The 54,090-nt window shown below is 40.9% G+C and overlaps 1 long non-coding RNA gene across 1 annotated transcript; it reads right to left on the reverse strand.

The window, feature by feature from the left end:
- Positions 1–208: 208 nt before the first annotated feature.
- On the reverse strand, positions 209–46,604 carry LOC124723210. Its single transcript, XR_007006539.1, has 4 exons — positions 46,554–46,604; positions 35,286–35,427; positions 908–990; positions 209–730 (listed from the first exon to the last, which is right to left on the reverse strand). It is a non-coding gene; the product is annotated as an uncharacterized LOC124723210 (long non-coding RNA).
- Between the last annotated feature and the right edge of the window lie 7,486 nt (positions 46,605–54,090).

Genomic DNA, 54,090 nt, shown 5'->3' on the forward strand with positions numbered 1-54,090 from the left:
AATCCTTCCAGTTTCTCATCTACTGTAACATTTTCTGCGAGGGTATAGGATTTCTGGCAGTTCTGTACAAATATAGAAAATATTTCCCGAATCGCTCTTATCTTGTCTGATTGTCTCCTCTAATCGCGAGTTGCACGACTGTCAAATCTAAGACACCGCATAATGAATTTGAAACGTTTTATGTTCATTAGGAGGTGAAATTTCTCGATGCCATCCCCATGAGTTCCCCACAGATCCTCTAAGCTTTGTCTGTTACTTTTGTTTACTCCAGCTAAAAATAAGAGACAGATGAAGGCTTCCAATTCAATAATGTCTATTTGTTTTACGTCTCTCTCACTCTGGAATGTAGCTTTGACGCTCTCAATATACTGATTTGTACACAACACTATAATAGACAAAATTTCGTCATCTATGAGGCAATTTCGGCCTTCCAAAGATGTTCTTTCTGCTTTTGCCACACCTACAAGTCCAGATAACTTCCGAATAACATTGAGAGCCCTGAATCGTACTCTCTGCGATGGTGGAACTTTATTCCATTTTGTCCAATATAGTAATGGCCCTTTTCATCAAGTACTTCCTCGTCATCTTCAATGTCATCTTACTCTGTTTCTGAGTCTTCTGGCTGGACTTCAACTACGTCTTCACCATCTGTGTCCACTTAGTCTTCAAAATTCTCGTGAAATCCATTATTATCCTCTTCGAATAGCATTCATCAATAAGTATATCCCACCTAAAATCATAAAATTCATATAAAAAACGCAATCGGGCGCGGTGTATCAATTTGATACTTGATATTCAGACAACTGTAAAAGACGACTAAACGCTCCAAACAGAATATAAGTGTATTTTACATTCTAAATTAGCTTTCTACTACTTACTAAGTTATGTTGATAATCAAAGAAATTACCTGTTGAAATGTAACGGGAACGGGCGCAGTGTATCAATCTGAGCAATCAGCAAATTCTCAACAACAGAGCAGTCGTGTTGATACTGAAACACACAACAATGGAAAGCGTTCGGAAAAGGGAAGCTATTAGCGAGAAGGCGCCAGTGCTGCCAATTGCTGACAAATAATTTACAGCTAATGGCGACGTGTATCAATTTGAACAGCAGCGCCCGACTCAACGTTAAATTAGCCTTCACATCACAGCGATGTAAAGAGTCGCCAAAAACAATACGTGGCTCGGATTCCGCATTAAACCGTAAACTTTCACATAGCCAACTGTGATTTATGCCTTTCCCCAGCTGGATAACTAGACTAGGGTAGGGAGACACAAGTTGCCGAAGTGGCATCCAATAGAAAGACGTGCAGCACAGCATTGAGCCACACGAAATTATTGGTTCAAATGGCTCTGAGCACTATGGGACTCAACTGCTGAGGTCATTATTCCCCTAGAACTTAGAAGTAGTTAAACCTAACTAACCTAAGGACATCACAAACATCCATGCCCGAGGCAGGATTCGAACCTGCGACCGTAGCGGTCCTGCGGTTCCAGACTGCAGCGCCTTTAACCGCACGGCCACTTCGGCCGGCACACGAAATTATTACTATTATTATTATCGTTATCTATAAACATAATTAAGTTTGTACAGAACACTCAGAGTGTGTACTTTACTTGCATTTGTCCAGGTTTTTTTAGGTAAATTTAGCCTTGGTGCATTATAAACAGCAATACTCTTCACATAATATGCTGCATGAGGAAAGGCCACCACGTCCTTGCATAAGTAATTACACTAGACGAAATGTGGTTTAGAAACGTAAAAATGAGGGTGTGCCCGATATCTAGCCTTATTTATGAATAGACCATAAATACATACATCAGCACAGAATCAGAGATGGAAAGCAACACTTGCAGCAGAAATTTTCGCATCCTACCGTACTGCCTGTTCCTGCAGCTGGCTATTATAAGATTTTGTTTCCGTGATGACAAAATCAAGTCAACAGCACATACTGGGTAACCAAGACAACTAGTGAATAGCGATGTGGACCAACAAGGAAATGAATATATGGAACAGGTTGTATTCAACCTCCAGGGAATCAGAATTCTCTTCCACTGTAACACAATCAAGAACCACTGCTCGGAGTATGTTGGTGGCCTGCTGGAGTGATTCTAGGTACACATGCCTGGGGTCAGATTTTGATTCCCACTTCGATTCACACATCAGGAAACCATTTTTAACAATCACAAACAGACCGTCTTCACATCTGGTAACGCTGGTTGAACAATGCAGGGTTGCACGGTGGTTACACATCGACATTAAACATGACCGTTTGCTACCTACTGGATGAGAGTCGGTATAGGCTGGGTCACGACAAAGGTGGAAATTACGCCAGGTTGAATAAGCAAATCGCCACGAAAGGTCACAGGGCACGTTCTTATTATATATGAACTTAAGGTGTTGAAAATATTGGTGCTGGACTGGGATTCGATCAGAAGTAGATGTTCGAATAGTGCTTTGGCAAAAACGTTTCCATTGAGTAATTTCAAGTTTTAGCATGCGCACACCAAACTGCAGGTTGCACATGGTTATGATTTTTAACACCTCTCTGTGCATTTTCAGCTATTACGATTGGTACCAGTTTCGACTCCGAGTCAGACACAGAACTTTTGTCGGTTGGTTGGTTGGTTTGGGGAAGACCAGACAGCGTGGTCATTGGTCTCATCGGATTAGGGAAGGATGGGGAAGGAAGTCGGCCGTGCCCTTTCAGAGGAACCATCCCGGCATTTGCCTGGAGTGATTTAGGGAAATCACGGAAAACCTAAATCAGGATGGCCGGACGCGGGATTGAACCGTCGTCCTTCCGAATGCGAGTCTAACCACTGCGCCACCTCGCTCGGTCGAACTTTTGTCGTATCACAAACAAATAAATAAATGTTTAAACATACCACTCTTGGTTACTGGTGAAAAAGAATTCGATAATCACTGTCTCTTTATACGTAGTCAATAACGATGATATGTGTAGGGTTCGAATCCCACTCAGCACAGAATTTTACGTCATGTTATTTCCATTTCACACATATGCACATTTCGCTGTTGTCGAAATAAACCGACTTTCTATTTGCTACTAGAAAAATTTGGAAATTTGTGGTAAGGTCTTATGGAACCAAACTGCTGAGGTCATCGGTTCCTAAGCTTACGCACTACTTAATCTAACTTAAACTAACTTACGGTAAGGACAACACACGCGCCCATTCCCGAGGGAGGACTCGAATCTCCGACGGGAGGAGCCGCGCGGACCGTGACAAGGCGCCTGAGACCGCGCGGCTACCCCGCGTGGCCGCGACTAGAAGTCAACGACGATAGGTGCTGGGTTCCTATCGCGGTAAAAAAACGGTTCAAATGGCTCTGAGCACTATAGGACTTAACATCTGAGGTCATCAGTGTCCTAGAACTTAGAACTACTTAAACCCAACTAACCTAAGGACATCACACACAGCCATGCCCGAGGCAGGATTCGAACCTGCGACCGTAGCGGTCGCGCGGTTCCACACTGAAGCGCCTAGAACCGCTCGGCCACAACAGCTGGCGAATCGCGGTAAGGCAAACCATTTCCTTCTCATCATTTCAGATTCAGTCATCTCGTTACTGGTGAAAAATTACGATTGCTAACATTTGATTGTGCTTAGTTAACAACCCGATTAGGTGCTCTCTTCGAATCCCCATCCGACACAAAACTTTATGCCATATCATTTCAAGTTTAAACCCTCCCACACCTTGTTAAATGTGATTGAAACCATATTGAATATCTTTCGTGGTTAGTTATTAGGAACAGTAGTTGCTGGATTGGAGTTCCGAGTCCTTCATTATTCATAATGTAATTTCAAGCTAGAATTTGCTTTTTGAAGTGTCATTTACTGTAATAAATTTGAGTTTACAAGTTAACTGCTGTATCGTCTCTAATAGCGTTGTTTCTGATATTGTGATGTTAATTTGTATCTGGACTGATAACCATACAGAGCAGTTATCTCTTGCAGTCTCTGGTAGTAACAATTTTGTATAATCAGACGACTGTACTGAAATGAGTATGGAGGGTCAGCAATGCCGTTACATTACGTGGGTCGTATGCAGATCACGCGAAACGCAATACTGATTGTTTGGATAAATTTGAGCATGATAGTACATTGATACTTCACAGCCTCTATGCTCTTCTTCAATAATCATCACGTGTATGATGCACTTAATATTACAATGTCTGTTCCTTCAGACATGCATGCAAGTCTTAAGAAACAGACATTGTAATAAGTAGTATTATAGCCTAGGTAGATAAAACGACGATAATAGTAACATTCAACACGTTCGTCTCTATGACTCTGTTGCGGGAATCTAGGTAAGTTACGAGCAATGGAGGCATAGACAATGTGGCATATGGAGGTCTGGATCGTTCGTGGAAGTGTGCAACGATAGCCGAGCAGAGTTGGCCTAGTGGTGAGGGGCGCACGCTTTGTTTGCGTCTCGCCGTTGTGCTGCTTGCGAGCGAGCGCGCGTTTGTTTACGTCCACGTAACCGTTTGTTCAAAATGGTTCAAATGGCTCTGACAAGGGAACCTCCCCATCGCACCCCCCTCAGATTTAGTTATAAGTTGGCTCAGTGGATAGGCCTTGAAAAACTGAACACAGATCAATCGAGAAAACAGGAAGAAGTTGTGTGGAACTATGAAAAAAATAAGTAAAATATGCAAACTGAGTAGCCCATGCCAAACTTATGCAACATCAAGGAGAGTGTGAGCTCACGAGCGCCGTGGTCTCGTGGTTAGCGTGAGCAGCTGTGGAATGAGAGGTCCTTGGTTCAAGTCTTCCCTCGAGTGAAAAGTTTACTGTCTTTATTTTCGCAAAACTTATGATCTGTCCGTTCGTTCATTGACGTCTCTGTTCACTGTAATAAGTTTAGTGTCTGTGTTTTGCGACCGCACCGCAAAACCGTGCGATTAGTAGACGAAAGGACGTGCCTCTCCAATGGGAACCGAAAACATTTGATCGCAAGGTCATAGGTCAACCGATTCCTCCACAGGAAAACACGTCTGATATATTCTATACGACACAAGACAGGAATATGTTGTCGACCCACCTAACTTGTAAACTTGGCGAATGGGCAAAAGATTCTTCACCTTGCCCGATTTAGGTTTTCTTATGGATGTGATAATCACTCCCAAAAAAGTGATTAAATCACAACAGTTTGTCTCATAAACTGCAACAAATGAATGCAACAGTTTCACAGTCGCACAGTTTTCCCTGTGCTCTGTCAAAACATATGTTTTTAACGTTTTGAAATTTTTCCGTGTGTACACCGTCAAATCCTGCATATGTCCAAGCAAATCTGAACATGTCCTGGAACTTTGGAGAGCGAAGTTGATTGTGTGTGTGTGCCTGAACTTTGATAATTGTCTGAAAATAAAAAATTGAAATTTTCACTCGAGGGAAGACTTGAACGAAGGACCTTGCGTTCCACAGCTGCTCACGCTAACCACAAGACCACAGCGCCACTAAGCTCCTGCTCTCCTTAATGTTGCATATCTTGAGCATGGACTACTCATTTTGTATATTTTGCTTATTTTTTCATAGTTCCACACAACTTCTTCCTGTTTTCTCGATTGATCTGTGTTCAGTTTGTCAAGGCCTATCCACTGTGCCAACTTATAACTAAATCTGAGGGGGGTGCGATGGGGAGGTTTCCTTGTGAGCTCTATGGGACTTAACTTCTAAGGTCATCAGTCCCCTAGAACTTAGAACTACTTAAACCTAACTAACCTAAGGACATCACACACATCCATGCCCGAGGCAGGATTCGAACCTGCGACCGTAGCCATCCAACATGGAACAGCATATTAGGAAGCAACGGTCGCTGAGGACATGGAAGAGACAACGCCATACGCCAACGCCACTGATGACTGCCTCCATTGAATGTATGCACTGAATGACGACCCTGCTACTGATGGTGCGCAGTCCTCTGACGCCCTGACACCTGATGACGCGACATCCTTCCCTGCCTCCATCTCCAGTCAGCATCCACGTCCAGACACCGATTTCCCCTGCCTGTGTCTGATGCGGTTGCCTCCCCTTCTGTGTCTGACGCTACCTGTGAGCGCACCTCTGATAGTGTTCCACTGAACCGGCCCAATGAGATGTCTGTCTCCTGGGTGGGCGACGTTGATGCTGAGGATGGACATTCTGGAGGTGTACAGTGCGATGCCCCCCCTTGGTGAGGTCTGCTCCATCCCCGTCACAGTGATGTGCCCTTCCATTGGGTTTCAACAGGTACTTCCCTGTTCTTCCCCTGTGCCTGAATCACCCATCCTCCTGGCGATCGCAGCTTTCTCGAATTATCACATAGCCATAGTCAAAGTCAATACCATTCACATACGCCACAAACTGGCTTTACTCTGTGACATGCTATGTGCTGTGGACATTGACGTTACTCTACTTCAGGAGGTGCGTGTCCCATCTTTCTGTGCTCTGCATGGTTTTACAGCATTTGTCTCTCATGCTTTCCCAACTGGTAGTGGGGTGGCGTTCCTCTTATGTGATCGTGTCCTCGCTGATGCAGTTGCCTATCTCCCTGATGCCAGAGGTATGGCTCTCACGCTTAGTGGCATCAGGATAATCAAAGTATAAGCAGCATCTGGTTCAGGTCGCCGCCATTAACATTCAACCTTCTCCACAGAGAAAGTCACGCCTCTTTTCCTGGGTCGAGGGTGGGGGGGGGGGGGGGGGGTGCATTGATCATGGGAGGCGATTTCAACTGCACCCAGGCACCCAAGGACCAACTACGACGTCATTCTCCGTGCGCGGCGCTAGCGACAATTCTCCATCACCTAAGCCTTGTGGGTTCTTGGGAGCATGTTCATGGCGATCGTCCGGGATTTACGCATTTCACTAGCCATTCTTCCAGACGCCTCGATCATGTTTACATCTCCCACGATACTGTCAGTGGGGTGCACGCTGCCGAAGTCTGGCCTGTTCCGTTCTCTGACCATGACACACATCTGTGCCATCAATCTCTGGCGTCACAGGGTGTGGTGTGGCCATGGACCATTGAAACAACACGATCCACCTACCTTCACCTGACTGCCAGTAGCTCATCGAGACCATGTGGACAGCTTGTTGTCGACGCCGTGATGCCTATCAGTCTGCCTTGTCTTGGTGGATTCTCTGTGCGAAGTCTACCATCTGCAAGGCCTTGATTGGTTATGGAAGGGAGGGTGCAGCGTGGTGGCGACGAACTCAGGAATTCTATTTCACCATTCACCGGGAATGTACTAGATGCCATATTCGCCAGAGCGCCAGGCGATGGTGAATCAGGTCAAGGCATAGCTCACATCCCTCTCTCGCCGCCACCTTGTAGGAGCTATGATCAGGGCGTGCACACACGATGGGTTAGAGCAGGAGCGTCCTTCTGTGTATCATGTCAAAGCGGAACAACGCCACTGTCGGAGGACTTTGATTTATTTTCTTACGACTGATGATGGTGGGCCTTTTGATACTCAACGGGATATAGGGTCTGCCCTCTATGCACATTATGTTATTCTGCACTCTGAACAATGTTACCACCCAGCCAATACTGCAGCGGTCTCCAGACTCTCCTTTGGCTTCGTTCCCATGAATGCGACGATGGATCTGCTCGCTAGCGTCACAGAGGACGAAGTCCATGATGCTATCCAGGTGGATCGGCTAACAAGTCGCCTGGCCCTGATGGCCTCACACTGGAGTTTTATCGGACATTTCGTCCCCTTCTGGCGCCAGTGTGGACGAAAATTAGTCAGGAGCTTATGTCACCTTTCATGCCGATTCCAGACGTTTTCCTCTATGGTTTCCTCTATCCCATCCACAAGCCTCGGGGTACCTCGTGGATATGCGATTACCACCCCTTGGCGTTACTCAACAGTGACACAAAGACCTTTACCCGGCTGTTGGCTGCGCAGTTTAAACGGACAGCTCCGTACGTGGTGTCCCCTGATCAAATTTCTTTGGGAGCTGCTAATAACATCAGCACTGCCCTCTGTTGCAGAACATTATTGTTCTTGCTCACGCTCGTCATATGCCTGGACTTTTAGCAACTCTTGATTTCAGCCAGGCGTTCGATCGAGTCGATCACGACTGCCTAGAAGGGGTACTTCGTAGTATGGGATACCCTGATACTACCGTCGACATCGTAATGCGTCTCCTTCATGAGGCTACGTCTTGTGTACTCTACAATGCCCGTCTCACTCCCCCCATCTTGATACATCGATCAGTGCACAAGGCTCCTGCTCTCTGCACTGTTGTATGCTTTCGCCATGGAGCCGTTGCGCGGTTGCCTCCATCAGCGCCACTCTGGGATGTCTCTCAGTGACCATGTATTCAGCTGCACTGCTTATGCAGATGATCTCGTCATCGTTCTTCGTAGCGGCGCTGAGGTGAGAGATTCAGTGGCATGGGTTGCCCCCTGTGGCGAGGCTTCTGGTAGCTGTCTTAACGTTCGCAAATCGAGCGCCATGGCCACAGGTATGGGGCTCCCTGCAGACAGCGCTGCTCCGTTACGTGTAGCTGATACTATGCAATTCTTAGGACTCGATTTTGCAAGTGATCTGCGGCGCAAGATTGCCCTCAACTGCCAGCGTCTACTTTCCCAACTACGAGCTCGGTTCTTAGATCACTGTTTATGAGCACTCGATCTTCTGCAAAGGACACAATACGTACATGTATATATGGCATCAGATATCCCCCACGTGACACAGACGCTTCCTATTCCACCTTCCATGGCCCGCCACATGCTAGCAGCATTGTGTTCATTTATTTGCCATAGCCTGCTGTTCAAGATAAGGAACGAGACCCTCACTCTACTGTGGTGCAGGGGCAGTTTAGGTCTTGTATTATGTGCCTGACAGAGCCATAGCCCTTTTCATTGGCTCTCACATGGCGTTGTGGCGCTGTTGTCCTACCTGCATTACCAGCCCATTGCTAGAGGCCCTTGCACCACACTCTCTTTCAGCGCCTATTCCGCTTTTGGACGTCCCGCCACCCTTCTTTTACTTCCGCCACTTTTTCATCGGCCTGAGCCATGTCCGTATTGCGATAAGGGCTGCGCACTTGAAATCCACTAAGGCGATCGATGGCTTTCTTCAGCAGCACAGATCACCAGTCTGCATAGTACCTTATATACACGGTGGCAGCCAGTCAAGGAATATTTTAGGGATTTGGTTTAAGAAATTTATTTCAAAGGCCCAGTCAAATCTTTGCAAATTTACTTCCAGAGCAACTTACGCTGTGCCTACGTGACACAAGTTGCCTGTCTTTCAAAACTGAGGCAGTTCTGTCCAGTTAAAGTCGCTGACAAGAGGTGCCCTGAGACCTCTGCTGAAACTACTAGCGAATTTAGACCATTGGTTTTAGCCAATAGCGTGCGTGGGATACAAGTCATGTGTGTGGACGCTGGAGTGTTCTGTGGTGCGGAGCACAGTTGCCTCTCTCTCTTGTAATCCAGACCTCGAGCAGAACAGACGTCTTTTCGGAAGTCGGAAGTCTGGCTCCGCTTTTCACGACCGGCCACCAACTTAACATGAACCGCTTCCCCTTCCGTTGCCCGTTTCAATTAATTGTTCGACCTCTTAGACTTGCCTAAACCTGGTAACTTCCGACCCTAGGCGCATCCCTTGTACACCGTACATTGAAAAATATCCTCTTTATTGTACCTAATTTCCTGTTTCGTCATTTAACGGCGGCCCTGGGTGTCCACTCTCAAATCCTGACCGCTCGACCTCGTGCACACTGTCGTCACAAGGCATATGTAACAACCCTCCACCCCTTCCCTGACCACATACATTAACATTGGTGACCAGAAGTGCGATCCTATACATTAACACTTACTGCCAATGGGAAGCAAGTATACCAGTCACGCCTTCACGGGATTCCCCACACAGACACCCCTTGTGTGTCGCCTGTGATGCTTTGCATGCAGACGAGCATCGCCTTTGTGTGCAGCTTGGCAGGAGGTGTGTGGTTATTGGTGTGACAGATGTCCGTAATTACCCATATGACTCCTCATCAGATACCTGCTCAAATGCTCCTCTTTCTGGGTTCGGGATACTTCCCACAAGCAAAGAAGAACTCTGTGAAGTGGATTTGTGGACACCCAGCTCACTAGTTGTTTGCTGATGGCGAAAAGTATTCTTGATTTCTGGCAGTTCCTTAATGAACGCCATTGCTCAGTTGTCCGCAATCCAAAAGACAGACAGTTTTTCTCCAATTTCCTTTGCAGAGTCTTCCTTAACCCACCCCAGAGCTGAGGTGTTCCTGTCATGAAGACTTGATCCCTTCCTCTTCCACAGTTAGAACTGATATATTCTCGGGCCATCAGAATGTTCTTATCTGAAAAACTATACGTCGATAGTCTCAATGTCTCTGACGTCTTTCCGTGCCCTCCTCCTCGTGAAACAGTTAAAAAAAAGGGAAATGAATAAATAAACCATTGATGTTCTCTCCTCCACGTTCACTACGATTTCCTTGGTTCCTAGAGGGTGGAAACAGGACACAGTGGCCAAGCCTTGGGTTGCGACCCCTGCTCAAGTCGCACAAATTTTTATGTGTCACCAAATGGTATTATTCCCATGCTCAATATAGCCGATTCCTTGAAAATTTCATAATATCATGCATTTGTTAACGAAATGAATTTGATGCCAATGATAAAGGTCCCATTACAGGCATTATCATGCCAACCTTCTTAAATTTCTATCATATGTACAAAAAGATGTATAGGAAAGTACTGATTACCACAAAAAAGTTGTTTAACAACAAAATAATATATAATGCAGAAAATAAAAGCAAAGGAGTCTGGGATGCCATTAAACAGGAAGAGACAAATAAAAGTGTAATGGTATACTGATAATGCAGAGAAATAAAGTAGTAAATGACCCAAACCATCTAGCAAACCATGTGAATGAGCATTCTGTAAGTATTGCAGAATTATGCACAAACTACAATGATTATAGCACCAACCACACATCATGAAGACAGTAAAACTGTACAAAACTTAAAAATTTAAAGTCAGTAGTTTCAGCTGAAGTATCAATAGATGTACTGAAACAACTGCAACAAATCGTCTTTCACGTCAGGGAAATTTCCAGACTATTTAATACAGTTATGACTTGTGCCTCTGCTAAAGAAAGGCAATGCAGAAGACATAGCAAACTGCCACCCATTTCCCTGCTGTCATCATTCTCAAAAATAATAGGATCATTCACAAAAGACAGATTAACGAATGTCTTGAATAAATACAACTTTTTACGTGAATCACAGTTTGGATTCTGAAGTGATAGAGGTACAGGCCATAGCAGAATTCACAAAAAAGCGATACTTGATGCTCTTGCCAAGAGTGTATCACAGGCATATTTTTGGGTCATTCCAAGGCTTTTGATACTATAAGATTCTGCTAAACAAGCTAGAATCTTTAGGAATAAGAAACGTAGCTTATGATTTGTTCCGATCATACCTATCAGGCAGGTTTCGAAGAATACAGGTAACGCGAACCTCAAATAAGACTAAACTTTTCGTGAATCACGTATAAGAGCAAAATTATATTCATATAGAAGTTCCATATTGCAACCAGTACTGTTCATGAGATACATCAATGACATCCTCAGCAGTGTTAGTCATGGGGAAAAAATCCTCTTTGCTGTTGGCAGCAATACTTTAGGTACTGAGAAAACAAGAGAACCCTGTGCAAAGAAAGCAGCTGAAACCCTCAAGGAAGTTTACAGTCGGTCAATATGAAATAAAGCGACATGTCACATAAAGGAAACAAATCCTTTGACTTTCAATCTGAAGATTGGACATGACACTGCTCAGTTAAATGTGAATGTTACCTCTAGATATTGAGTAACAAAGACAAAATTTCTAGGATTGAATTCTGATTCTTGATTGAAGTGCTGTGAACAAACAGAGTTATTTGCAAACTGAGTGTCATCAACTTGTGAGGCTCTTAGAGCCCTGTCATCAGTGTGTAACAGTGTTTTGTATTTACACACTATTCACCTGTACAGACAACCTTAACTATTGAATCCTTTTTTTGGGGAACAAATACCCAAAATATGATAACAGTTTTCAAACTACAGAAAAGGACCATAAGAATAATAAGCAAAAGTAGTAGTCGATCCCATTGTAATGATGTGTTCAAAACACTCAAGATTTTATCTACACCATGGGAGTACAGTTACTAATCAGTCATATACATAAAAAATAACGCTCATAATCACTGCTCAGAGAGTTCTGTCCATGACCATGCAACAAGATGTAGTAGACAGAATTTACATTTACCAAGGAAGACTAAACATAAAATGCAAAATAGCGTTTTCTACCAAGGAACAAAACTGTACAATAAATTGTCCAAGGGGTTAAAGAGGTTACTAAAATGAATTTATTTAAAAAGACAGTTAAAAAGTATCTGTTAAGAAATACATTGTATACAGCAAAGGACGACAATTCAAAGAACCCCTTGCGTGCGAGGTCACGAAAGGTCAGGGATGTTTACAGCATTCAATGCTCCACGTACTGTCTACCACGCACCCACAATATAGGTTGCTAATGGCAACAGGGGGCAGGACTGGAAGTATCCAGTGGTGAGCACAGCACGAGGCTACAGAGCCGCGTAGTCGACGAGTAATTCACAACAGTGCTACAGTGCCAGTGGTGCTGATACAAAGCAGAGCAACGGCAATGATAAACAAAGCAAACATGGCATTTTACCTACAACAACAGTTGCCGAAGTCGACATTTCATCAGAAAGGAACCCAAGGGATTTCGCAGTGTGAGAAGGAAGTCGTAGATGAAATATTATTTCTGCAAGATGAGTCAGTGGAATTGGTGGTGTCGTATACACTTGACTGTGTGGACGATGTACACGGGGAGTACGATGATGACAATACGTGCTTAACAAGCGAAAGTGATACTGACGTAAGTGTCGAGCCTTGTAGTTCATCATTCTTGTCAGACGGAGCCAGAAATCCTGTCTCAAGTGAAATGTAGTAAAGGACAATTTTTGTCCAAGGAGCGGGTACTAAACATTGCTACATACATGGAAGATCATCTGCAGCATAATAAAAAGACAGTTACATATTTCGAGGAAGTCAGCAGCAATGTGACCGAGTAGTGCATAAGATAAACTATTGGTGTTCAAGGCAGAACGAAGTGCACTTGTTACAAAAACTGGTGTTCGCGCATTTCAGGAATTCTCGATACAATTTACAGTATGTGCATGATAATGACTTACTATGTTATGCACATGAAATTGCACACGACATAGATTACAATGATGTCAAGGGAAGCGGTGGATGGTTGTATAACTTCAAACAGTGACACAGAATTGGAAGAAGTAACATAACGAAATTTCAAACAAAGTGTCAACGGTGCACAGCAAACTGCGGAATCAGCCCAAAAATTTATAAATGAGATAAATAAACCTATCCTATCGTTCAGTAGGGAATTTGTTTTCAACTCCGACCAGTTGGGATTGAAAGATGAAATGCATATGAAAAAAAAAACCTGAAAATTACAGGTACCAAGGGAGCTGTATCAAGATCAGTTAACATCAGTACTTTAATGCAATCATATACAATTATGCTGACTGTTAATCTGGATGGCAAATTGGCTGGAAAGTTATTTATTGTGCTGCGAGAAGTTGGAGGTCCTCTGCCCCCTACGATTCTTTCTCGTGCACGTGATCTTGCAAGGGCAGTAAGGAATATTTGTGTCACAGCAAGCAAGAGTGGGAAAATGGGCGTAAAAGAACAGTAACTATGGTATGATCATTGCTTTTGGCCAATAGCTAGTCAAAATAAGCTGCTGTTCCTTGATTTCTGATGTGCATATAAAAATCATACTTCCTCAGAGTAAACTATACCTCCCAAAAAGTCTGTGACATTGCAGTTCACAGTTCATAACACGTGGAATCACTAGACGAATTCAACCTCTCAGTGTCTGTTTTCCCATGTCTATAAGACATATTATCACACTACTTGCAGCCAGTTTCATGATAAACTCCACGACAGACAATATCACATACGGTTGGATGCCATCAATTTCCATCAGTTCTCATCACCGTGTTACACCTGTATGAGGCCCTATGTGTTCTTTCGAAGTGGACACCTAGCTGAACGTCCTGCACAGTCTGTAACTCCCAAGGAGTTCACCTTCGAACTTCACTGTGCAAACCTTTATGATCACTGTGGCACGCCAATTTTCATTTGTTGTTCATGGTATAAGTTAATGTTTTTTTCTTTTTGTAACATTTCTTGAAAGCTGACAATATCTATTTTGTGAAGTGTAATAAATACATCCAGTAGAAGGTTGATCTGTGGATCTCCAAGACACTCATTTTCTGTCACTCTCCTGATGCACATGTTGAGTCATTAGCAGCTAATATTTTTCCTGTCGTAACTGTTAACACAACAAATTCAAATGAGCCTTACTAAAGATTAAAGTTGCGACCTCGCACTCAAGGGGTTCCTTGTGCGACAACACGGAGTAGAGGTTTGGTAAAAATGTAATAGATGAAATAATAATAATGATTATAATAATGATAAAACATCTTATTATTTGATGTAACACTTGCACACTATGTTTATTCCTTTTTTTCTGGAGAACTTTACTTCACAAGCCATGCAATGCATAACACTAGGATCTTATCCTTTTTCCGATCTCAATATCTCACTCAATACAGGCCAATACAACTCAATTTTTCAGGCTAGCAAACAGGACGTTTTAGTACACAGAATGGAAGCCAAGCATCATTGCTATGGTCCTGATGTCACCTGACATACATGTGTGTTCTTCGTAGCAGTGAATATGCAGAATAACATGTGGATACTGTTGCCACAAATCGTGCCATTTTAACGTAACTCTACATTCAATAACATATGAGCACTTCAGTCATAAGAGTACACAGCAAAACATGATGAAACAGAAAGGCAAAGACAATAACCATCAGAAATAGATACACTTTTTAATTGTTATTAATGTTGGTTTTATATGTCTATATCGATTTCAGTGGTCAGTGCGACCACAGGTCCTCCCCTCCAGTGTGAAGAACTGAGGACTCTACTCTAGCAAATAATCTTGCAGAAATGCAGGAGGGCAGAGGCGCCTGCCGCAGTGGGGTGGATCACAATTGCCATTGTTTGAAACAGGTGACTGTACATTGAACTCCATTGTGAAAGTAGGATGATAGGCCTGAGGTCAACACTCGCTAAAGGTGGTTGCAGTTGAAGGAACCGCTGGTAGCAGTGGCCTGTTATCCTCTTCCTCTTGGTACAACAACATCCAAGCTGGCTTCATGCGCTGGATGGCAACTCTTGAAGGTTTGCCGTTAAGTAGGATGGAAAACATCTGTTCCCCACATCATAGTACTTTAAGAGGGCGGGAATAAGGTTTTGGAGTGCAGCATGAATTGTGTACCTCAGAGCATCAAATGGGTGCAGTCACTTAATGTGTTATGTACAAAATCTCGCTGCACTCTGTGAACTTGGGGAGGTGGAGTATTGATGTGAGCTATGAGGCATCTGACTTTGCTTACCAACAATGGTAACTCTGAGGCTGCTACTGGTGTAGAAGGCTATTAATACAACAGCTTCAACGCACCATGTTGTGCAGTCGATGGGTAACAAAGTATACCTGAAAGCAACGGATTTGGGTAACAGTCCAAGGAAATCCAAATGTACATGTTGAAAACGGCCCTTAGCTACATCGGATGTCCCTCGCATTAGCAAGGACGGCAGGAGCATGTCCACTTTCAGTAGCCTGCCTTTACCCCAGGCTAGACTAAACTGTCAGGCGTGATAGATTATGCAAGCTGTCAAAGATGGATTTGCAGAATATCTCCAGGAACAAGGGGCAATGGCCTGCCTTGTGATGTATCACAGAATAGGTGTATGCTCAAGCGAGGCATCTGAATGTGTTGCAACTGTAAATTCATGCTGCAGTCATCCAAGAGCACCCATAACTGTCCACCTTGTTCCTGCTCTGTATTCAACTCACCAAAATCAATCGAATGCATGACATGTAATCTGCCACCACACTGCTTCTTCCATTTACAAACTGAATGTTGGTGGTAAATTATGTGATGCAGTACAGGTTTCTGAATTGGCAGGGAGGGCATACCATGGCTTGGATTAGATATAGCATGGACCAGTGGGCAGTGGTTTGTACAAGTGAGGAGCTGACCCTTTGTATCCTCTCTGGTGTATTTCACCTCCTCATACTATGCTAGAAATTCATGGTCATAAGCCAACCACCACCACTTGGTCCTAATCAGCTTATGGGGAAAGAACCATAAGAGTTATTGGATGCCGTTGACTGGCTGTTGTAAAATTGTGTCAATAGCAGTATTGCTCACATCAGCCATAATAATGTGCCATAGGCGAGGGATGGGCAAAGGTCACATCCTTCATTAAGGATCGTTTAATCATACTAAAAGAGTGCATCAGTTCCAAGTTAATTTCTCCTTAGTATTCTTCCCAATCAGGTTATTGGTTTGTGGTGTCTGGATTTTCGCATCCTGTGGAACATGTCACCAACAGAATTTTATCATACCTAAAAACCTTCTGAATTTTTGGTAAGTTGTAGGCTTATGCATCAATTTTATTAGTTCAGTTCTCTCCTCTGCTGGTCTAATCACTGCCACTAATACAAAACGACCAAAAAATGTTACTGTCTATTGCCGTAATTGACATTTTTCTCTGTTCACCACCACTCCTAAATGGTTCAGCGTGTTGAAAAACTGCCAGAGGTGTTCGTCGTGTTCTTGTGGTGAAGATGAAAACATGAGGTGTTATCAAGGATCATGAAAACAGAAGGGAAACTTGCACATAACAGAATCTATGAACTGCTGCCAAGTCTGTGCTGCACTTTTCAGTCCAAATGGCTAGCACAAAAACTCCAGCAACCAAAAGGGAATAATTATAGCTATCTTTGGAATGCCATCTATGGCGATTGGAATCGGTAAATAAGCCTTTTGACAGTCTATAGTGCTGAAGACCGAAGCACACGACAACGAATGACAGAAGTTTTGTACATTTGGTGTGGGGTATTGGTCAGGAATGCTTCGAGCATTGAGGGCTCCGTAATCTCCACACAGCCGAAACGTACCGTCTTTTTTCTGAACCAAATTAATTGGGGAAGCCCATACATTGTTGGAAGGTCTTATGATACCGTTTGTTAACAATGTGTCTACGGCAGCTTTCGCTATGTTGCACAGCAAATTAGTAGTTAACTTTAGGAATAAAATTTTTGTTAGAACTGGCTGGGACGACACTAAGCGGAACAAGTCCGCTGAGTACGCAACAGTTGCGTATCTAATTTCAACACTCGCAAGAACTGAAGTACAAACAGACAGTGAGCTTATTGCATCATAGCGTACAAGAGAGGACACTAGGATCTCCTGATAAAAGTGCAGAGCAGACACAACACTCTTTAGTAACGAGCCTACATGTAGTATCTCTACCTATGGATGACAAAAGAACGTCTTTCAGGCTGCAAACTTTACATAAAAGAGCCCTCTGAAGTCCTGAAGTTAAACCTTAAGAGCGCTGACAAGTTCAGAAAACGGGAGCAAATTTGGTCACCAGTATGGGGAGAATCACGTCATCGACTGCTATAACACTGTTCCACTCACTGTCATTCCATCTGCATCATGGATCCGATCGAAGATCAGCTCTACTAGTTGCAGGATGTCCTGGTGAATACAAGTCCAGAGCCATCTGGCTGTGGAGGGATCTTCGACTCTGTGAGCTGCACTCCTGCCAGTCACAGTGGTGAGTGACCGAAGATGAGGGCTGGGCTGATCTTCCATGGATGAAGAACCGATTCTGCCGGCCGCGGTGGCCGAGCGGTTCTAGGCGCTTCATTCCAGAACCGCGTGACTACTACGGTCGCAGGTTCGAATCCTGCCTCGGGCATGGATGTGTGTGATGTCCTTAGGTTAGTTAGGTTTAAGTCGTTCTAAGTCAAGGGGACTGATGACCTCCGATGTTAAGTCCCATAGTGTTCAGAACCATTTGAACCATTTTCTTTGAAGAACCAATCTGCCCATCTGGGAACTGTTCAGCAGGGTGGGAAGTACAAGTACTGCTTTACCAGCTGTACGCTGGAACTGCCTCTCAGACTGTCCTTCGTGTCACTGTTGGGTCTTCCACCTACATGCCATCTCGGCAACCGAAATCAAGGGCGTGCAGATTTCTTGGATCAAGCTTAAGCGCAGCTTCACTCAACAAGAGCACTCAGGCCCCAACAGATGTCTACAGCTATACAGGACTCTGGCAATACTCCAATCACTGGACACTCATATGGTAGGGGCCAGTGCTGACCCCAGACACGCCAGAGACTGTTCTTGCTAATTCCTCACAAGGCTCTCACACTCTGCTCTGCACCTTTGTGCAACACAGGCTCAGCATGGCCACTGCTAGGCAGTACCAGGAAGAAGACAGAGTGAATCTAAAACTCTTGCTAATAAGTGAGTGTTTATTCAATGATGTCTCATTAGCTCCCCAATGGTCCACAGAGCTTGTCAACTACATCTCCGTTGGTTTATCCTACACTCATGCAGGAGGCCACATCTGCTATGCTCCTACTCATTTAGAGTTAGGAAGGGGTCTTCTGATGCTGTGGATCCTACAAATTTGTGTGTTTCTAGCACGCTGCATTACTGTCAGAATAACCTGCAGTCCTATATGTTGGGTACCGGAGGTGCTGATGGCGGTGACGACCTGCATACCAACAGCCACTGACATCTGTCATTATGCAATGTGGTGAGTGAAAAATTTTTGATAACTTGTTTTCTGGGCCATGTTGAGTCAGAAGGACCTGCATATGAAATTGAAACTAACATTATAAGGACCATAGGAATGTGTGGATCGTTCACAGTTCTTAGGTGATTGTAGAGAAGAGTATTTATGGCCGACTAAGTGCAAATACTGCAATTTATTAGGGCACAAATTACCGTGTACATAGGCAGTGCCAGTAACGTGTGAAACTTGTATGTTTGGCCATGAAGCACAGCAGTGCAGTGGGTCCTGCTGGGCTATGATACATTGGGAAGATTGATATAACTATTTTTGCTAACTGAAAGTGTGTCAGTATACTAGGTTCCCATGTGTTCTGTATTATGAGGTTAAATGGAGGCTACACAACGGCCAGAAAGACGTGCTGTAACTTTGAATGAAACAGATGAAGTTTTGAAACGTCAGGTAGCTGCATTACTCCAAGATAAAACAAAAGGAAACAAGGCTAGCAAAGAAATACAGAAAGAGCTGGAAGCATTACGTGCTGTGTATGGGTTGACGTAATCGTAGGGAATGGATACCGAGACCTTAATAAACCTACTTGCCAAATCCATTGATTCTATGGCAGTTAGTCTCAGTATACCTGTTTCTGGCTACCAAGCATGTATCAGCCTTTTTGGATGATATGGGGAAGCAGCTCGGTTAGGAAAGTGATCCAATACAACAAGTCTCTCTATGGCTAAATTTCGGTTAATGAGCGATACTAAATGTTATATCACATACCATGAAAATCTTGGTAAAATGAATACATATGACCAGCTTGCTGAAGGGTTTACCCAGCACTATGGCAAGCAAAATAGTACCAGATTTTACACAGAAAGCTCACTGGAATAACACAGAGACACTGAAACAACATCTTTAATTTTTTTTTTTTTTATTAAACACTGACCTGCACACTTTTCCCTGACAAAGACAATTCAAACTTAACCTATTCATTTATTATCCACGATATACAAGCCCAACACAGTGTGACTGCTATACATTGACAACATGACTTCCAATAATTAACACTTAAGGATGGCCCTGAATTACAAGAAATCCCAACAATAATACAAATCCAAAAAGTATGAAATCAAAGAAATACGAAACTACCTCCAACTCTGTTAATTGCCTGAACTCATTTCGAGCACGAATCGCAATAGTGCAAACCCCATTCTTTTTCATAATTTACTTCATGATCATCAGTTTTCTGCTATATTAGCGGGTCCTTTGCCTCTCCATTTTCTGCGATCCATTGCTTCCTTCTTAAGGCTGCTGCATGTTGTACCGTCCATCACGTCATCCAGTATCTGAAATCTCTTTCTTCCTTGCTTCCTTTCCCCTTCTACATAACCTTCTAAAGCTGCTTTTATCAGTGCATCATTCTTTCTTAATATATTTCCCATCCAATTTCTTTTTCTTCTTTTTATTGCATCTAGTAACTGTCTTTTCTCTCCCACTCTTCTCGGTACCTCTTCATTTTTTACTCTGTCCCTCCAACTTATTCTTTCCATCCTCTGCCATGTCCACATCTCAAAAGCCTCCATCCCTTCTCTGTCTTTCTTCCTCAAAGTCCATTTTCAGTGCCATACAGAAGAACACCCATAGAAAACATTTGCTCAGTTCTCTGTCCAGACTTCTGCAGAAAATTCTCCTTTTCTTATGAACTGCCTCTTTTGCCACTGCTATCCTTGTTTTGATTTCTGTGCAGCACTTCTAGTCAGTGTCTATGCTGCTTCCAAGATACTTAAAATTTTGCACCTGTTCTAATATTTCTCCATTCAGCATAATTTTTATTTCTTTATTTTCTCCAAGTGACAATACGTTTGCTTTCTTTGTGCTAATTTTCATTCCATAATTTTTTCCGTTACCTTCAATGGTGTCCACTAAATCCTGTAATTCTTTTTCCCCTGTGGCTAGAAGAACCATGTCATCAGCAAACCTCAAATACACTACTCTTCTTCCTTCAATTTCTATTCCTTTGTCATCTTATGAGCGTTGGTCAATCATATTTTCCAAGCAGAGGTTGAAAAGGGTAGTTGTTAGACAGCATCCTTTTCCTAGTCCGATCCAGTTTGTACTTTCTCCTCTCACTTTAACTGAGGCTTTTTGATTCAGATATAATGAGTTTACAAGTCTTCTGGTTTTCCAGTCCACTCTCTTTTCCCTCATTATAGTCGACACCTTGTCCCAAGCCACATTGTGAAATGCCTTTTCTAGATCGATGAAGCACATATAGAGGTCTCTTCCTTTTTCAATAAAACTTTCTCCCAAGATTCGTAGGAGCCCTATTGCATCTCTGGTGCCCATATTCCATCTGAAGCCAAACTGCTCCTCACCAAGATTCTCCTCCATTACTTTTTCAAGTCTCTTACTAATTATTCTTAACATCACTTTGGCTGCATGGGAAATGAGGCTGATTGTCCTGTGCTCAGTGCATTTCTTGGTTCCTTGTTTTTTTCGGTAATAGAATTATTACTGTTGTCAGAAACTCCTCAGGCCATTCACCACTGTCATATATTTTATTACATAACCTCAATAATTCTCTTATTCCATCTTGGTTCAAGCTTATTTCTAACGTTTTTTATAGAATGATGAAGCACTTAGCAGTGCACTGCGAGTGCTACCTATAACTCCTCTTCAGAAAAGAAAGGCAGCTATTCATATTGAGGGTAGACACTGGTTTCAAAATATGCTACCTCTGCACCACTCCTCTTGCTTCACCCACACTCTACACCTCCATTTAAAAGCAACTGAATTAACATACGTGTGCTACACTCACTGCCTGTAAATTACTTCACTGCTAGACTGCTCCAGTCTGGAACCACGCTAACACTACGGTCGCAGGTTCGAATCCTGCCTCGGGCATGGATGTGTGTGATGTCCTTAGGTTAGTTAGGTTTAAGTAGTTCTAAGTTCTAGGGGACTGATGACCTCAGATGTTAAGTCCCATAGTTCTCAGAGCCATTGCTAGACTCCTTACTTTTGAACTGGCAGAAACTGGAAGACCTTAGGCTGCCAAACATTTATGTCTGACAACTACTACTAATAATAATAACACTGTGAAGGCAATGCAGCAATTTAGTAACCATTAAGTAGTTACAGTTGTGTTATGCTGTCAATTACATGGATTATCTGCTGTCAAATGAATAATGAAGTAATTTGTGGTCCAATGTGGTAACTACCTGCAACTCAGAGAAGCCATAGAAGGCATTTTGATAAGATATTAAAGCATATGTGACGTACATGCCACAATTTTACTGTCATAGCTGCATGGCACAAAGTAAAAAGTTTGTGTGTAAAAAAGTGAACTATGTGAGTAAAAGATGTTCATACATTCGTTTCATAAGTTTTAACCTCAACCAAATTGTGTCGTGGGTTAATGCTCATGTTTGAAGAAAGATAAGGACTGGTAACTTAGTAATCACTATTATAGTCTTACGAAAGAGTGATAATAATAATGATCTAAAAAATTTTGTTTTGTAACTCTAACACAAACGAATTATTTTGTTTTTACCCCTTAGAAAATTTCATTTTACCCCTCAGGAAGTAATTACCCCCTGGTTAAGAACCACTGCCTTAAGTGGCTATTGGGTTCGAAAAGCCCTGCCAGTAGATTAATACAATGGGCATTGAAACTAAGCGAGTTTAATTATGAAGTGGTGTATAAACTTTGGAAGATGCACACTAATGCAGGCACACTAAGCTGGAAAATTGGGCCTGTGCAAGCACTAGGCAAAAACTTGTCAGAGTGAAAATAAGGCACAAACAGCTAACATAGGCTGCTGGGCTTTTAGGTCGCAGCCACAGTTTGTGACACATAACGGCTTACTGTCAAGAAGTATGAAGTGCGGATTGTATGCGGTGATTCCCGCATTACTCATAAATGAAGTATTTTAACTGGCATATGATCACCTGTTGGCAGGTTATGGGGGGACATAGAACGACAGACAGACACTTGGCCAACAAGTTTTGATTGAGAATCTGAGAGCAAGGTGTTAAACAGTATGTAATAGGCTGGGTGCCGTGTGCGCAAAGAGCAGATCTTAGTCACCGGTGTATACCACTATGAAGGTTGTCAGAAGCGACAAAACATTTTGAAAAGCTTGGTTTCGACATTCGTGGACTATCTACTAGGACAGCATCTGGAAATATGTATAGTCTACCAATAATACATCACTTTTCCTGATTTCTAGCAATGATAACGATTCCAGACCACAGAGCGAGCGCAGTCACAAGTGCGATGGTTGATAATTGGATACTAACATTTGAAATTTCTGATACGATAATTACAGATCAGGGTACAAATTTTATGTCAGATCTCTTAAAGCTGTTGTGTCGTCTATTTTATATCTGAAAACTCTGCACTGCTCCTTTCCATCCACAAGCAAATGGCCATACGAAAAGGGTTCATCGCACAATTTCTAAAATATTAAGTCATCATGTGAATAATCAGGATGATAATTGGGATTTATACCTTCAATATGTCATCTCAGCATATAATTCTAAAGTACACACTAGTACAGGTCTTTCACTGTAAAAGGTGGTATATGGTAGAAAGATGCCATCTTTTTTCAAGGATCTGAAACCTAAATTAGGTGCTAAATAAATTCACGAAGCAATTAAGGAAAGTTTGGCAGAAGGTGAAGGCACTCAAACATCAGGAAAGGATACAACGACGTGTGGGAAAATTGCCGCAGTATAGAATGGATCAATGGGTTTTTGTAATAAAGCCTTATACATCAAAAAGATGAACAAAAAGTTTTTAACTAGGTACCAGGGTTCATATCAAGTGATGGAGATAACATCGCCAATAAATGTGAAGTGTAGCTTCCAACGATTTCCAGTTATTCTTATAAGCTGAGTCAAACCCTTCAGTGGAACAGTAGATGCTTTGTCACAGATTCCAACGCCACAGGCGGTACAGAATAAAAACTCTAATAGGACAAAGAAATCAATAGTTAAAATGTTCAGGATTCACGTAACATACCATATGGATTAAGACCACGTGTTTAGTTGCCTTTGGTTTGGTGTGCGTATTTTGACTTAGTATTTCTGAACCATTGAGGTTGGTACTGGTTTTTTTTCAGGGTGTCTTTTTGTTATACTGTGCAGGTTAATGAGATCATTGTTGAAGTATTCGGTAGTATTTTATTGTGGACAGGTGTGCTCGGAAGGAGGGAGGGGAAATGACGGGAAATCCCTTTCTCTTAGATGGCGTGCCAGCAAAGGCAACGAGGAAGAATATGGTAATCTTGCTGTTCCTGCATCTTGTCCAGAGGGTAGTAGGGGATGAATTACGGAACCAGCCTCTTGAATCTGGAGTCGTGTTCTCAAGACAATCTGACGTCCTGTTAACAAGTCATGGGTGAACTCTGGGATTAACTTTGAATGTGTGGAAGATGAGAAATGAGGTGTGTGGGTTAGAAAGCACCTTTAGGGAATTGCAGAAAAAGCAGAGAAAGAAGAAATTCTGTCTGAAGGCCAGGAGGAATAACATAACTGACGGAGCAGTTGAAACAGGTAATCGACCTGGTACTCAGAACACAGATTTGGAGAAAGAGAGGATGGATAAACGCACGGTAAAAACTTCAGAAGACAGTGCTTGGGACAGCAGATGACGAAGATATGTAGAATTCGAACAGCACACTAAACCACATAAAAACAGTAGTGGACGCTGTGAAGGCTAAGGAAGAATGGCATACCACCCAATTAGTAAACATAGGGCAGGCTTTACTGAATAAAACAAGATTGATAAGGGAACTGGCAACGGAAGTGAAACAGGATACTCAAAACACCAAGCGGACTATAAATGATGATCTAAGAAGGCTACAGAATCAACTGCATGCAATAGGTGGGTAGATAGCTGTAGCTAGACTATTAAAGATTTTGACAGACAATATCAATGACACAAGATTGGAAACAACGTTACAGGAATCCATCTTCAATGCCGCACGTGGGCATCTAAGTGCTACACTACTGCCACTGCAACAGTTCTTAGTACGACTACAAGAAGAACAGAAGGATTTTGTATCTGCATTTTGGCATACAGTGGAACCAACTGAAGGAAATGTAGCATTGTTTTACCACGTGCCAATAGTAAAAGTGAGGAGAGATGGAGCCAGACTACATGTGTCAATACATGTTCCGGTAGTAGGCCGGAATCAATGTTTTATCTTACACCCTTACACGGTAAAAGGGGGCACAACAGGGAAATGGGTAAAAGTATGCATTAGCCAAGTACTAATAATTCCAGAGAACAAGGAAACCTACATGCTGATGTCAAAGGAAGAGTTACAGGGTTGCCAACAGGAGAGTATCACAATCTATCCAACCTGAGTGGTCCAGACACAGGCATGTGAGGTACAATTGTTCTCAGGAAAATCTGAAGCAATAGAGTGCTGGAGCAAAATATTAATCCCCTATCAGCATTTTCAAAGAATGAGTACAAATTGGATATATTTGGTATACACCCCAGAGATTATAATTCTGAATTATTGCAAAAAAGGAAATCGACAGGATATGACTAAGATAGAGCTAAAAGAAAGAGGAATCCTAATAAATGGTATGGTTTGCGACATAGCTGGGACAAAACATTTCGCCTACCAACCACAGTTATGGGTACCACGATGATCGAGTTTCACATCCATGGTTGTTTTGGGCAGAGAAACAGTAGTAGATACTGTCAGTCCAAAACATAACATTTCTAAATGGTACCATGAACACGTATGCCCTTCACTCATTAGGCCAACTGATAGCGTCACAGAAGAGTCGCATTTTCGCAGAACAGATGTTGAAACATATCCAACAGTACCGTGAGAAAAAGCGTAACACATTGTGATACATAAGTATTTCAGCTGCTCGTACTGTAGCGGTTCTGGTCCTCACTTGTCTAACTTACGTTTATTACAAGCGAAGAACAGTACAACACCCAGAAGTGCCTGCACATATGTTACCTGTTGCCTGGTTTAGCAATATAGCAGGAAATGGTACGGAGTAATTAAAGTCGAATTATAGGTCTAAGCAGTACGAAATAAGAGTAAAGAACTGATTAGGAATTAGTGTGATAATTTAAGGATTAAGACTTATTAAATTAGCTTCGAAGACACCAGGAACCCCTGATTCAGCACTTAGGCAACAATGCAGAGCATACACAACACTCTTCTATAATGTATTAACTCCACCTAGGGATGACAAGAGAACGCCTTCCATGCTGTAAACTTTGCATAAAGGAACATTCTGAAGCGTTGAAGTCAATTTCCAAGAGCGCTGACAAGATCGGGAAACGGGGCAGATTCGGTCATCAATATGGGGGAATCACATCGTCGATTGCTATAAAACTGTCACCTTTCTTCCTCTCACTCTAAGAGTCAAGCCATTCCATCTGCATCACAGATACTGATGGAAGGTCAGCCCTACTATCTGCAGGATGCCCTGGTGAATACCATGAAGCCGCCACCAACTTGGAGTCCACTTCAGTGAGTCTGCAGCCATCTGGCTGTGAAGGGAACTTCGAATGTGTGAGCTGCACTCCTGCTGATCACAATACCAACTGTCTAAAAATGAGGGCCAGGCCAATCTTCTGTAGATGAAGAACCGACCTTCCCATTGTGAACTGTTGAACTTGGGAACAGGGAGCCAGTGCTGCAACTCTTGGACAGTAAAAGTATCACCTTACTTGCTGTATGCTGGGACCATCTCTCACACTGTCCTTCATGTCGCTGCTCGGTCTTCCACCTACAAATCATCCTGACAACTGACCACAGGAGCAGATTTCTGTTGCCAAAGCTAAGCACAGCTTCACTCAACGAGAGTGCTGATTCTCTGACAGACGTCCACAGTCATGTCAAGTTGTAGTGATGCCCTGGACACTGGATCTTCCTATGATGGGATCCCAGCACGGACCGCAGACAACACAGACATACACATGCAAATTCCTCTCCGAGTGCTCACATGATCTCTGCGGCTTTGTGCAATACAGGCTCAGCATAGCTACTGCTAGGCAGTACCAGAAAGAAGATAGCTGGAGTGTAAAACTACTATAACAAATTAATTGAATGATGTGTCATTAGTGCCTTGCCGCTCCACAGGACTCCACCACTGCACTTCCGCTGGTCTATCTTACACTCAAATATGAAGCTGCATCTGGCAGGGTTCTACAAATTTAGTATCAGGAAGTGGTGTTTTAGAGGGTAGACAGTGTCGTCTGTGATGATTCCACCTGAGTGATGCAGTGTTGGATGGTTTGCACAGCTTCTCTTTTTAATTTAATACAAAATCGATCAAACATAAATTTTTATTTACGTTTTGACCAACAACAAAAACTTGATTAAAATCAAACTCAAAATGATAATTTTTGTTCATCTATATTAATAAATGAAAATTCTACTGTTTGTATGTCACAAATTTTCTCGGATTTTGTTTTAATATGTGAAATTAAATCTAATAATCCTGTTCAATTTAATTTTTGTAAAGTAATTATTTAGTCCTCTAATATCTTATGCTAATTTTTATTTGGTAACATAATTATTGAATTGTGTGAGAATAGTCATGTACTTAGCCTTTGTGATAAGATCTTCTAGTTGATTTTTTAAATATTTTCCAGTAACAGCATTATAACCACTTACTGGATCTTTTATATTGACTAGTCTTACTTAAAAACTAATCTTCCGTAAAAACTAATATAGTCCTTGGTTACTGGACTCGCATTCGGGAGGATGACGATTCAATCCCGTCTCCGGCCATCCTGATTTAGGTTTTCCGTGATTTTCCTAAATCGTTTCAGGCAAATGCCGGGATGGTTCCTTTGAAAGGGCACGGCTGATTTCCTTCCCAATCCTTCCCTAACCCGAGCTTGCGCTCCGTTTCTAATGACCTCGTTGTCGACGGGATGTTAAACACTAACCACCACCACCACCAGTCCTTGGTTGATTGAAAATTTCTACTTAATGCTTTCTAAAATTGTTAAATCATATTTTGTATTTTTCGGTCGAATGATTCTGAGGTCGCTTTTATTTATTTCAGTTCTTGCAAATTTATTTGGAAGCCTTCAGGTCATGCTTTATTTCCAAAAATATCCATTTATTATATTCAAAATATCATTATATGTATAATTACCTGTCAATATCTTAAGCAAAAATATATACAAATGTCCACATTTTACTTTATTAAAATTTTGAATTCATTTTCCATTATAATACAGCTCACTTGAGCTGAGATTCTTAAGCAGTTCCTTGGAAATATTTCCTCCAAATGAATCAAACACAATTTATTTTATCATTATTCTTATAATAACATATCCAATGAGTGCCTACATTTTCTTAGCAATATTTTATAAATGATTATTACAGTTTTAATCATTTACGGGAAATTTTTTTTCTTCAATCCTGCACCAGCTGAAGCTTTGTCCTCTATTGCTAAATTATGTCTTTTTTTGTTCTTGTAATTCTTTATTGTCTTTTTTCTTGTACATTACTGCTTTTACAATACCAGCTGCTATGTCTGCTAATGAACCAAGAGTAGCTAAATATAGTAATGCCACCAAAGTTAATGGCAGAAATCCTCCTCCATTTTTTGTTAGTCCTGAACCTTCTTTCTTTTTTGTTATATTTTCAATAATTTTTTTTACAACAGGTATACCTAATGTTATAAGCAAATTTGCGCCTGCCTTCTTATCTCTCTTTCTTTTTTGTACTTCAGTTAAAAAATTGTCAATACTATGAACGTGGTCATTATTTAGTTTAATTTTAATTGCTTTTCGTTTAGTCTTGCCACTAACTAGGAAAGTATAATCAGTGCTGAAGTTATTCATTTATATAGATAAACTTTTTATAAAGATTAATATTTTTACAGTCCCAACCATTATCATCAACATCTAAACCCATACCTAATTTCCTCTTTCCATACACTATTCATCTAACTGCTGTAGCACCTAATTTTTCTCCAATTGATGCAAGGGAATCATGCATTCTTTCTTTTGCAGCTAGTTGAAATTCTTTATCTGTTTCGTGTTTTTTTCTAAATCTTTATTATATCTATATGTCACATCATGATGTTCTCAAGCTTCATCTAGTGGACTTACTCCTTGATCTCTTCTAGCTAATCTTTCATCTAGTTTGGTCCCTGGACCACAAAATCTACAGCCAGGAATATACATTTCGAATGGTATTTTATTAATTAAAGTGTTAACTAATCCTTTTCCATGTTTTTCATTTTTCCAAAATGTGTGTGGCAAGTTATTCAAAAATCTAATAAGATATGGTATTGCTTTTGGATTTTTGATAATAAAATCACTAAATTTATTTGTTAACATGTGTGTTATTCCAACTTTTGCATTCTGGTAGCTTTTATTTCCAGTGAATTTCTACTAATTTATCAGTTAAATCTTTGACACCATTCAGATGTTATTCGATTGGGTTCTCTATATATTTTTAATTAAAATTCTTCAGTTTTTTCAGTTATATTATCAGTTATATTATCAGTTTTTTCAGTTATATTGTCTAATGAATAATCAAGATTTTTGTGAAATACTAAGAAAACGTTTTTGAAAAATTTCTCTTATCATATATATATATATATATATATATATATATATATATATATATATATATATATATATTCCCACATGGAATGTTTCCCTCTATTATATATATATAAACATATTTATTTCCTTTACTTGATTTTATTTTATTTGGATTATTTTCATATATATATTCCCACATGGAATGTTTCCCTCTATTTTTTTATATATATATATATATATATATATATATATATATATATATATATATATATATATATATAAACATATTTATTTCCTTTACTTGATTTTATTTTATTTGGATTATTTTCATATATATATTCCCACATGGAATGTTTCCCTCTATTTTTTTTATATATATATATATATATATATATATATATATATATATATATATATATATATATATATATATATAAACATATTTATTTCCTTTACTTGATTTTATTTTATTTGGATTATTTTCATTATATACAGCTTTTGAGTTGTACAAACTTCTAGCATAATTTAATAAATCAATATGATCAAATTTTGTGCTTAAATTATCCCTAGTTATCTGTCGTTTTGTTAAAAGATTCATTAAGCCATCTATTCCTTCATATTCTTTTTTACCCATCGTTTACTTGCACAAGTACTCCATCTTCAGGCCACAAGTGGCCCATCAGGACCATCCAACTGCTGTGTCATCCTCAGCCGAGGATACAGATAGGAGGGGCGTGTGGTCAGCACACAGCTCTCCCAGTCGTTGTGATGGTTTTCTTTGACTAGAGCCACTACTATTCGGTCGAGTAGCTCCTCAATTGGTACCACGAGTCTGAGTACACCCCAAAAAATGGCAACAGTGCATGGCGGCCCACATGGTCACGCATCCAAGTGCCAGCCTCATCCGACAGTGCTTAACTTCGGTGAACTGACAGGAACTGGTATATTCACTGCAGTAAGGCCGTTGCCTATCGCCAACTTACCTCCATCAAATGTCACAGGTAATTTACCATCATCATCATCACATCATTTAAGACTGATTATGCCTTTCAGCGTTCAGTCTGAAGCATAGCCCCCCTTATACAGTTCCTCCATGATCCCCTATTCAGTGCTAACATTGGTGCTTCTTCTGATGTTAAACCTATTACTTCAAAATCATTCTTAACCGAATCCAAGTACCTTCTCCTCGGTCTGCCCCGACTCCTCTTACCCTCTACTGCTGAATCCATGAGTCTCTTGGGTAACCTTGCTTCTCCCATGCGTGTAACATGACCCCACCATCTAAGCCTGTTCGCCCTGACTGCTACATCTATAGAGTTCATTCCCAGTTTTTCTTTGATTTCCTCATTGTGGACACCCTCCTGCCATTGTTCCCATCTACTAGTACCTGCAATCGTCCTAGCTACTTTCATATCCGTAACCTCAACCTTGTTGATAAGGTAACCTGAATCCACCCAGCTTTCGCTCCCATACAAGAAAGTTGGTCGAAAGATTGAACGGTGCACAGATAACTTAGTCTTGGTACTGACTTCCTTCTAGCAGAAGAGAGTAGATCGTAGCTGAGCGCTCACTGCATTAGCTTTGCTACACCTCGCTTCCAGTTCCTTCACTATGTTGCCATCCTGTGAGAATATGCATCCTAAGTACATGAAACTGTCCACCTGTTCTAAATTTGTTCCTCCTATTTGGCACTCAATCCGTTTATATTTCTTTCCCACTGACATTACTTTCGTTTTGGAGATGCTAATCTTCATACCATAGTCCTTACATTTCTGATCTAGCTCTGAAATATTACTTTGCAAACTTTCAATCGAATCTGCCATCACAACTAAGTCATCCGCATATGCAAGACTGCTTATTTAGTGTTCACATATCTTAATCTCACCCAGCCAGTCTATTGTTTTCACATATGATCCATAAATAATATGAACAACAGTGGAGACAGGTTGCAGCCTTGTCTTACCCCTAAAACTACTCTGAACCATGAACTCAATTTACCGTCAACTCTAACTGCTGCCTGACTATCCATGTAAAGACCTTTAATTGCTTGCAAAAGTTTGCCTCCTATTCCATAATCTTGTAGAACAGACAATAACTTCCTCCTAGGAACCCGGTCATATGCCTTTTACTTTAAACATGATGCTGGCAACAATCAGAGCAATCAGAGGTAATTTACCAATATATTTAAATGTACCTACAGGTTTGAATCCAAAAATTTGATCATCACTATTGGTTGATGCATTCTAGTATTCTTTCACTTATGTTTATTTTTTTTAGTGGGTTACTTCTCTCTATTTTTTAAGCTCTTAATTTTAGTTCAAGAAATTTTGTATTTCTCATTTGCTTAATGTATAATCTCTTTTATCACTACCATATTCCTCAACTGTTGCTGTGTCATTAAATTCTTCAAAATATTTACAGGGAACTATCTGCTTTTCATCTTCTCTGTCTTCTTCTATAGCTTTCAGAACATCACTGCCTAAACCTTCGATTCCTTGTTTACTTTTTCCATTGTATCAATAACATACTGATCTTCTCTTTTATATTTTTTGTATTTTGTTCTAGGTTGATTCTTCCAATGTTTAAATTCGTCTTTTACTTGCTCCTTTGCCTTTCTATTTCTTTTAGCGTTTTTAACAACCATTGGGTTGTATGCAGAATGTGTACTCAGCCCTTCTGAACGACAGTATCTTGGAAGCATTTAATTAGGATTAAAAACATTAATGATTTATTTTTAATGTTTAACATTATGGGCTTAACTTTTAATGTTTTACATTTAATATTTATATTTAACGATTATGTTCAATGTTTAACCTTTTATGTTGAAGGTTTTATGTTTAATGTTTACTTTTAAGATTTTACATTTTATGTTTAACTTTTATAATTAATTTTTATGTATATCAGTTATGTTTAACCTATATTTTTATGTTTATGTTTTTAAAAAATATTTGATCTTATCTCTGTACTTGCTGTTATTAATTTTTCTTGGCATATCTGTTTTAATAAAATCAAATTTACCTTCATTCCAGCATTTGCCACACATTTCTTTAAAATACTTAAATTTTAAATCGCCAGCAACAAATTCATGATAAATATGATTCAAACACAGGATACAGTGACCACAAAGCTCAAATACTTACTACCACAAAGGAAGGAAGAACGGTTAAGAATAACTTACTAAAGGTCAAGAGAAGGATCTACAGGCAGAAAAGCATTGACCACTTTAACTCACTATTGCATACTGAAGACTGGTCTGATGTCTATGAAAAGCAAAATCTGAATTCGAAATTAAATATTTTTCTAGAAAAAATGGTAAAGCATTTTGATACAGCCTTCCCTCAAAAAATGGTAAATATAAGAGAGAAGACAAGAGGAAAGGGTTGGATTACTAAGGGAATCAGAACTTCTTGCCAGAAAAAAAGGGAGCTCCACAGAATCTGCAAAGAAAATAATGCCACTGAGGAAATGCATACTCACGACAAAACATACACTAAAATCTTACAAAAGGTCATTAAACAGGCAAAAAGAATGTACAATGATTACTACATAAATAATTCTACGAATAAAGTGAAAGCTATGTGGGACATCATTAAAAAAGAAACTGGCAAAAATAAGAGAACTGAGGAGAACATTGTCTTGATACACAACAATAAAAAGATTTTACAGCCTACAGAAACAGCAAACATATTCAACAAATACTTTACTGGGATAGCTGAAAATTTAATAAAAACTGATTTTAGTTCAATTCAGCATCAAGTGGTAAACAAGTGCAACAGTAATAAATTTTCAATGTTTGTGGACCAAGTAAGCAGGGAGGAGACATTGAAGGCTGTCAGAGAACTAAAGACAACATACTCAGCAGGAATTGATGGTATACCGAACAGAATCCTAAAACTCTGTATCCAAAATATAATTGCCCCCCTTACTCACTTATGCAACTGTTCCCTAGAGTCAGGCATCTTTCCAGATCAACTAAAAACATCAAAAGTCATCCCTATTTTCAAAGCTGGTGACAAAGATGAAGTAATAAACTATCGTCCCATTACATTAACATCCTGTTTCTCAAAAGTAAATGTGTAGTAAGTTGTTAAAGTTTATAAACAAAAATAGTGTGCTATCTAATACTCAACATGGCTTTAGAAGCAAGAAATCAACGTAGACAGCAATCTATGAATGCATATCTACTGTATTAAAAACAATAGATGAAAAACAACAAACAACAGGTATATTTTTAGACCTAACCAAAGTCTTTGATATGGTAAACCACAAACCCTATTGAAGAAGCTAGAGCACTATGGAATTAGGGGGTTGGCAAATGATTGGATTCGTTCATTTCTCAGTGACCGTATACAAAAAGTATCCATCAGACATATAGATGATAAAGCACGAATAATCACACAATATGTATCATCAGAAAGCCCTATCACTTACGGGGTACCACAAGGGTCGGTAATGGGACCCCTACTTTTCTTGTTATATTTGGATATACATATTGATTCCCACAAAGTAATACTGTTTGCTGATGACACAACAATACTGGCAAAAGCAGCAAAAAATGAAGATATACAAGAAGAAGTAAACACAGTTACAAAACATCTAAGTAATTGGACAGCAGAAAATCAGTTGATAATAAACTACAACAAAACAGTAGCCTTAAATTTCCATAACCACCAAAACATCACATTGATAGATCCAGAAATAAAAATCAATCAACACTCTATTGCAAATGATGAGGCTACAAAATTTCTTGGCATCTGGATACAAAGAGACTTAAAATGGGACAAACACACAGAACAAATTATTGCCAAGCTGAGCATGGGCTGTTATCTTCTTAGGGTTCTCAAACAATGCATAAATGAACAGGCACTATTGTGTGCCTATTATGCGTACTTCAGTGCCCATCTCAAGTATGGACTCATATTCTGGGGAAATTCCCCAGCAGCTCAAGGGACTTTCAGAATACAAAAAAGAGCCATTAGGATTATGACAGGGAGTGGTGCTCGACAGTCCTGCAAACCAATATTTAAAGCACTGAATATACTACCTCTACCGTGTATGTTTATTGTTGACACATTAATGTATGTAAAAAAAGTATATGATGGGAAATGATGATAATCCTTTAAAAAACAAAGATATACATGATTATAATACTCGAATAAAATATAACTTGCATGTACCCCCAGCCAGTACCAGTTTGTATCAGATAGGTACATGCTATCTGGGTATTAAACTCTATAATAGACTATGAAATACTATAAAATGCTTACAAAATATTAGTGCTTTTGAAAGATCTGTCAGAGAATATCTACGGTACCACTGTTTCTACTCAGTAAAGGAATACTTGGACCAGAATAACTGTTAAGAACTAAAGCTACTGTAATTTGTAACATTGTATCATTGTAAGAACTACAACTATTGAAATTGGTAGCATGTTGGAAAATGGTTATTTAAGTATGTATCATTTTGAACTTAGTAATATGTCCAATATCATCCTGTACAGTATACTACATATGATCAAAGGACTCAATAAATAAAAAAAAATAATAAAAATTATGTCGTCTTGTCCAAAAATATTTTGAAAAATTATATTATCTCTTACTAATTGTTTTGGTATCTTCTTTGTACCTTCCTCTAGTAAAATATTCTCAAACTATATCCTCATTTTCGAGAGTAAAATAATTGAATATGACAACTTAATTATGACAGTCATCCAATGGTATAACTTCATCTTTATTTTCGGTAAATGTAGTAACTTTTTCATTATTTTTCTCTTCGACTTTTTTTTACGCATTTTTTATAAATTCAAGTATTTTGGTTGATCCAAGCTCTTAGAATAAACATATAAATGATTTATTTTATTCTAGTTTAGCCATTCTGGAGCTAGAATATAACTGTCAATCACTAATGTTTTTTTTTTTCCAAATCGACTCTGACCTATTATTGCACATTGGATAGTGCTAGGCAAGGTTTTGCCGTGCTTACCCTTTGGTTTCTTCTCTGCAGTTCTTATTCTTGGATCCCAAACAGTTTTATTCATTTAAGTATATAATTTTTATTAGTGTAAATGAGTCATCCATTTCAACTGAGTGGTAAGTCATCAGTTCTCAAAAAAGGCTGACAGTACCTACAACAGATAGGTAGTCGGTTTTTAGACAGTATTTCTAATGCCAAATAACACATCAAAAAATAATAAATTATATTGTGATTAAGAAATGATAGAAATTCCTGCTGGACAACATAGCTTAAGATTTTTTTAAAAAAATTTATTCACACAAAAAAGCCTAATATTCACACCAAATCAGATGAAGTTTTAAATAAAGTTTTTATTGAAAGTGACATTAAATTATATATGGACATAAAGGGTAGCATTGGAGGTGGATTTAATAAGAAAATTATTGAAGTTAATGAAAAAACTATTGCTAATTATGTGTCTAAAATTATTCTATCAAGTCAATCAACATTAATTTTAATTTTGCTGATGGAATGTATGTAAAGCATGGTGGTCACTTTCATAGAGAAGCTAATATTACTGCTTCATTCAAATCTAATGTAGAATTTGGTGCACCATTATTTCATTAGCCACATCGTCCTGTATATACTCCAACTTTTGATACTATACAGGATTAGAAATAACTGTAACTGACTTTAATGGTGCTTGTGTAAAACTTGTTTTATAAATGTCTTAACAAATTTTATCCTTATTAAATGAATAAGATTGACAGCTACCAGTTCTACTCATTCCCTGTGGATGAGAAGACTAAAAATATTTTAAATATTCCTAATAAGGATACAGAAATTAATATTCGTATTGGTGTTGGTTGGGTTGATCCTAATCATGCATAGTTGTATATAAATTGATTGACAACTGTGTGGCAAAGCTGTTCGATGGTATCACCATAACGAAAGGGAACAGTATTTTGTCTAGAATTGAGTACCATTTCTTTTCTTCATCTGTCTGCAATTGACTTCGTCTCTAGCCAGTGAGTTAACCATGGAATGTCATCTCTTTAATAATGGGGAGATAAAAAGCAAGAGAAATGGAGTACTCTTTCCACTACATTTACTTAGTGGGTTCCTTAAAGACTACAAAGAGGTTATGTGAGAAGGAGATTTAACATTCTTTTTACCTAGAGTTCTAGTGCAAACGATGTCATTCTTTAATGGTCTCACCATAATCAAGTTGGAGTTGAAATAAAGATATACTTCCTAAGGAAGGTAATATTGTTGTGGAATCAATGAAAATTAGTGTTCTGGTAGTTAGATATGAGCCAAAGTATTCGTTTGAGCTGGAGCAAGAAACACAAAAAAATACAAAAATTCCCTTTTCTTTCTTTGAAGCACGAACTATTGAGATTGCTGGATTAAGTGGAAAAAGAAATTTTGAATTCGGTATCACTTATTATTATAATCCTGCAGAATTTGATATGCCTTATTTTATTTTTGTAATTTTTCAAACAATTTGAAAAAAAGTGATCCGCTGACCGATTCTTCTTTATTCGATCATATTAAATTACATAATATCTCTATTAAGAACGATAGATATGAAGTTTTTCCTCAACAAACGTGAAATCTAGATTCACCAAATAACATTTTGAAGCTTTATGATGCTTGCTGAGATTTTAAGGGGGTGACACAGTTAAATGGCATTGTTAATATAAAACTATTCAAATATATATCTAGGAGAATGAATATATTAGCTACAGAGAAAACTACTGCATAATCGTGTGCTACTTTTAATGATAACATTTCTAATGACACACTTGCTTACATAATTGTGTATGGTAAAAAGACTGTAACTTACAATGTACAGCATAGAATATTAACTCAGAATTCTTAAACAGAAATATTTAATATCTTACTCATTAAACAACATGCGATTTTATTCGTTATAATTTCTAAGGGCAGCTATTTTTATGTGGATTATGTTAACATCTTGAATTTTTAGAATCGGCTAATATTTGGTTGAGAAATTAACGAAAATTATCTATTCAGGAGATATTACGTAGCTACTACCGCTAGCATGCCTCGAGGCTGACTGAAGTATTTATCGCTATCATCCGCCGCCAGAAGGTCGCACTGCACTACCAAATCAGTTTCCTAGATGGCCTCAGCAGCTGCAGCTGATGAAGGACACCACTAACAGGTGCATTATTTTTTTCTCGAATCAACTTTGTCACTCTGTTACCAACTATATATACAACTTGTGAACGCTATTTCTTTGCCCTTTGGGGCAATGCTGAACACTATAGCAATTGGACTGATCAGCTAATTATACTGCATTTGCTATCCATCCACGGCTGCAGCCCATCAAGGAAAAGACAAGGACACCAGCCGTCAGCAGCTCTTCCATCTCCAGCAAGATGCAGCCAACAAGAAGGATGTGGATGGACTTAACAGCCGAATTCGCAGACCAATAGTGACATTCAACAGAAGAAATCCGTTGGGGAAAGACAAAATAAAGAAAGAACCTAAAAAAAAAACCAACTGCTTTCCTCCCGGCGCCAAGGTTTTGCAGTTTTTGAGAATGAATGTATTTTTTAATCTTATTAAAAAATTTCCCTGTATGGTAGTAGAAGGGATTTTTTAGAAATTATGTAGTTTAAACAATGATTTCGCAATTATCTTCTATTTTTTGGTTACTGAGTGAGAAACTGGTAAAAATAGTATATAAGCACAAATATAATCTTTTAATATTTTTGATTATTTATAAAATTCATACCTGTCTCCTCATAATAAAATAATCTGCTATATTTCTCGCAGTCATAGATAACAAAAAGTTTGATTTTTTAGTGTCTCTCAAAATATCTAGATTTCTTTCCTCATAATAACTCGCCATTTTCTCAGTCTCTTCCCAAATATCTTTATCTGTTTTCTCATAATTATAAAATTCCCAAGCTTAATATTCTTCAGGATAATCTGCTGTAAAAACATCAATACCTTCATTATGTTCGTCACTTCTCATATGTTCTATAATTAATTATAGTTTAAAATAGCCTTTGCAAACATTATATCTGACATTTTCCATTGGTTCATTAAAAATATTTTTGTCAAATTTAAATTCGTCCCACACATTAATTTTCAGTCTTAATTTATAAGGAAAGAAATTATTAGATTTTTAAAATGAAAAAATTAAACTTTTTCATAATGGGAAAAAGCGATTTGGGAAAGGTAATTTCTTTTTCAGAATGAATTTATTTTCTTTAATCTTATTGAAACTGTTCTATAGAAATGGAAGCCTTACTGAAGAAGCTCAGTAATGTTAACAAGTCTAATCTGTTTAAAATGGTTAGTGAGTGAGATGTAATCATTTTATACAACATTACTGGTTGTGAATGTGAATATTTGAATACTAGATATAGGGGATAAATTTGTATGGAGCTCAATAACGAGTTTAAAATTATTTTGCCAGACAGATAATTGAAAATAATTACTGGCTGGAATTTTCAGTATTTACAAATGGAAGTACTGAGATACTGAACAAAAAACTTCATCTGGACTAATGCCCTATTTCGAATGGTTTCCGAGATAGAACACATTTAATCCCACTTTTGTACATTTTTCTTGAATAACTCGAAAACCGCAGTCTCCAGTGAAAACGTGTCACAGTACAAAATTAAACTACATTAAATTTGCTATAAAAAAAGGTCCTATTCATTTTATCTCTGGAACTAACAGTTTGTGTGAAGAGAGCGCGAAAATGTTAAAAACTCGCACTACGCGCATGCGCTGTGTCTTACGTAGTTTTTGTAGGCCAATTTGAGGTAGTATCCCGACCTGATGGACAGCAAATGTCCCATATCAAACTGTTCATCTCTACTTGCTCTAAACTACTGTGGTACGTTTGAGCGGACGATTTGGATGGGATTCAGTTAATGAAAAGGGGACATACAATTCAAGGTTTATTTCTCCAAAACAATTAATTGTAATAAATTACACTGTGGCTTACAAATTACAGTGACACAAACACATCAAGCTGCTTACAATATGAGGTGACAAACATGTTATATACCACAGATAAACAGAGAAACTTCAAAACTGTTTACAATTTGATACATTAACAAATAATCGTTGGGCATTAAACTACATACTTTCACCTAATACAGTTAAATTTTTAAATGTGAAGCACAAATGTATAATTTACAATTAAATTTCCAGTTGAAGTTACTCCTTCCTATACCTTCTTTACAAGAGTGATAAAGTTTTCAACAGGTATCTCAGTTAAAAATGTCCCAAAATCCTTAAAACAACAACACGTACATGACTAAATATATGTACGGCAAGGCCCAACAACAACAGCGCTAACACATTCAAACTTTACCCTACATGGACCGCTTGCCGGTCAAAACATGTTATGACTACAGCAGCAGGCAAACTTACATAGGTAATAACAAAGGCCACCTAGCAATCTTACACGAAGGAGAAAGAAGGGGTGGGGGGTGGGGGGGGGGAGAGGGGTAAACACAATAAATACCATACACAAGTGCACTTGCCAAACCTACTACTCTAAATACAGTATAAAAAGCTCTCAATTAATGACACGTCCAGGATAGGCCCGGCAATATTGCACCTGAGCACTAGTACCCAAAATAAGGCTGACAGATACCAAGGTCTGGCATCATCTTAGGGCTAACTGGCATAACAAATAAATAAGAGTAAAAGAATAAGCAAATGCCAATGCCCAAGAATGTAAATAGGATTAAGTACACACGAGGCCAAAATCAATTGCTAGCACCTTGGACATCGTCTCAGGCTTCATTGACACTACAAATAAATAAAGGTAAGAGAACAGACAAATGACAATGCCCAGCAATTTAAATAAAATAAGTAAGCACAAGGCTAAAAGTAATTGCTAGCAACTTAACAAGCACACATAAAAATATCAGACTGCTGCCGCATCACAAAAGGAAAAGGCGCGCGCACATAGTTCCAAGCAAGCCAGAAAACCAATAACACACACTCCAGCAAACTAGTCAGCCTGACCACAGTAATTTCAACTCAGAATCAGGGCACGTGAGCACACCGGGTCCACACAAAACACTCACTGATAAATAATTCCCACCAACACATACGTCTGCCCACCGGGCGGGAAAACAGGGGCGACGACCGGGTACACACCCAGACTCCGGTTAAAACGGAATCACGCAGAAAATATAATCAACAGCTGAAGTAAGGTGAAACGAACCTCGCCACGCAGACCGGACAGAGCAAACACACAGAAAACCTGCCCTGCAGTCCTTACAACTCTTGGGTGCAGAAACCCAAGCGATATTGTGGCGCCCTTTTCAGAGGCTGAGAACCTCAAGCGATCTCGTGCAGGAATCCATCAGTTGTCCACTACACCACATCATCAACACGCCACACTGCCCAATGCCCAAATCAACGAGGCCCGCCAACAACGAGACCACACCCCCGTGCCGGGGCAGAAGGCAAAATACCACCAGCTCAGTGTGAATCCAACTGCTGAGGCGAGCGCGCGCTGCCCCCCGCGAAAAACGCTCCAGAGGGCAGCAGCTGCCTCAGTGCCTGCGCAGGCCGAACCAGACATAAACAGAAATACAAGTCGCTATCGATAGTGCCGGATACGCAACACACCAGAGAAATGGCACAACGTTGTAAACAGTGACAATGTTTGATAGTACAGAACATATATAACAATGAATATTAAATGTGTTCTATATTGGAAGCCTTTCAGAATAGGGCAGAAGTCCATATGAAGCTTTTTATTCAACATCAGAAGTACTATCACCCCTCAAAGCATGTACCTTTTCTCCTGACTCACCCTGTGTATATAATCTGAAAGGAATAATGGAAAAACGAATATTTCTTTAAAAAATGTTTACCTTTTCTTCTTTATTCTCAAATCTACATTTTTTCGTGGGCGAGATTTTTAAATTTTTTTATGAACATTTAAAATACATAATTCTTTTGATTTTCTTTTCATTCATGAGATTTTGGTTCAGTTTACTGAATAAATTAGGCTGAGGGTGAGGGGAGATTGGGGAAATTGGCATTATTAGATGGAAATAGCCAGTAGCTCCAGGCCTGGGGCAGAACTGGATATTTCCATCTACTGACTCTGTTCTTCAATTGTTCTCCCACTAAGCAGACTTGCTGCTGTTTTCTTCAGTTCAGCCTGGAATTTCTCCCAGTCACCGAGCTTCTCTTCATCAAAACACAGTATACTGTGCTGTCCAAGTGGAAGTACACATTTGCCAGACATATCATGTCATCACACCTATTGGTGACTCAGTCAAATCCTTTCAGCCATTTTCATTGATCCTGACCAGCTCTCTGATGAAGTTGACCATGGTGCAGAAAACTTCTGTGCAGGACTGGGCGGTGGCTGTGGGCCATGGTGAGGATCCATGCTGGAGGCAGCTTAGTAAAACAAGTCGATCACTTTACTGAAACTCAAGCAGAAACATTCTGACACCACAATGTGGTGGCCACGCCCTCCCTGGGCGTGTGGCATGCTTGGCCCTGAGGCACTGTGGGTTCTAACACATGCAACTGGGAATGCTGATTCCTGTGGCCAACTAGCTGTACACGACCCAGTTAAGTAAGTCACATTGCATGCAAGTGGTGCCAGTGACACAGAGAACAACCAAAATACTTGCAGAGGATGCCAGCCTGCTGACTGGAAATTCTGCCTGTACATCAGGTGCTGTGGTGCCCACAGTAGCACAGAAGGGAGAGCGGCTGTATCAACATCGCTCATGACCCACTGTCTCTGTGCAGGAATTGCGCTGCTGCTGCTGCTGCTGCTGGAGTTGGCTTGGAAGTGGCCACCACTGGAGATGCACGAAGTCCCAGAAGGAGGGCTTGGTGCTAGAAAATGGTGGGCCAGTGTTGGCTGACCAGGCTCGTGGAGGCTGTTTGCTGACCCATGCTGTGGCGGTGCATGGTATAGCTCCGTCATTGTAGTCAGTCTGCCAAGATGTGAACATCTCTGTCAAAATGTCACGGCTACTTATAAAAGATAGCAGCCCATTTTTGTGCTGATGCATAGATTCCAGTCATATTCCTGGTAATACTTCTGTGGCCCCGTCAGTAGAGAAACAGCTTGGACCATTCTGTTATACCCCCGCCTTAACACTGTGGTGGCAGGTTCATGGTTCTGGATCTGGTCTGTCCTGCATCCATAAACAGTCTTGTTGCTGTAACTGACATGCTGACATCCTGCACCCACCAACTGTGTATGGCTTCTGTAGTGCTGCACTGTTCCACTTCCACAGAATGACTAAAAAATAGGGGTTGCACTATAATACCCTCCTCCTTTGGAAGACCAGCCCCCAGGTCTCTACCCTGGACTGGTCTGCAACGAAACTCAACATGCAACATTTACAAAAAGTTTTACTTTGCAAGTGCTAGGCAACTTGAACAATAACATTCTGAGGCTGCGGTGTTACCCTACAAATCTTATCCCATTAGATCTTTACTTACAGCTACAAGGTTACACCTGTCTCATACTAACTAACAGTCTATTCGGTTTTGAGAGAATGTACATCACAAAGTGGAAATACAAACATCCCACTAATCTTGGCAACTCTCCATATACCACTTAACAACTCAACACAGTTCATGAAGTCCTCATGGCCTGTTCAGTAGCCTCATAACCTCTTAAGCACTAGGAAACACATTTGTCACTGCTGCACGCATCACAATGTCACACAATCAATCATTTTTATTCTCCGCCTCTATCCTCCATACCTTAAGCAGTATTGGTGACCCAGTCTACCAGGGTCTGCACTAGTGGGGGGTCGTGTGGCTTTCTGCCTAAGGTAGATGAAGTCTGTGCAGAAGAGTGTCAGTGCTCTATGGTACTATATATCATGACATGTAAGATCATGGCAGTACAGTATTGTTCCTCCTGATAATGCTGCACATGCTGCAGCATCTTTTTTGTCGAAATATGCCCTTCTTGTATTGCTATGAACTGGTTCAGGGACTGCATTAGATCTGGTTTCAATGTGTTGTTAAGGAAGGTTAAATTTTGAGATGGAAGTACCACCATCTGTTTGCCTGGCTAGTATAACTGAGACTGTATTATGACATTATATTTAACCTGGTAATCCCGATAACCCTGGCTGGTAGGTGTAATGTGAGCCCTATTGTGTCACACATTGCTTCATTAATCAATATCCCACTATCATTCAGTTCCAATTCCTCTGTCCCTGCTAGTCTACTCTGCTTACAGAGTTTTTTTATCAGCACTATGGTATAATACTGTACATGGAATAGAGCCAGGGTACTGCTGCCTGTTATAAGTAAGGTTTAGGTTTCATTACATCCCATCAACAACCCTGGCCATCTGCTTTGTCTAAGAACAGCTGAACCTTCCATGTGCCTGAACCCATCAGATTACTCATGTTGGGCACACCATAATCTGTTTCTTCTGACAGTGCTGGAATTTTTCTGCCATCATTACCACAGGTCTACTTCCTGTACTGAAATTAGCAATACTTCACCTATTCTCACTTGCACAAATTGTCCTAGAGTCCCCCACCTTAACGGGTTTTGGTGAATGGTGTAATACTTATACTGTACACGACCATTCACTGCCAGGAACTGAATCTGCCTAGTCCGTCCTAACCTCTGTTGACACTACACGATAATATAGTGGCAAATTTTGCTTAAGAAGCACCACAATGAGTCCCAACTCAGATAGCAACTCCTGTACCTTTAGTAACCCTAAAAAGTACTGTACTGGTTTTAGCAGCACTGGACTTGGCCATCTTTTAATGACTGCTGCAGATTCGTGAACAGGGGTCAACAGGAGGTTCATGAACTTACACAACTTGTTGCACGAACCACCCGTTTCTGAGCCAAAAATATCCTTTTAGAGTGGAATGAGTTACCCCAAAATATAATTCCATATGACATAAGTGAATGAAAATAAGCAAAGTAGACTAATTTTCATGTTGAACAATCACTCACTTCAGATACCATTCGAATAGTAGAAAATGACAGCATTAAGTCTTTGAACAAGATCCTAAACATGGGCTTTCCACGACAGTTTACTATCTGTCTGAACACCTAGAAATTTGAACTGTCCAGTTTCACTAATCATATGCCCATTCTGTGAAATTAAAATCTCTGGTTTTGTTGAATTGTGTGTTAGAAACTGTAAAAACTGAGTCTTACTGTGATTAAGCTTTAGTCTATGAACTTAGGTCATGAACTGTGCTATTGGAAACCGAGCCAATGTTGCACACAACATCCTTTACTACCAACCTAGTGTCATCAGCAAACAGAAATATTTTAGAGTTACTTTTAATACTAGAGGGCACATCATTTATATAAATAAGGAACAGGAGTGGCCCCAACACTGATCCCTGGGGCACCCCACTCAGACCCCACATCACAGCCATTCTCAACATTGTGAATAATGACCTTTTGCTGTCTGTTGCTAAAGTAAGAGGTGAACCAATTGTGAGCAACTCTCCGTATTCCGTAATGGTCCAACTTCTGGAGCACTATTTTGTGATCAACACAATAAAATGCCTTAGTCAAATCAAAAAATGTGCCTAGCATTCTAAATCTTTTGTTTAAACCATCCACCACCTCACAGAGAAAAGAGACTATAGCGTTTTCAGTTGTTAAAAGACTTCTAAAGCCAAATTGTATATTTGATAGCAAATCATGTGGAATAAAATGATCAATTATTCTTACATACACAGCCTTTTCAGTAACTTCAGCAAACACTGATGGCATAGAAATAGATCTAAAATTATCTACATTATCCCTTTCTCCCTTTTTATAAGGCAGCTTTACTACTAAGTGCTTCAATCTTTCAGGAAACTGACCACTCCTAAAGGAAAAATTACAAATATGGCCAAATACAGGGCTAACATGTGCAGCACCATACTTAAATAAACTGCTGGGCAGTCCATCATAACCATGAGAGTCCTTAGTCTTCAGTGATTTAATTATTGACTCAATCTCCTTCTTGTCTGTATTGCAGGGAAGTATATCAGACATCAATCTCGGAAATGCATTTGTCAAGAAAGTTATATGATTCCCTGTAGAAACTAATTTTTTATTTAATTCACCAGCAATGCTCAGAAAATGATCATTAAATACTGTACATAATATCTGATTTATCGGTAACAGAAATATATTTACTACGAACTGACTATATTGTAGACCTTGTGCTGCTGACCAGACACTTCCTTCACAACTGACCATATGGTTTTAATTTTATCCTGTGAATTAGCTATTCTATTTGCATACCACATACTCTTTGCCATCCTAATAATATTTTTAAGCATCTTACAATACTGTTTGTAATGGGCTACTGTAGCTTGATTGTGACTTCTTCTAACATTTTGATATGATTCCCTGTAGAAACCAATTTTTTATTTAATTCACCAGCAATGATATCCTTATCCCATTAGTCAGCCACCCGCACTGCCTATTACTGCTAGTACCCCATTTAGAACATTCTAATGGAAAGCAACTCTCAACGAGCAAAAGAAGTGTGTTAAGGAGAGCATTATATTTATCATCTATGTTATCAGAATTGTAAACATCCTGCCACTCTTGTTCCTTAACGAGGTTTAGAAAAACACTCTATTGCTGTTGGATTAACTTTCCTTCATAGCTTCTAATTATATGTGACATTTGTTTGAGTACAAAAGTCTTTTAGTGTTAAAATTTAGGCATCATGGTCTGAAAGGCCATTCACCCTTTTACTAACAGAATGCCCATCTAGTAATGAAGAATGAATAAAAACATTGCCTATGGCTGTGCTACTGTTCCTCTGCACCGTAATTGGAAAAAACAGTCTGCATAAGATCATACAAATTTAGGAGATCTACCAACATCCTTTTTCTTGTTCCATCACTACCCATTTATAAAATAAATATAAATTTAAGTCACCACATCTAACTAATTTTTGGTACTTCCTACAAAGTGAATCAAGAACCCTCTCTAGCTTGAGCAGAAATGCTCTTATGTCATGTTACGGGACCTATAAACAACAACAATTAGAAGTTTAGTTTCACTAAATTCAACTGCCCCTGCACAACATTCAAATATCTGTTCAGTGCAGTGCCATGATATGTCCATGGACTCAAACAGAATACTGTTTTTTTTACATACATAGTCACTTGCCCACCCCACAAGGAACTCCTTGAAAAACAGCCAGCTAATCTGTATCCTGGTAAAGGGAGCCTCTGAACTGCCAAAGTATTTAAGTGGTGTGAGACCTTAACTTTTCCCGGCGAATTGAATGTTCAAATAACTTACGGGTTTGCTGCCGGGTGACGTCGTCGACCACCGCCGATATTTCAACAGGAGCACACCCTCCCATTCTCAAGGCACGACGTCACCTGGCAGCAAACCTGAAAGTTATTTGAATATTTAAGTGGTGCTCCGACATACCAACAATTTCAGACGCATCTATAAGCAGTTCACTAACTTTATCTCTAATACCTCTTATATTTTGATGAAATATGCCAATTCCTTCTCTACTTGGAAACATGACATCCTGTGAAGGTGAGCCCTTAGTTAGAGGGTTTTCTTTTAAACAGGTATACCTACCAGCTGACTTCAATCTAAAAAAAGTGCAGCTCTAACACCAACTACTATAGTAATTTTTCCATGAGTGACCCCACCACCACCCACTACACTGTCACCTATATGCTTTGCCAGCCTCCCCTTCCCATACCTATTGGGGTGCAGGCCATGCCTAGTGAAACCTGATTTACTGATAGACCCAACTGGCACCACTGAAATGTGACCCATGCCCTCTGCCATCAGCACCCTCCCCAGCCCCATGTTAGCGCACCTAACAGCCGCATTAAAATGAGGCCGATCATGACTCTGAAACAGTTGCATGAAACACACATTAGTGCCCCCAGTTTACGTAGCAATGACAATGACCACAAGGAACTGAGGATATTGTCTTCAGTTGGTCCTCCAGAAACACCTCTCACTCATGATACTCACTCCTTCAAACCTATGGCGCTGGTACTGTCCCAAGTTATTGATGGTCTATGTGGTACTGGGTATGCACTGGTTGCCATCTTACTATTAAGGTGATGATAGTGACAGCAGAACCTGTAATTCCTAGAGCCACCTGTCGATGTTTTGAGCATCACCACAATGGTGGCTGCCCCATGAGCTAGTGTTCTCCTCTATTATTCCATTGGCTAATTGTTGGTTAATGAAATCCCCCATAATTGGTTGTACTGTAAATGCTGAGGTATACCATATGATTTCTGATACACCAGTGCTTCATTTCCCAATGGAATTTGGTGTTGCATCACTGGCACAGCTGGCAATGGACCCTGAAGTTAAAACAAGTCCTTGAACTCCAGTACTAACTTCCGCTCTAGATGCTCTATTTTTTTACATAATGCAGTTTCAGTAGTGGCCTGTGGCTGGCCACAATTCACACCCAATATGTCCAAATCATCCTCATCCAGGATGCCCAAATTTGCTACTAAAAATCCCTTTGTCAGCCTTTTGTAATAACGTCAAGTTGAGCACATATATTTCAAAACGACACAACACATATAAGTCACTGAGCAAGTTGACAAAGCAAGACATGTGAACACGGTCACACTCGAATGAGCACTGAGACCAAGTCTAGCGGCCGCTGGCTGGCTGGCCACTTAGGTGGCTGCTGCTGCTGCTGCATGGCTGGCAGACAGTGCCGCATGTAGAGGACGCGCGTAACTGCGTGGCGGCACTTTGAAAGATCGGTGAGTCGCAACACTTTTTCCCCCTTTGAAATTTTTTCACTGGTCTTGATGGAGGTGGCCTGTAGAGTGCGAACGTCCATAGGCATTGTTTGACTGGCAGTAAGGTCTCGAGGAGGAGGCTTCTCGTACGGACGGAAGTGTCCCCGATGATAACGGGTCGAGATGACAGGAGACGTAGGGGTCGAATCTGCTAGGGCCACATACACCAATCTGCCTGTTGCGGCAAGTCCAGTTGATATAACAGGAGACATGGGCGATGTGTCGGCATCCGTAGGAGAAGGAGACAAGTAGATTGGCTCCGACAGATGATGGTCATCCGGTTCCTGCATGGGCACATCTCCTGGTGGCGTCTGTTCTTGTACTGGCACCAAGATGACGATGAGAGGGCTGCGTTGTGAGTAATGAGAGGTGCCAAGATCCCGAGTGTCAGGTAGAGCTGGAGGTGGTGTAGCGGCATTCGGAACAGGCATTGCCGGCACACGAGGCCGAAGCTGGTCCGAATGACGCACTGCAACACCCGTGTCCATCCGGATTTGATACAGGCATCGGCCACGGTGTTGTAAGATGCGGCCCGGACTCCATTTTGGCTGCCTGCCATATCCCCATACCCAGACAAGGTCGTCGGCAGTGAACCGGCCAAGCGAAGGCACCCGCAGTCGTGAGGTAGAAGGCCGCAGAAGATGAAGTAGCGTGTGGGGCTGTCGGCCATGTAAGAGCTCAGCCGAGCTGTGGTCGCCCATGGGGGTGAAACAGTAAGAAGCCAGAAACTGGAGAAGCGCATCATCAGCAGCAGAAGAAGTCAGGAGTTTCTGCATCTGAGCCTTAAATGTACGGACCAGTCGTTCAGCCTCACCGTTTGATTGTGGATGGAACGGAGAGGCCGTGACATGCATAACGCCATGACGAGCACAAAAATCCGCAAATTCGGAAGAGGCAAATTGCGGACCATTATCAGTAACAAGAGTAGAGGGAAGGCCTTCCAAAGAAAAAATGCGGGCGAAAGCACTTGTGGTTGCTGCGGTGGTAGGCGACATGCAATGGACAATGAAAGGAAAGTTAGAGTAGGCGTCAATTATGAGGAGCCAATAACTACCTAAAAAAGGTCCCACGAAGTCAGCATGAATGCGCTCCCAGGGCGTCTCAGGCAAAGGCCACAGTGACAAAGATGACTTCGGAGCAGCGGCCTGTGACGCACAAGGGCCGCAGGCAGCGACCATTTGTGCTATTTCAGAGTCGATGCCAGGCCAGTACACATTACGGCGCGCCAGAGATTTTGTGCGAGACACACCCCAATGTACTTGGTGAAGGAGGCGCAAGACCGAAGCATGCAAAGACGCAGATACCACAACATGCGGCGAAGCACTGTCAGTGGAGAGGAGGATAACACCATCCCTAGCCATGAGGCGGCAGCGCAAAGCGTAGTAGTTCCGCAACGGGTCAGGAGTCTTAGCGGACGGACGATCTGGCCAACCCTTCTGAATACAGCGTAAAACCCAGGAGAGGGTATGATCAGAACCCGTAGCCGCCGCCAGCCGGTCCCCTGTGATGGGGAATCCGTCCACAACCCACTGCTCGGCAACATCCAGATGGAAACACAAAAGTTCGTCCTTATCGAATGCCACATCAGGACCCATGGGAAGGCGAGACAGTGCATCAGCATTCACATGTTGAGCCGTCGGCTGGAAATGAATCTCATAATTTAAATGAGACAAGTAAAGAGCCCAACGCTGGAGGCGGTGTGCAGCCTTGTCAGGAAGTGATGACGATGGATGAAACAAGGAAACAAGCGGTTTGTGATCCGTAACAAGATGAAATTTGGACCCATAGAGAAAAACACCAAACTTATGAAGAGCATAAATAATGGCTAATGCTTCTTTTTCAATTTGAGAATACTTTTGTTGGGCATCCGTGAGCGTTTCGAAGGCATAAGCAAAGGGTTGTTCAGAGCCGTCTGAAAAACGATGCGCAAGGGCTGCACCGACCCCGTATTGAGAGGTGTCCGTGGCAAGAACAAGATGTTGGCCAGGTCGGTAAGTAGCCAGGCATGGGGCCTGTTACAGCATAGTCTTCAATTTCTGGAAAGCTGCATCACATGATGCGGACCAGTGAAATGGCACGTTTTTATGCAACAGGCGATGCAACAGCTGAGCCACCGAAGCAGCAGACGGTAAAACTTGTGATAGTATGCTATTTTCCCCAAGAAGGCCTGCAGTTCCTTAACAGATGTAGGGTGAGGAAGGGCATTGATCGCAGTGACAGTTTGCTGAAGGGGACGAATACCATCCCAAGAGAGAGTTGAAACCCCAAGTACGTGATAGATGCCTGAAAAAATTGTGATTTCTGAAGATTACACTTAAGACCGGCAGTCTGTAAGACATGAAAAAGTGTGCAGAGGTTCTGAAGATGTTCTTCAGTGGTGGAGCCAGTGACAACAATGTCGTCCATGTAATTTATACACCAAGGGACAGGGAGCAATAACTGTTCCAAGAATCACTGAAAGAGAGCAGGGGCACTGGCAACCCCGACTGGCAATCGTTGGTATTGATAGAGGCCGAAAGGCGTGTTAAGGACCAGAAACTGCCGGGAAGCAGCGTCGAGAGGAAGTTGATGATAAGCTTCTGACAGGTCAATTTTAGAAAAACACTGGCCTCCCGCAAGTTTAGTGAACAATTCTTCAGGTCGGGGCATAGGGTAAGTGTCGATGAGGCATTGCGCATTTACAGTGGCTTTAAAATCACCACAGAGACGAATATCACCATTGGGCTTAGCAACGACAACGACAGGAGAGGACCACTCACTGGAAGTGACAGGAAGCAAGACCACAGAAGTAGTGAGACGATCCAGCTCCCGTTTTACCCGATCACAAAGGGCCACAGGCATGGGCCGAGCCCAAAAAAACTTAGGCCGAGGAGTGGGTTTGAGTGTGATATGAGCTTTAAAGTCGTTTGCACGGCCTAACCCAGGAGAAAAAAGGGACGAAAATTTTGTCGACAAGGAATCCCATTGAGCATAAGGAATAGCATCAGAGACTCTGGTCGACCACAAATATGGGAACAGCGCGAATGACGGATTTGTAAGATACCTCAGCATTAAATTGTCCCAAGAGAGAAATCTTCTGTTTGTTGTACGTCCGTAATTGCTGAGTGATAGGTGATAGGAGTGGAGAACCCAACTGAAGATACGTCTGAGAATTAATTATAGTGACAGCAGAACCGGTATCCACCTGCATGCGAACATCCTGACCAAGGATTTGGACAGTGAGGAATAACTTCCCTGAAAGGGAAGAAGTGCAATTGACAGACAATACGGAATCAGAATCAGCGTCATGTTCATGAACATCATGTATGTGGTCGGATTTGCAAACGGAAGACACATGACCTTTCTTTTTGCAATTGTGACACACAGCCCAACGTTGGGGACAATCCTCGCGTGAAAGTTTTGTAAAACACCGCGGACATGAAGGAGGTTGCCGGGGGTTTTGCTGCAGTTTCTTAGAGGGTTGTTTACTGTTAGGCCGAGGCTGTGCGTGGGAGCGTACTGCGGCCACGTCGGCCGGTGGGGACATGCCGCACGCGTCGTCAACAGCGCACAGAGGTTGTATTTCCCCGACGTCACCCCATGCCTCTATTTTTGCCCCAGCAGCACGAGAAATTTCAAAAGACTGCGCGATGGATAGGACATCATCTAGTGGCAGATTCGCCAACTGAAGGGCACATTGCCGAACTCTTTTGTCGGGCACCGACCGGATAATAGCAGCCTGTACCATGGAATCGACATAGGATTCTTTGTGAACGTCAGTAACAAATTGACACTTTTGACTGAGGCCGTGAAGTTCAGCAGCCCAAGCGCAATAGGACTGATTCAGTTGTTTTTGACAACGATAAAAGGCAATGCGAGAGGCTACCACATGCATTTGCTTTTGAAAATAGACAGACAGAAGTGAGCACATTTCAGTAAAGGACAAAGACGCAGGATCTTTCAAAGGAGCCAATTGCGACAACAACCGATACATTTGAGGTGAAATCCAGGAAAGGAACAGAGACTTACATGTTTGTTCGTCCGTGACATGAAATGCCAAGAAGTGCTGTCGAAGACGTTTTCCATAATCAGACCAATCTTCCGCTGTCTCGTCGTAAGGAGGAAAAGGAGGTATAGCCAACAACGAGAAACGCCCCACATTTGACACCGCGATGAAATCGCAAATCGCCGATGTTAGAAGCATTTGCTGTTCAATGAGACCTTGCAATAACTGCTCGACAGTAGCCATGGAAACCTGTGGGTCAACGATGAAAAGGAAAAATCCCATCCTCATTGCCAATTGTTATAACGTCAAGTTGAGCACATATATTTCAAAACGACAAGACATATAAGTCACTGAGCAAGTTGACAAAGCAAGACATGTGAACACAGTCACACTCGAATGAGCACTGAGTCCAAGTCTAGCGGCTGCTGGCTGGCTGGCCGCTTAGGTGGCGCTGCTGCTGCATGGCTGGCAGACAGCGCCGCATGTAGAGGACGTGCGTAACTGCACGGTGGCACTTTGAAAGATCAGCGAGTCACAACACCTTTCTTAATCACCGCCAAAGTTATCCAGATTCACAAGTACCACTTTCCTGCCATTCCCTTCCTGTAGATGTACATGTACATGTACAATTCTCCTCAAAAAACAATGTCAAGTATCCAATCAATTGTTCTCCTTTAGCAGGTCTATTACACACAACATATCAACAGGCAATTCCAATTCTAAATTCACCCAAAGAACTCTCTCGTGCCCTCCAGCACAGTATCATGTGAATCAAACCTTAGTGTTTCTGTACACAGTTTAATTGATTTGCCCCTTAAGAAAGATGAACCATGCAACAGTACTTCACTGACGACATTCCCCTGGCTGGAATGTTGTCCCATTAAATTTCAACACATATGGCCACAAGTCAGTTTTGGCACGATGTTCATACAAAAAGTCTCAGCCCAGGATCAAATTGTAACCTTCACTTAAATGAGGCCCCACTTCCAAAGATTGCTCAAACTGAACCGACCCATCCTGAAAACTTAATTCCATTGGACCCAGTGACCTCACATCACTGTCCCCACCCCACGCAACCTATTCATAGAGAGTTCAATAGCTTCCAGACCACGAGATCCCTATTTGCCACAAACTCATTTGCTCTTGTGTCCATCAAAAACTTGTTTCCTGCCCCTCATAATATCTAATATAGCGAACTCCATCTGCATCTACAACCATGTTTACATTATTACTCGAGGAGGAGATTAGTGTTTAACGTCCCGTCGACAACTAGGTCATTAGAGACGGAGCACAAGCTCGGATTAGGGAAGGATGGGGAAGGAAATCGGCCGTGCTCTTTCGAAGGAACCATCCCGGCATTTGCCTGAAGTGATCTAGGGAAATCATGGAAAACCTAAATCAGGATGGCCGGACGCGGGATTGAACAGTCGTTCTCCCGAATGCGAGTCCAGTGTGCTAACCACTGCACCACCTCGCTTGGTACATTATTACTCTGCAATTCACAATTAAGCTATTTTTCTACCATTCCACTCTCAAATAGGATGTTAGTAAAACAAACACTTAAATCTTTCCAAGCGAACTCCAGTTTCTCTTGTTTTATGATGATCATTTCCCCCTTTGCAGGTGGGCACTCTCAGCAGAATGTTGGTGACTGAACTTTCATGAGAAGATCCTGTTGCAATGAAAAACACCTTTGCTTTAATTATTGCCAACTCGATTCATGTATCATATCTGTGATGCTCTCTCCCTTATTTTGCAATAATACAAAATGAGCTGCCCTTCTCTGGACTTATTTGATTTCCTCCAGAAATCCTATCTGATGTGGATCCCAGACCGCACAGCACTACTCCAGAAATGGCAGACAAGTGCAGTGTAAGCAGTCTCTTTATTACACCTGTTACATTTTCGAAGTATTCTGCCAATAAACTGCAGTGGTTTGTTTTCCCCTAACATTATCTATGTGATTGCTCCAATTTAAGGTGTTTATAATTGCAATCCCTAATTATTTATTTGAATTTACAGCCTTTAGATTTGTGTGATTTAACATGTAACC

This window comes from Schistocerca piceifrons, chromosome X (genome assembly GCF_021461385.2).
Source record: "Schistocerca piceifrons isolate TAMUIC-IGC-003096 chromosome X, iqSchPice1.1, whole genome shotgun sequence".
NCBI classification, from domain to species: Eukaryota; Metazoa; Arthropoda; class Insecta; order Orthoptera; family Acrididae; genus Schistocerca; species Schistocerca piceifrons.